Raw genomic sequence first — 71,454 nt, forward strand, 5'->3', positions numbered from 1 at the left:
CGTGCGAGCCTTCATAAACAATCATTATAGTGTTTCCTAAAAAACAACTCATTAAATACAAGAAGCGTTGTCACATGCAAGTATCAAGTCAAGCCATTTTATGTATTCACTCGACCGAGTGGAAAATGTTATGCCTTTCAACCTCCTCCGTAGACAACCCCCAACGATCGAAGCCCCCGAAATAAGTGGTCTTCAGAGGATCACCTTCGTCGATCATATCATCCAAGGCAAATTTCCCGGTATTTAACATCATCCCTATGATTATCCTCTCTTGACATTACCTTTGATAGACCTACGTGATCTGTCAGAGCTAAATCTACTGTCAAGCAGCCATATCTATTTCATTTGTTAGCTTATGAGTAACAACCATGACTTTAGGACTAACACTAATTGTAAGGATCACTATAATCCCCTTAATCAAGACTGAGAGAGGAAGACAACTACTTGATTTTATTCTTCATTGTCTTTTTTAATCTTAAATTTTTCAAATCATACGACAATGATCGTTTATAAATACATCACTAATCATCAACTCGACTCTCCATTTAAATTGAAATAGATTATTCACTTAAAATTACCTTAAAAAAATCGAATCTAAATTATAAAATGTGAACTTGTCTCATTTGTTTCCATTTGAGCCACCTTATTTTTTCTCTTTAATACTTTATTATTTTGTATAGAAAGAAAACATAGGATATATTCTTGTGGCTGCCTTTAGTTTCCAAAGGACATCGCAAGAATAATATTAACAAAGTCAAACTCATACTAAATCGACTTTAGATCACTTAATATACCTCTATATATTTAAAATAATTATTATAATAACTTTATTTATTTATTTTCAATTATTTTTAAAATTTATCAAATGAAAACAAATAAAATAAGATTAAGTAAAAATTTTATCTTTAAAATTTAGAACGATTTTGAGATTAACAAAAATATTGGGTAAAGTACGTAAATGGTCCCCCGACTAAAGGATGATACTTTGTTGAGTCCCTCGACTATTAAAAGTTACAAAATGGTCCTTTGACTATAGGGTATTGTTTTGTTAAGTCCTCCGACTATTGAAAGTTCCAAAATGGTCATATGACTATTTACTATGTTCCAAACTTGTTATTTTTCGTTAAAATTTTGACTACAGTCTGAGTTGGATATTAACTTGATGACTGAGATATGATAAAATCTGATCCTAGAATCTAAAAAACTATCATATCTCAGTCAATAGGTTAACATTCAGCTCAAACTGGAAAATGACAACTTTGGAACATATTAAATAGTCAAGTAACCATTTTGAAACTTTTAATAGTTAGGGGACTCAACAAAGGAACACCCTATAATTAAAAGATCATTTTGTAACTTTTAATAATCGAGAGACTCGACAGAGCATCACCCTATAGTCGAGAGACCATTTGTGTATTTATCCAAAAATATTTTTAAATAAGTAAAAAAAATATTCCCCGCGCACCATGATCGCCAGTCGTGCATGTTTAAACAACACCAAGAAGAAAATCACGTATTTAAGAAGAAGAAAAATTATTCTCTTTCACTTTCCCCAGAAGATGAAAGCGTGAAAGTGGTGGAAAGACCCTTTCTTTTTCCTTTATTCTTTGATTCTTTCTCTTTTGCCTGCCTTTATCTTCTTGGCTTTCTCTTCTTGTTGTTATTTGGTCCACAAGGGGTTGCTTGAACTATGGAAGCTCGAGTTCTTGATGGCATAATCAATAGGTTGCTTGAAGTTAGAGGGAAACCTGGGAAATTAGTCCAGCTTTCTGAGTCTGGAATAAGGCAGCTTTGTCTTGTTTCTAAAGATATCTTCTCCAGGCAGCCGATTCTTTTAGAGCTTGAAGCACCTATTAAGATTTGTGGTATCTTCTTTCCTTCAATCTAAATTCATCTCTCTGTTCATAACTATGCATGAATTTGATTATTTTGAAATGGATTTCTACCAGTTTTTGTGTTACTCGTTGTGTGATGCTATGATTTGTTCATAAAATGCTTTATTTCTATGTTGGGTATGGCTGAATTTAAACTACTTAAAATGGGATAGGGATTTTGGGCATTTTGACTGAAATTAGATATTCTGCATGTGTGAACTTTGATCCCTTGATAAGAGATTAGAGTTGTCTTGTAATTCTCTCGGTGCTTTATGTTGATTTGTTTCTGGTTTTGCCTTATGAGATCATATCACAGTACTAAATTTCGGTTGCGGTGCCACGGTGACCTTGAGAACCGTTATAATATGGCGGTTACACTACGTTTTGGCTGCAATTTAGTAGTATGGATCATATTATGTCTATAAATTTGTGTAACATTTGTGGAAGTTTATGTTTATAACTTTGGTGATATGTATTGTACTAGCCACTTCTGAATTTTTTTCTAACTGGTATTCGATATTTACACTCGAGTTTGAGTAACATGGGATTTTGATTCATATCCATCATTTTTTGTGACCCAGGAGACATTCATGGCCAGTATTCTGATCTCCTGAGGCTATTTGAGAATGGCGGTTTCCCTCCTCGTTCCAATTACTTATTCTTGGGGGATTACGTTGATCGTGGAAAACAAAGCCTCGAAACGATATGCCTTCTTCTCGCGTACAAGATTAAATATCCTAAGAATATTTTCCTTCTGAGGGGAAACCACGAATGTGCTTCAGTGAACCGTGTCTACGGATTTTATGATGAGTGTAAACGAAGATTCAATGTGCGGCTCTGGAAAGTATTCACAGATTGTTTCAACTGCCTGCCAGTGGCAGCTCTGGTTGAAGAAAGGATATTCTGCATGCATGGCGGTCTTTCACCGGATCTCCGCTGTATGGATCAGATTAGAAACATAAAGAGGCCTACCGATGTTCCAGAATCTGGCCTGCTTTGTGATCTCCTATGGTCTGATCCTAGTAAAGACATCCTGGGATGGGGTCCTAACGATCGGGGAGTTTCCTACATGTTCGGTGCTGATAGGGTGACTGATTGTCTCAAGAGGCTTGATATCGACATAATATGTCGAGCACACCAGGTTTAAATGCCTTTCACATGAAACATTTGTTGGATTTCTCTGTCTTTGGGTTCCTCTGTCTCAATATATGATATCCATGCTTGTAGGTCGTTGAAGATGGATATGAATTCTTTGCTAATAGGCAACTTGTAACCATATTTTCGGCGCCGAATTACTGCGGGGAGTTTGACAATGCTGCTGCCATGATGAGCGTGGACGGGAATTTAACATGTTCTTTCCAGATATTAAAGGCGGCGGATAAGAAACCAAAGTCATCCGGATTTGGAACCTTAACTCCAACTAAGTCATCTATTACTCCCAGTATAATCAAGGTATATTCAAATACTTACCATATACGAATATATATCGAAAATAGGTACTTCAACGAAAACGAAGTCAGGGCAACATGATACTTAGAAGCAAAGCATATTAGTTTGTCTTGTTTCATGTCTGCAGGAGCCGGAACAGGAGCCTGTGCAGGAAGAGGGGTGCCGTTTGATGTAAGATTTTAACTCTTTAGAACCGGAATTTGTTGCTTCTTTTGGATCCAAGACATTAGGTGAAAACAACACAACCAGGGTGATAACTAGAAAAGCCAAGAAAGAAGAGAAAATAAGACCAGAAAGAAATGGTACTTCTGTGATGGGTCGATGACAATAACACCCGCAACAATCCGAAGGAGTGTGTTAAAGTATACTCGGTTTTACCGGGGTTTTCCTTGATGTTGTTAGGGATCTTTAGACCTGAAACTGTTTATCATTTTTGTTCTTTGGTTTGGCAAAATGTAGAAATGGTGGTGGGGGTATTAGTGGTTCAAATTTTGGGTAAATCACAAGTTTTTTTTCCTAGATAATGTATAATCAATAAAGCATGATTTGATGTTTAAGTTTTATGGTATATATGACTGAAGTTCATACAAATCAGTAGCTCTTGTACATAAAAACACACTAATTCGACTTATATATATATATATATATCATGAGCATAATTTGCGGCACCCCGGGTTCTTCGAGGGCTTAGTTTTGCAGGTTGGCATAATCCAATGTATTAGTCAGATAACTATGTAGCTTTACTTACCATTCTTGCTTGAAGTCTGTTCCAAGTTGATTGTTTCTTGCATCGATCGCTTCGTATCAGAAGATTCATACTCCTGCAAAGGCCTGCCATCGGACGAAGAACAAGCTTGGGGAACAGAAAATGATATTCTGCTAATACTTTGCCTCTTAGATGCTGAAGATTCGGCTGTTGAGCATAAGTCACCTCCTCCAGAGGTCCCTGCTTGTTTACTGTGATTATTCGGTTTATCAGCAGGCAACCTTTCTTCTTCCACAAGTTTTGCTCTCTTCCTATGCAATGAACCATTATTGCCATTCTGAAACGATGGAACCCTTTGATCATTAGATGAATATGTCGGACAAGAAGACTTTTCCTTTAGAATAACTTTGGGGATTGGAGACGTTTCAATGCCATTGGAATTGTCAAAAACTTCTTCGCTCATCCCGTCCGAAGTTGCAGCCTTTGCAGCTGCTTCCGTTTCCCACATTTTAAATATAGCTTCTCTCAGATGTTCTCTAGCTGTATCGATATCTATTACAGGTTTTGGATAGTTTAACCCCAACTCAACTCCGGCAACTTTAAGCACGGTAAGAGGTGCATCCCAAGGATGATGGATCCACTCGGTCGGCATCCTCGCTAGCTCCGGCAGCCATTGCCTTACATATTCACCTTCAGGATCAAACTTGGCCCCTTGAATCTGACTCGAAAAATCAACTTAAAATGAGGTTCAAAGATAGGAAAAATACTTGTTACTATGAAGATAGTACCCTAATTACACATGATAGAAGTTTTTTTTTAAGGAACTCGGATTTACCTGTGGACTGTCTAATCGTTCTAGCTCGTGACCATCGGGTAAGCTGCCGGAAATGTACTGCCAACCGAGAATATCACATTCTAAATCTGCATCCAAAAGCGTGTCCCAGAAATACTTCATTCCCCATCTCCATGGAAGGAGTAGAAACTTGACCGCGAAACTCGAAACGATAACTCTTATTCTATTGTGTATCCAACCAGTTGCCCAAAGCTCCCTCATTCCAGCATCCACCAACGGATATCCCGTCCGACCTTGTCTCCAAGCTTTAAAATGGTTCGCATCGGCATTCCAAGGAAAATACTTCAAGTTGCTCAATAGCGGTCTCTCGTGAGTGAATGGAAAGTTGAAGGTAAGGTACCGTGAGTACTCTCTAAGCCCGATGGCCTTTAGAAAAAGTGTTACACTCTCTTCCCCCTGAGCATTATGTTCTCTTCTCCATAGTAACTGTTTCATCCGTGCACTCTGGAAAACTTTCCTCACACTCAGCTCCCCGAAATGAAGATACGGAGACAAAAGAGATGTGGAGTTGCCCCCGACTTTAAGCCTGCTTCTCGAATAGTTGAATAGGTTTTGTTCAATAAACTCGATTCGAGCCTTATCGGCATTGCTCCAGCCTGGAGACCATGCTCTTCCTAACAATGCATTGCTAGCTTTTTCTGTTTCGTTTTCGAGGCCCAAATCTTCAATCGAGCACCTTTCTATTGTTCCTGTCACTAATAAGGAAAAAGAATAGCAAACTGGTTACACATTCTCTGCAATATTCATGCGAGTGTATCATGCTTAGTACACAATTCATCTTCCAGTTAGCTTCGATTTCGTACTATGAAGAACGAACCGAACCAGATTACATGTTATTTTGTTCAAAGTTACCTGCAACTGGCAGCAATCTCCATGGGGGAAGAAGTGAAACAGGTTCCATTTGCACGTTCAAACACTTGTCCCAGTATGCATCGAAGGTCGTAAAAGCTTGCCCCTTCTCATCATATATCTCCCATGGCTCGTATAATAAATCTCCATTGTAGCTTTGCACAGAAATGCCGGCCTCTGCCAGCTTCTCTTTGATGTTATAATCTCGAACTAACGAAAGTGGATCTGCAAATGAACAGCACATGCAACACATAAGCTTCTGCTAGTAATCAAAATTACATCATCAGATGAATCAGAACATACCATAAAGATGGTTAAATATGACTTTAGTCGCGCCGGTAGCGTTGATGCAGTCCAAAAGAGCTGAAAGAGTATTATGTGTCTTGATCAGCACAAGTTCAGAACCAAGAGACTTCAAAGACTGCTCCAAATGAGCAAGAGATTGCTTCAGCCACCATCGCGATACTCGACCGGGATAGAACTGCTCTTCCTCTTTGGGGCACCATATATAGACCGGAAAAACGCCGTTGTCCTTCGCGGCAGCGGTCAAAGCAGGATTGTCATCAATCCTAAGATCCCTCCTAAACCAGACTATTGTCTTACAGCTGCTGCTGCTACTACTACTATTCATGTTGAAACTAACAAGATCTTTCCGATGAGACGATGACCGATGTGTTCGAATTCATAAACATTAAATGCTACAAAAGCAACTCAAAACTTGAATCAAAACCCAGATTTTCCAAGAAATCAAAATTTCCTGTTGTTTATGTATCCAAGATATCCAACCAAATCAAACTTCAATTAAACTTTGCCCTACCTGTCTCAGTGATCCCCCAATTCTGCCACTCAAAATCATCAGAAGCTTACAAAATATCTCCAAAGCAAAGATCTTTGATGAAGACATCCATTAAAGAAACTAGTAGAATAGACAGGTAAAAACTCCTCAAAGCAAACAACCTCTGCAAATCCTTAAAAGCACTACCATGGAACTTTCCAATATTCAATATATATACAGTGGAATATGAAATTTTCTAGGAGTAAAATATACAGATCTGAGAACCCAAAAAGAGAAAAATAAGTGATTCCCTTACTAATTCTTATTAAAGAATGTTATCCACAGACAAAGACAACTAAAACAGACAAGGTTTTGTGTTTGTTTATCTTTTAAGACAACCAAACCAAGAAATAAAACTTGACAAGACCCAATTTTTAACCCCCCATGAAAGGAGAAAGCTTGAAACAAAGCAGAAACAGACAAAATGTTTTCAAGGGAATTACCAATGTCTTTACGCCAAGGAAGCTGCTTTGTATATGTCAAGATCACGTGGGGACTTTTAATGGTGAAGGCATATCTTGTCTGCTTTGTGGATTCACTGTAAACTTACCCTCAAGATAAGGTTTTTCTTTTTTTCCCGTCTCTGTCTCATTCATTTCACACTTTGTTCTTGTAATAATTTTCTTTTTCTTTTTCTTTTTTTTACTGTTTAACTGAAGAATAAATGCATTGAGATCATGTTGGAAGAAGAAACTAGCTAGCTGCCTAAATCCCAAGCTTTGTAACTGATATTTTTAGTGATTGAATCAAAACATTTCTCACTAGCTGCCATTTTTGATGATCATACAAGAAACTAGAACAGTTGAGAATCTTAAATTCAATCCAAGTAAGTCCTAACCCCTTTTGTCATGACCTGAATCAAAGTTTGCTTATTTTCATGCATGTCTCCCTCACAATTACAGTTGCAATTTATTGTCTACATGTGATAAACATTAGGTTAAATTTCCTCATTAGACCCTATACTATGCATAAGTTATAGATTTAGCCTTTACACTCTAAATTGCTCAACTTCAGTCCCTGCACTCTTTGAGTTTTGAAATTTCATTTTTGACTCAAAAAATACATGGATAATATGACTAAATTACAACAATTTAGAATCTACAACCAGTGAAAGACATTGGTAAAATAGTCTGAGGGGTCTAATTAAAATATAAGAACTAAATACATGATTTAGATTAAATACAAAGACTGATAACAAAATTTGGCCTAATTTAGTACTTTTGACAAGTCAAGGTTTGATCAAATTTATCCCTCAAGACTTAGCAAGAGGTTAAATTTCCACCTAGAACTCTGCGACTTTTAAGCCATCTTTGTGGACTTTCATGGCATCATCCATCATTTACAGGCCGGTAGCCAGCTCTGTTTCTCGGATTTGTGTGTTAGATAACAAATACGGTTATTTTCCCTCGAATTTATTCTCGTACATTCGAGTACTTGTACGTGTTGGACACAAATAAAAATGAAGATTCGAAACAACATAAATATCGAATACCCTCTCATTTGTTTTGGTGGAGGTTCTTTTCAACCACCAGAACTCTTCAAATGAAACAAAACCAGTACATATCAAATTGGTAAAGCATTGTTGATATGCTTGATTCAGTGAAAGTGACTGGAAAATTACTATTTATATTTCAACAGCTCAAATAAGAGTACAAAACCTCAATGGCAAAAGGCATAGATGAACATCATGACAAGTGATGGAAATAAAACTTAATTAAGAGTCAAAATATCCATTACAACACCTCATTTTCACCTGAGAAGCATAATGGCAATGAGGAGCCCAGAGTTCCGAACCCCGGGGTTCGAAATCAGCCCTCTTAGGTGTTATTATAACAACAATAACATACGGTAGATAGCTTCGCTTAGTTACTCACTAATTTAAGCAAGGCAGCTCCTTAAGCATGCGAAATCAATGACGGGATTCAGCACCTAACGTGCACGCTCCCTAATCACCTCGAGATCCATCTCAGTTGGGTCGGTTGCCTGGATTTCATAATGAATGCCCTGCAATTCTCTTCTGAACCGGTCCTTGGATGTTGCGTAGAGCATCTTGGAACGGATCCTTGAAACGGAAGGAGACCTACAAGAGAACATTGGGTCAGCCTTGTATATAGAAAACCAGAGACAACAAATAGGAAAACAGGCACCGGTTGGCATTCTCTCTCGGCTTTCTCTTACAATTCAACAAAAATATCTGTCCATGGCACAAAAGGAAAGCTCATTTCATGATTTTCCGGCCACTACTTTCCACGCTCAAACAACTTGACTTAATGAACCTTAAAGAGAACATTGAAGCATATATACTTGACTCGATATTCTATTAGATAAGCTAGTCATGCACCAGAAAACAAGACCTATGATAAAGCACCATGTAGTTACACACAACATGGTTATAATCAAATCAGACAGAGTTATAATACAAATGCAGCACATGATTTTTCGCAGAATCGGACTTTTCTTCAAAGAAAAAGGGACACTGACCAGGCAATAAAAAAGATCTTGCTCTTCTGGCAGTTCTCAGAAGTCACAAAATCAAAGTCATAAACTGCATAGCGGCAATCAGCCTCGGGCAATGAGGCAGTGAAATCATCATAGCTCTCGGATGGACCTCCAGTCTTTTCAACTACAACCTCCTTTTTCTTCTCATCAATCTTAAAGATCACATATCGAAATACCTTCTTCCTCTGCAGCTCCAGGTATGTGCTTTTGCTGTTTTCAGCCACTCCCATGCCAGATGATGCATTTGCCTAAAAACCAAAAACAAATGCTAAATGTTCAATGCTTACTCCACTTTTAATATAAAACGATCATTAATTTTCGGCAATCAAAACCAAACTCTGTTCGATGAATGCTATTAATATAAAAAGAACATTAAATTTCGGCAATCAAGACCAAACTCTGTTCGATGAATGCTATAGGAACAGGTCCAAGATGCCAAAGCGAGTGATTCGAGCGGAAAAGTCTCACAAATTTTAAGAATGTAAAATGTGCAAGGACCCAAAACGACATTTTCCAACACAATCCTTAATATCTAACTCCATCACTTTTCACAAGTGCTATAAATGCCATATAAGAGATGAGGATAATGCAATGCAAATACAACAATTTCAAGTTCATAAGTAAACAAAGCAGTCAAAAATACTTCAAAACCCTAATCCTGCTACCATTACAATTGGGATGAAGATGCAAAAAAAAATTAAGTACAAAATCGAATCTTTGTCCCACATTCGCATTGATTCTAATATCTGAAAAACAAATTATACCCATATAATAAAAACCTTGACTTTGTTTAAGTTTCAGCATGAATATAAGAAATCAACTAATTTTTAAGCTAAAACAAAGAGAATTAAAAGAACCCAAACAATATCAGATCTAAAAGATTCATAAGAAAAGGGGACTTACTCCTCTGAAAGACATGGCCGCTTGAAAATGAAAAAAAATGGGGACGAAGAGAGAGTTCTAATGGAGAAACAAATTTACAAGTAAAAATCAGTAGCCATGAGGAAGAAACTCTTTTGAAATTCAATAGGAATAAATTTCCTTTTATGGTTAGGGTAAACTACAGCAGAGGTTACTTATGTTTCATTCTCTTCTGATTTTGGCTACTCAACTTTCAATTATTAAGATTCAATTACTTACATTATTGATTAATAATAATTTAATTATCATGCATTATTCATTAACTCTCGTTTCTTGATAATTATATACATATAAATTAATTTAATGTTTTAATTACAACTTTAAAAATAAATTTAGAAAAAAATAACTTTTTTCTCTTTTTCCAAAGAACCCTAGGTGTGACTCATGTTATAAACAGAACATATTTATTCTTTTCGAACTTATCTTTGACAGTCTAAAATCAATATATTTGACTCATATTCATGCTCGTGAACTAAAATATCAAGTTCATGAAATTTCTTTGACAGTTCAAAATCAATATATTTAATCATGAATTTTCAAATATTACATTGGATATGAATTTTATCAAGTGTTTAAATATTATCTTTTAAACAAATATATATACACTTACGTATTTTGAAATGTACGTTTAACTTTATATATATTTGTTAAAAGAACAATCAACCAAAAATTAATTGTAATGAATATTAATTTAAGAAAGTTTAAATAATTTTTTTAATAATCTAAAATGATACAAAGTAGTATATCACCTTATAACATAGTTGTTCAAATTTAAAATCTTAAAAATAATAATATTTTTTAATCATAAAAACTAATAAATTTTGATTTTTTCGAGATCTTGCTGACAAATTTAAGGTCTCCTAATTATAGTTGGCATAACATGGAGGCATCAAAGCTTAGGCCAAATACAATGATCTGACATTTGACTTTTATACAAGAAGTAGTCACTATATTTTTGGTACTTCTGTTGTAGTTAGTCTTAATATATGGTAATTAATTATTTTTTAATATTTATAGTAAAACGCTATTTAAAATATTATTTATTATCGAAACTATTATTTTCGCTAACTAATTATTGGTAGAACCCAATATTAACATTTTCGATAGAAAAAAATAATCTTTTAGGTTGTGCTTTACCAGAAATATTAAATAGTTTAGGTAGCGCCCAATATCAATATTTTCGGTAGAAAAAATAGCGTTTTAGATAACATTTTACCGAAAATGTTAAAAAATAATAATATTTCCGGTATCACATTTCCTTAATCTTATATTAAGGTTGATATACCTGAGACATCCCTATATTCTTGAGGACCAGGTACTGCTAAATTATGACTAGTAAGAGAAAAGAAAAACAAAATTTATATAATTGTGGCTCTGGTTTTTTTTTTCTTTTAAGGTTTCATCTTAATTTATCTGGATAAATCTATGTCGTACACTAGGGGTGTGCAAATCCGGGTACCCAAAACATTTAGGTCGGTGATTTCTCGACCTGTGTTCCGATCTGGATGTTGCGGGTACCTAGTACATATTTTTTTCATTTTCAAATTATTAATTTAAAAAATATACACAAATTTAAATGTTTGAAACTTCGAATTACATACTCCAACATCCGAACATAAAATTTAAAAGTTCGAAATACAAAATCTAATAATTCATAATATAAATAATTCATTATATTATATTATATTATATATATTATAAAAATAATAAAAACTAACCGGGTACCCGGGTAATCGGGTACCCGGAAAAACACAATTTTGTGACCTAGGCCCGACCAGAGAAATGGCTGGCCTGGTACCCGACCCGGTCGGGTAATTTTTTTAGAAAATTACCCAAATTTTTAATGTTCAGGCCGGCGGGTCGGGTCAATCGGGTCGGGTATTTTTGCGCACCCCTATCGTATAGCTAATTTTAGTAGGTGAGTCTCCTAATAAAAAATTTTATACATATACAAAAATTCAAATTTGAAATCTTGATTAAGCAATATCGAATTGTTTATTACTTAAATATCAATTCCTATATTACTGTGGATCTAATTTACAATTATGATTTAAATAAGGCAAAGCCCCATATAAAGATAAGGCCCAAACATTAGACCGATGGCCTAAACAAGAGTCCAAATCTACAACCCAAAAGGATAGAACAAGACAGTCTAACCCTAAACAAGGGATGTTGGGGTGAATTATAAATTCCACCACCCACCTTTCTTTTAAATCTTATTTTAATCATTAAAATTTAAAACTATTTAATTTACTCACTATACTTTCGATTTACTTCTATTATTAGACATTTTTTATTTTAAAATTTATAAAATGTCTATTTTTTATTTTTGTGAAAAAAATCTCTAATTTCAAATTATTTTTATTTCTCGATGACGAAGTATCTCCTTCCAAATCCTAATGACAGGGAGGCGAAGAAGGAGAAAGTGAATTGCATATTTTGATTTCTCATATATAGGATAGTGGATATAATAGATCATAATAGTTTAGGATTTTATAAGGTTTGTGTTTGAGGTTGAATTTCACGAGTTTTAAAATGGTTTAAGTAAAAACTAAATTGATAGAGTGGTAGGAGACAACGAGACGAGTTCATCAATATCTTGAATGGTCGGAAAGACGTTGAAGAATGATAATTACGACATCGACATGAGATATGAAGGAAATTATAAAATCTATAGAAGAAGATGATAAAATAAAGAGAAAATCTTTTCGAACCCAAATTAAAAAAAATTGATTATGTAAAATCAAATTGAAACTCATTGTAAAATACTTTACCTAGATGGAAGACATATCTTGACGGCCATATAAGGAGTTATGGGTCTATGTATATTTTCTTCGGTTACCTTTAGTGGGTAAGTCTCCCAACAGAAATTTTTTACATACACAAGGATTCGGACTCGAAACTTTGCTTAAATAATATCAAGTTGCTTATCATTTGAACCAAATTAGGTTCTATGTCCTATTGATGGTGTGTCTTATTCTCTTTCTTGCTCTTGGAATTGTAAGAAATAAAGGATGAGTTTCCATTAATCTATCAGCAAACAACACAATCAAACATTCATTGTATAAACCAGACATCCCATGTATATGTAAGAAACACAAAAAGGAACAAAACAACACAATCTTAATCCAATCTATACAAATATCAGAACCCCATTTTTACTATCATAAGAGAATCAGATGATCATTAACCAAAAAAACCTGCAAAACCCTCGCCATGTCTTGCATTATAAAACATTAATAACAACAACAACAAGAAGAAGAAGATCATGCACTTCGAGCCAACATCTCCTGGAAATCGAGATCACTTCGTTCCTTCTCCAGCTTCCTCTCTTCTCGAAACTTGTATATGAACTCATCGGCTCGTTCATCCACTCCCCTTAAATGTGGTGATTTCGCAACCACAGCTTTCCATGCATCTTCAATACTATACACACCTCTACTCTCTTCCACTACTTCTCCGCTTCGTCTGCTCGTCTCCGCCTCCTGCGGTGGTTCCTTGTGCTTTCCTTGCAATTGCATTGACATAGGCTCACCGTAGAGCTGGTCTATGTATATAACTTTCCGATTCCTGGGCTGGTTTTGGTAAGTGTAGAGGTAGTCGTAGTTGAACCGTCGAAGTCGGCTTGAAAGGAACCGTTTCTTGAATGGAGCAAAGAGATGGAACGAGCAGAACTCGAGGAGACGAGTCGTCGTCGATTTGATAGAATTCAAGACGTCGAAGGTTTCGAGTTTCGACTTCACTTTGATGGTGAAGCTCCTCCAGGCCTTTCTGGCTGGTTTTAGCTTCTTTGCCAAGTTCAAAGGAGGCATTTGGATTGTTCTAAGAATTTGAAACAGCAATGATGATGGGTTTTGTTTTGAAAAGAAGAAGATGATTTAACAGTGTTTTAATGGAAGAAAAATAAGGGTTGGTTCATCTTGAAATGGGCCCTTTTTGCTTTTTATTTTTCTGGAACACCACCTTTGGAAGCGTGGGAGACAACTAGAATGAGTTGGGGGAGATGGTTCTTTTACTGTTTTAGTATCGAGAAATTTTCGGATCTGATCAAAACGAAATTTAAATAATAAATACTAATATTTTAGAACAAATTGTAGCAAGAAATGGATGTTTCTTTGAACTTTCGGTGATATTTGGAGGCCAAACTTGTTTGGGGGGAGCAAGCTTGGGTCCTAAGCTTTGAGTGGAATGTTTATTGAAAGCAATGTGTTTTAAAATCCCACTAATTCTTTACTTGGTTTAGTTGAACCCCACATTGAAATTTTGGTAATGGTTTATCGTATTGGCTTGAATTAGACTATTGACTATGAGGCTATTGGAATGTCCTATGTTTGTTTCAAAATAATAGAAATTTTCTAATGATAGGGTTAGTCGGATGGTAAATAAGATAGATGTTAGGAGAATTTTTTTGTTTAATGATAAATTAATCTATCTCTAGTATTATAAAGTTCAATGGAGACGATTTTTTTAATCCAGTTTATTCTATTCATAATGTCATAATTTGAATTATTGATCTTGTTTAGGAGATTTAGTATCACATTCTACTAAATTAACTGGTAGTTAGTGACATTTGAATTTTTTTAATATTATCTAATATTTTTTATAGAAGCCGCTAATTTTATTAAAAATTAAAAATATCTAAATTACAATAAAAGTTTACAACCAAAGACTAAGGAAAACTAACAAAATAAACTCAAACAAAGGGTCCAAGGACCAAGGTTCTACAATAAAGATATTTTCTAAACACAAGAAACTAACCACTTAAGATCACACAAGGATCAAGGAAAAAGGTTAAAAATCTAATTAAACAAACTCGAATAAAAGGTAGATACAAACATATCTGACCTCATCAACAAACAAATCATAAAAGGAGATGAAACTATTGAAAGACCACCAACAAACTGCAAATTAAAATCGAGCGATGTGAAAATACTATGTACGAACACAAATCGCGTATCCAAATTCAATCCAAGGATCCAAAACATGGAAGATCAACATGATAAAGACAAAGAACAAAGGCATATTTATTAAAATAAAAAATAAGAAAAAAATATACACTATAAAAGCAAAGGAAAAACAATAAATACCGACGACCAACACAAAATTAATATGGTTGCCGATCACAAAATAATAGACAAAACCTTTAATATTATCTAATATTTAAACTCTGTTATAAATAGATATTATATATGATTTTTAATTTACTTTTCTATTTACATTTGTAATTATATAGTCCGTACAACACTAACCATATAAATAACCAAACCCTAGGAACCTTTCTTTTTCTTTTAAAATATAGTGATGGGAAAGTTGAAATGCAAATAAAGTGATTTAATATGTATGGTTGAAGCAACTTGTTTTGATTTCTTAATCATGGACCTATCATTTTCCTAATCCAAGGTAAAAAGCAAAGATTTGATCTCAAAGGGTTTAAAAAAGTTATTACCTTCAGCCAGCCTTCATTTTGTTGGTCAATTTCTTTTATTAGTCCTTGTCCTATATATAATTTTTGGATTTAGTCAATATACTCTAATTGATCATTTTTAGTCTATGTATTTTTCAAATTTTAAAATTTCAGTTCTAATCCAAATAGTACTCATAAAATTTGTTCAAATCGAATTATTCTATTAGTCCTTATATTATGCCTAAGTTGCATACCTAATTATTGTATCTGAATCGATCAATTTAAACACATGAACTTTAATCATATTGTACTTATACTATTTGAGTTAGGACTGAAATTTCAAAACTCGAAAAGTAAATATATTATTATAGGTCAAATTAGAGTGTAAAGGCTAAATTCATAACGTATACATAGTACACGAACTAAAGACATGCCCATCTAAGAAGATATAAAGATCTTGTGTTACTTTTTAAAATAAGACCCCTAAAATACTTTATAATAAAATAAAATTGTAAAATATCAAAATTTATCATATTACGATTGATTCTTACAAAATAAAAAAAAAATCTAAACATATGAAATTAAGCTTTCTTCACATGTGAGTGCAGTAGAAAAATAATTTTTCTGTATTAACAAATTTTTTAAAGTATAGGACTTCAAATTTTGAGACAAAAGTTACACTTACTAGAAGACGGCCGACTAAAGATTGAATTTGACCATAAGAATATACAAAATATGTCCAAAATCTATTGCTGCCGTAAGCAATCCCCAGCCGCCCATTTTGTTTAATTACAGCACTTAAGGTCCCTAATTAACAATTAGATAAGGAAAAGGATAACATAATCCGGTTTTTACGTGTAGTTTTCTAAGACAATTTTAGGTGGATTAGATAAACTCTATCTTTTTCAAAAACTTTTGTATATATATATATACAAAGGAGATCAAAATTGACCATAAACTTGATATTTGACCACTAGAAAGTTTTTAATCACATTAATATCTTATTTATAGATTAATTAATTTAAATCGGGCATCATAATAGTTAATTGCAGCACATGTTTCTAAACTATGACTCTTATTTCAAATTAGTCTTTAAACTTTTAAACATTTCAATTTCATCCCCAAACTATGACTATCATTCTAAATTAGTCCTTAAACTTTTAAACATTGCAATTTCATCCCCAAACTATGAATCTCATTCTAAATTGGTCCCTAAACTTTTGAATCTTCTAGTTTCATTCCTAAACTATGACTTTCATTCTAAATTGGTCCATAAACTTTGGATCTTCTAATTTCATCCCCAAATTCATTTAGATATGTAGTCAATTTCAACAATATTTTAACCTAATTTTTTTTTTCAAACAACTAATAATATAACTTGGTCTAAGAATTTCATTAACAATGGATGTGATTAGTATATACATATAATTTGGGATGAAATTGAAATGTTCAAAAAGTTTAGGGGCCAATATAAAATGAAGATACTAGTTTAGGGATGAAACTGAAATGTTCAAAAAGTTTGGGGATCGATTTAGAATGAAGGAGGTGTGATGCGATTAACTTGCATCATAAAGATTCATTATTAGGATAATTTTTCTAATTCAATTTGCTATATTCGTAATATCAAGATTCGAATCTTTGATATTACTTAAAGAATCTAGTGTATTATTCCGTTAAACCAATTAATTGTTAATTTACCACTACAAACTTTGGTTAGTAAGTTTATTCACTTTTAGTTATATAGAATAATCCACAAATGGTAGTTGTCAGGTTCTAATCAAGAATAACATTTTTTTTCTTGATGAAGAACAATGAAGGTGTCCATAAGTTGATCTAGAAAGATGAGATATTATATTTTTTAACCAAAATCGAAAGTTTGAATCTTGACGATATGCATAGAGAAAAGATCTTTGTAAAATTCTATCTGGATTAATCTACTAGTGAATTAGATACCGATAGTTTTGTCATTATAGGATTAAAATCAAAGGAACTTTATAGTTTTGTCATGAATCCCAAACTTAAAAATTGTATGGTGAAAAGCAAGTGTTTATGAGAATGGAGCACTTGTTAGTTGAGGATGGACCCATCAAAGTGGTAATGAAAAAGACCCTTTGATGCCAAGTCCAACCCATGTGTGATGTCCTAAATTTATTTGTTTTTTTTGGGACCTCATTGTCCTTAACTTTGTCATGTAGCTTATGTCTGGTTGGGAATTTGGATATGCTTTTCCAGCTTGTAAAGATTGCGAATAACTTGTAGCTCTGGGGAAATAACACCCTTTCTCTTTTCAACCTTTGCTTTACACCACATGCAAAAGTCGATATATAAAAATTGAAATTTGACTTTTAGACATTAACGCTGAAATCGAATCAAATTTTATTTAATTTTAGTAGTATTTTATTTGATTATCATTTGTTTTAGCTCATATGATAATTATTTTAAATAGTATTAAATAATTATAAAATAATATATCAGAGTCTTTTTTAATCATCGACACTCCACATATCCTAAAAAGATAGAGATTAAACACTTTTGTTTTATCTATTGGCGAAATAAATAAAGATTTAGAACATTAATTTCGAGAGATTAATAGAGTAGAACACATCAATATCTATAATTACTTTTAGCTACGGTAACTTGCAATTATTTTTCTAGATTTGAAAATTTTATTATAGTTGAAAGAGTATTTTTTTCTTTTGTGCCGTCGTTAGTATGTCATTTTTATTTTTGTAACCGATGGTGATATCAATTGTAGTCTTAGTCCATGAATGTTGGTATTATTATTATTATTATTATTATTATTATTATTATTATTATTATTATTATTATTATTATTATTATTATTATTATTATTTATATTGTATTTTTGTATTTTTTTTTAATTTTTAATAACTTTGTCTGTATGACACTCAACGACTAAGACTGCAATTGATTTGAATTAAACCATCGAACTGGATTTGGATACGCGATTTGCGTTTGTGGATAGTTTTCTCATGTTGATTGTGTCGGAATGATCCTTAAGCTTTTTGGGCTATGACGGGGAGCGATCCAACTTAATTTTAGAAAATATTGGGTTTTAAAATAAATGCACAAATAAATAAATTTGGAGTCGCCATCGACCTTGAAATTAGGTAGGTCAAATATCTAAAAATATTCTTCAAATAATTTTAAGAAAAATAATTTTAAAAAATAAAAAGTGATATGCGTTTAACCATAAACTCATTTTAAAAGGGTTCGGAGTCGATTACGCGTGGGGAAGAATGAGCACCCCCACAACGCCCAAAATCGGTACCTAAACGATTATACATCATCTAAATATTGAAATTTGCATATTCGAATATACATTTAAATTATGATCCTATTTAGAAAAAATTAAAAGGGGTATCATCTTGTATGTACAATTCTCGAAAATACTTTCCTTGTCCGTTAAGGGGCATTTCCATAGATTCTCCATACAAAATAATATTGTCCTATTTTTTAATGAATTACATATATTAAATATATTTTAAAAAAATTCATTCGAATAAAAAAGTATTATTTTGTTCGAATAATCAACGGAAGCACACTAAGTTTAGACGCGTTTCCACCGATAATCCTTACAAAAATAAGATTATTTTAATAAATATAGTTTATGCATTCGAGATTGATCTTTAATATAATATATAAAAATAATGGAGGTCATGAAATTAGGAGTACATACAAGCACATTCATAAAACTAAGCATTTCTATTTTATACGTACATACATACACTAATTCATTGGATTAATGATTCTAAAATACCTACAGACTTTGATTCAAATACCCACATTCACTAATTCAGATATATATATACTATGTACATACGTGTAATGGCACATATAATGCTTATTTATGGAATACTGCGTAAAAAACTCACGTATATACATGCATACAACTAATGCAAGGCCAAGATATCAATGCAACTATATGTATATAATTATAACAGGTTCAAAACTATTTTTTTTACCAGAATGGCATAAATACGAGCTATAACAACTAAGCGGACATAACCACGAATATGGCGAAAAAATAATTAAAATGTAAATAGCATAAAATAAGAAAGAAGATCAGAAACTTTTAAAGTCCCAAAATAGGAACTAAATCGCATATATATAAAAAGCCAAAGGATTCCATACATGATATACCCAAAAAAAAAGGTGACTAAAAATGTAAAGAGGGGGAGGCCTAAGGAGATGATAATGTCAAAGGGTTGTTAATATATATATATATAATATGTAATAAAGTAAGTAAAAAACAATAAAAAATATATACATGTAAAATATTAAGTATAACAAAACAAACAAAATAATAATAATAATAATAATAATAAATAATAATGCAATATATATATATATATAATAATAATAAGATATAGTATTTAATAAAAAAGAATAAAATAAATAAATAAATAAAGAACAATAATAATAATAAAAGATAATAAAATACATATATAATATTAGGTAAAATAATAATAATAATAAAAAGTAAAAAAAAGTAAATATATATATATATATATATATATATATATATATATATATATATAAATGTATAAAAAATTAGAAAAAAAGTAAAAGAAAGAAAAGTAAATAATAAATAATAATAATAATAAAAACCACAAATTAAAGAAAATAGTAAAAAAGGAATAAAAAATAATAAAAAGAAACAAATAAAAATATATGTATATTAATAATAATAGTGGATTAAGTTGAAAAGGAAATGAATTAGGGGTCGAATTTAGGAATAAATTACCGTGAAAATCGAATATAGGGACTTTTAAATGATCTTTTAAAACAAGGGGGACTAGAAGTATAATTTGCCCATCAATTCGGTAAAACACGCGGGTCTAACGTGGGCATGGGTCGGGTCATGGAGGTCCGATGGGTTCAGTATGAAGCCAACATTTTTTTTAAATCTCATTTCTTCTCTTCTCACGCCAAAAACTCCCCCCATTCAGTTTTCCTCTCATTTGTTATTCACAAATGAAGAACATGGGTCGTGGTTTTCAGAAATTGGCCATCGGCCGCCTCGCGGTGTTCATCGGTGGTAAAATTTGATTTTTTTTTTGTTTTTCGAAAGCCTTACCCTACACCAACTCAAAAAAAAATAGAAAAGAAAGTAAAAGAAAGAAAAGTAAATAATAAATAATAATAATAATAAAAACCACAAATTAAAGAAAATAGTAAAAAAGGAATAAAAAATAATAAAAAGAAACAAATAAAAATATATGTATATTAATAATAATAGTGGATTAAATTGAAAAGGAAATGAATTAGGGGTCGAATTTAGGAATAAATTAGCGTGAAAATCGAATATAGGGACTTTTAAATGATCTTTTAAAATAAGGAGGACTAGAAGTATAATTTGCCCATCAATTCGGTAACACACGCGGGTCTAACGTGGGCATGGTTTGGGTCATGGAAGTCCGATGGGTTCAGTATGAAGCCAACATTTTTTTAAATCTCATTTCTTCTCTTCTCACGCCAAAAGCTCCCCCATTCAGTTTTCCTCTCCTTTGTTATTCACAAATGAAGAACATGGGTCGTGGTTTTCAAAAATTGGCCATCGACCGCCTCGCGGTGTTCATCGGTGGTAAAATTTGATTTTTTTTTGTTTTTCGAAAGCTTTTCCCTACACCAACTCAAAAACAACCTTGGATTTTTTAAAAAAGCGCCTCGGGGAAGGCTAGATCTGGAAAAGATCACTCGACCCTTCCCCTTTCGATTATCGGTGAGTTTACCCTTTTTGGGGTTTTTTCTAAGTTGAAATCGAAGAAATATAGCATGCAAGCAACCGAACTTAATCGAAACCAAAGGTAAAATATACCTCTTCTTATTTCTCTTTTAAAAGCTTTACAAGTGCTCAGATCTTGTATTTTCGTATCTTTGTGTGCCTAAGTCGAATGTATTTCGAGTATAATCTCTTGTGTATTTTCGTGAGTCTTGTGTTGATTACAAGCATCTTATTTATAGTCTAAAAGAGACTATTTTTAGTCCCAATTTATTCGGGTTTTTGACTCCTAATGGGACTGAAATTTGTTGGTTGTTGGTGTTGATGAGTCCATGATGTTGTGCTGAGCGAAACGACCGGAGGAAGATGTGTGAGTGGCGAGGGGTCCTCGGGGGGATAAGCGGCGCCAAAGGGAAAAGCTTCTAGAACCCTAGCATCAGTTCGGGTTGAGGACTTGGACCTGGTTCGAGGCTCCAAGTTGGCTTAGGGTCGCGTGTTGGCTTGGTCTGTTGGGCCTCAGACGTTGCTGTTGGGCTTTGTAATATTAGACCTAAAGAAATAAAAATAAAATGTAAATTTATATGTATTATAGAGTTTATAATATTATATAATAATATTAATTTAAGTGGAGGAAATCGAGTGTCTTCAGCTGCCCCTCTTTGCTCGTTATCGTATAACAAAAATAGAGCAAAGATTAAAAGACACAAATTTCGTCCATATCGAATGTCCTCTGTCGTAGAGTTGAAATCTGATATTAAGACTGGTTTGACATTTTGAATTGAATCCGAAATGACTTCCTCGACGTGAGGTCGAATTGAACTGGAAAATTCTGAGCACAATATCCTTCGTCGTAAAGTTGAAATCGAACTCAATGCTTTTAGAAAGTGGCCTCTGAATCGTCTTCTGGCTTAAGATAATTCATCGTGAAGGTGAAACTTGACCTGAAGACTTTGGTGTTGCTGTGTTAAAGATGATTCATTCGTCGTGAAGTTGGGTTAATCTTTTGGGTACGAAATCCTTCGCCGTGAAGTTGAAATTGTAGATGGCTCATTTGTTGTGAAGTTGAGCTTTGAATTGGATATCCTTCTTCGTGAATTTGAAATCCAATCTTGTGCGTGGTTTCGAGTCCAATATCATTCACCGTGAAGTTGAAATTTGACTCTGAATGAGTTTGTTGACAGACACTCCTTTTTTGAGTTAGATATCCTTCGTCGTGAAGTTGAAATCCAATCTAGAGATAGATGCTTCTTGTGGACACGATATCCTTCGTCGTGAAGTTGAAATCGTGGATGACCCCTTCATTGTGAAGTTGAGCCTTCAATTGGATATCCTTCGTTGTGAAATTGAAATCCAAGTATTGTATGTTGCTGGTGGACACGATATCCTTCGTCGTGAAGTTGAAATCATGGATGACCCCTTTGTTGTGAAGTTGAGCCTCGAATTGGATATCCTTCGTCTTGAAGTTGAAATCCAATCTTGAGTAAGTTGGTTTTGAGTTGGATATCCTTCGTTGTGAAGTTGAAATCCAATCTCGAGTAAATGGTGTCGCTTCGAGTCCAATATCCTTCGTTGTGAAGTTGAAATTGACTCTAGCTAGAACCTGAAAAGTCATGCATATATGTGACGCTATGGATGCAATGCTCTTAGGTGTGCCTAAAATGCATATACGAAATATGTTGCTTTTGGGCTCTGGAGAGAAATCTCGATCTCTGGTTGCCTGTCTGGAATCTTGAAGTTATGATTCCTGATCTTGAACTCTTCAATGGTTTCAAATTTGAAGTGCACATTTTATTTTTTTCCCTTAATTTGGGAAATGCTTCTCGACCATCTCAAGTATGTGCATGAGCCTTAATCGGCTTCCGGGTACTTGTACTTTTCAATGAATCATTGTACAATAATATGCAATTATCTTTTGCAGAAGTAAATAAATCATTAGGTTTAAGTTAAATCCAAGATGTTCAAAAGGAGTTGATTTAGAGAAAAATTGTCTTTATTCATAAGGGAAAAAGAACAAATAATACATGACAAACATTATGTAAAATGAATACATGATGAAGTGTGAATGAATGTCTTAGATCTCGATAATGTGGGCACTTCTGAGCTGAAGAGCCGTTAGGTGACCTTGAACGCAGTCTTTGTCAAGGAATCTTAAAAAATGCGACAACCTTCTGAAGAGTACAACCTTTCTCCGACTCATTGAGTCTGTAGAAGATTCAGATGCCGGGATGTTTCCACTGTCTGGATTTCTTGAATGAATATCCAAATTGCCCTTTTGGGTTTTCAACTTGGACCCATTATTGGTTGCAAGATGCCCTTTGTGGGTTTTCATCTTGAACCCACCTTATTTTCTTTTTATTTTCTTTTATTCTTTTTTTTTCAATTTAGGGCGTCATTTCGGGTTTTCATCCTGAACATTTTTCTCTTTTTTGTTCTTTTCTTTTTTCTTTTTCTTCTTCGACTTAGGATGCCCTCTCGGGTTTTCATCCTAAACGAAGTATTTCTTGTTTGCAGTTGAATTTACGGGATGTGGCAGTTCTGGTCCGTCCATTTCAGCCAGGATAAGGGCTCCTCCGGAAAAGGTATTTTTCACGACATAAGGTCCTTCCTAATTTGCCATCTAATTTCCTCGGAAATCTTTTTGGATTGGCCAAATTCTCTTTAGCACAGGATCTCCTTCATGGAATATTCTCGGGTGCACCTTCTTGTCATGTGCTCGAATCATTCTTTTCTGATAAATTTGACCATGATGAATAGCTTTCAATCTCTTTTTATCTATCAAGTTCAACTGATTATATCGAGATTACACCCATTCTGCATAATCCAGTTTGACTTCTGTCAAGACCTGGAGTGACGTAATCTTTACTTCAATGGATAACACTACTTCCATTCCATAAGCTAGTGAAAATGGAGTTGCCCCGGTCGAGGTTCGGTAAACGAACAAAGCAAGGACAATTTCTCATGCAAGTCTTTGTAAGTATCAGTTCGTTTTCCACTATCTTCTTGATGTTTTTATTTGCTACTTCTACTACTCCTTTCATCTTTGGTCTGTAAGCAGTAGAGTTGTGATGCTTTATGTTAAATTGCTCACAAACAACATTCATCATCTTGTTATTCAAGTTTGTAGCATTATCGGTAATGATCCTTTCAGGTAAATCATACCGACATATGATCTCTTTCTTCAGAAGCTTGCAAATAGTGGATTGAGTGACACTGACATATGACACAACCTCTGCCCATTTCGTGAAATAATCAATTTCCATGAGAATGAAACGGTTACTATTCGAAGTCTTTGGATGGATTTGCCCGATGACATTCATGCCCCACATAGAGAAAGGCCATGGTGAAGTCATGACTTGAAGCAGATGAGGTGGAACATTTATTTTATCTCTGTAAATCTGACATTTATAACATCTTCTAGCATAGTTGATGCAATCACTTTCCAGTGTGGACTAAAAATATCCAGATCTCATTATCTGCCTCGACATCATATATTCATTTGCATGTGTTCCACAAACTCTGTCATGTACTTCTTCCACTATCATCTATGCCTCTTCTGTATCGACACACCTTAACATGACTTGATCATGGCCTTTCTTGTACAAGAATTCCCTATCAAGGATGTACTTAGCTACCATCCTTCTAATGGTTCTTTTATCAGTTTCGGTGGCTTCCTCTGGATAACTTCGATTCTTGATGTATTACAAAATATCGTAGTAGTAAGGCTTAGTGTCTTTCACTTCTTCAATTTGGTAATAATGAGTCGGGAACTCGTATGACTGCATGTCAATTGGCATCATTTCAGATTCCCCGCCAACCTTGAATGTGGCTACCAAGGTAGCTAAAGCATCAACCATTTGATTTTCTTCTCTAGGCACATAGTGGAAGGTGACTTCATCAAACTCTTCGAGCAGATCCAGTATTAGTTTCTGGTATTCTACCAACTTTACATCATTGGTTTCCCATTCTCCACGGAGCTGATAGATTTCTAAGGCTGAATCTCCATATACCTGCAAGGACTTTATATTTTGCCCCAATGCAGCTCGAATTACCAAGACACATGCTTCATACTATGCCATGTTATTGGTGCAATCGAAGTTCAGTCTGCTAGTGAATGGGTAATGATTCCCTTATGGGGAGATCAGTACAACCCCTATGTCGTGTCCTAATGCATTTGATGCACCATCGAAATGCATTCTCTAGGAATCGTCTGTAGAAGTACTCGCTTCTTCTAATGATATGGCCATCAAGTCTTCGTCTGGGAAATCAAAGTCCAATGGCTCGTAATTCTTATTGGTTCTGCTTGCCAAAAATCTGATATGACACTTCCTTTTATGGTTTTTTTGGCTCACGTACTCGATATCAAATTCAGACAATAGCATTTTCCATCAGGCTAACCTTTTAAATAGAGTAGGCACACCCATCATGTACTTTAACGGATCTAACTTGGAAATCAGCCAAGTGGTGTGATACAACATGTATTATCTGAGTTCTTTTGTAGCCCAGACTAGAGCAAAACAAACATTTTCTTCCTTCCGGATTCATCATTGTTAACCCAGAACACAACCCATCAAATTCTCGAACATGGATAGATACAATAATAGAGGCTTGCCCGGGATAAGGGACATCAAGATAGGAGTGTAAGACAAATACTCTTTTACTTTTTCAAATACAATTTGATAGTTCTCATCCATGCTCCAGGGTTATTCTTTCGGAGGAGGAGAAATATTGTATCACACTTGTCTGTTAATTGGATATAAACTGTGCTATGTAGTCCAATCTGCCCAGAAAACCTCAGACCTCTTTTTGTGTTCGTGGGGGAGGCAGATTCTGTATAGCCTTAACTTTATCAGGATCGACCTCGATGCCTTTTCTGCTGACCATTAAGCCTAACAGTTTCCTGGATGTTACTTCGAATGTGCACTTGCTAGGGTTCAGTCTCAGCTAGAACTTTCTCAATCTCTGGAAGAGCTTTCTTAGATTCTCGACATGTTCATTCTCGGTTTGTACCTTGACAATCATGTTGTCGATATAAACCTCGATTTTCTTATGCACTATGTCATAGAACAGGGTCACCATAGCTCTCTGATATGTTGCCCCAACATTCTTCATTCCGAAGGGCATCACTTTGTAGCAGAAAGTTCCCCACATTATGATAAACGTAGTCTTTTCCATGTCTTCGGAATACATCTTGATCTGATTATACCCTGAAAATCCATCCATGAGTGAAAAGAAAAAGTTCCCGACTGTATTGTCCACTAGTGTGTCAATGTGAGGCAGAAGAAAGTTATCTTTAGGACTTGTCTTGTTAAGGTCCCGATAATCGACACACATGCGCATTTTTCCGTCTTTCTTTAGAACCGGTACAATGTTAGCCACCCACTCTAGATACTTAGCCACTTGAAGAAAACCAGCATCCGATTGCTTCTAGACCTCTTCTTTGATTTTAAAGAGCATCTCAGGTCGCATTCTCCTCAGCTTTTGCTGCACGGGTCTGTATTCTGGTTTGATAGGCAGTTTATGGACCACCATGTCTGTGTCTAGCCCCGACATGTCTTGATATGACCAAGAAAACACATATATATTCTTAAAGTAAGACTATCAAGTTTTGTCTTGCTTCAGCCAAAAGAGTTGTGCCGATTTTAACCTCCTTTCTGTCCTCTTCAGTTCCCAAATTCAAGATTTCGATCGTCTCCTCACGTGATAGTATTTGCTTATCTTCTCTTTCTACTATTCTCAATAACTCGATAGGTAAGTTGAACTCCTCTTCATTGTCGCATTCATTAAATTCCCCAAGACAAATGGTCGATTCAAAATCCACCTCCGGACCAGGATCATCAATGCCTACATTATCGTTATCTGGGGACCTGAAGAAAAAGGAAACGTGGATGCGTGAGAGGAAAGTATCTTACATGAAACAGTCAAAAATTAAATTTGAAGGAGAATAGAATGGGATACTAAAATAAAAATGGAAAATGAATGCAAAAGAAATGAAATAAGAGAACTTGTTAGCCATGTGAGGAAAAATTGCATCATTTATTGAATTTAAACAATAATGTTCATTCAACCTTACAAAATATCACCTATTACCACGGGTATAGGAAAATAGGGATAGTTCGAATATTACTCTGAAATACTCTTGTAAACCACAGATAGTTCTTCCACCGACCAGTTGCTAGGCAAAAACCCAGGTGGCAGAGGGCAGATTCTGGATCTACCCACGTCGTCAGCATCTCCAGTGGTTACGACATTGATACTCAAATCTTCCAGAGCCACTTCTAATTTTGTCGAGGTGGTCTCGAACACATAACCACCTGACTTGAACGTGTTGTAAAGAGGTGAGAATACCATGGGTTCCCATTAAAATTCATTTCCAGTCAAATTTGCTATTCTTCTTTCACGGTTCTTCTGAATTTATTTCCTCTTCTCATGGTAACTGGGCTGAAAATCAAGCCCAAACTGATCTAATTTTGAAATAGAAAGGACTGGATTAATCCTTTCTTGCAGCTGTTTTCCAAATCCTCTTCCCGTCTTGGTGCCTCTTCCCAATGTCTGTTTTATTTCTATCTTGGTGCACATGAAAAGTCAGGGTTAGGAAATTTTCCCTCCTTATGCCACGAATGTGGCATTCACAAACTCTAGGGAGCGGAATGAACATTCTACCGCTTCCTCATCTGCCTCGATGTACGGAGCATCCGTGGTTACACTTGTCACGATATCTTCTTCAGTGTTTATAATCACTAAGGCTCCGTCAATAACAAACTTGACCTTTTGATGCAGCGTGGATGGTACTGCACCCGCTTGATGAATCCAAGGACTTCCTAAAAGGCATTTATAAGAAGGCATGATATCCATAACTAGAAACTCGATATTATAGGTGGCAGGTCCGATGGTAATGACACCTCGTTCTTGCCAATTACCTCTCTTTTGGTCCCATCAAATGCTAGAACCACGTTCTGGCAAGTTCTCATATGAGAGGTATCCATTGGCAGCCTCTTCAGTGTAACTAAAGGCATTACGTTCAGGGCTGAACCGTTGTCAATTAAAACACTAAGTAAAGCGTACCCCTTACAGTAGGTAGTGATGTGTAATGCATTTGTTATGTCTTTCATTCTGGATGGAATCTCATCATCTGAGAATGAGATGGGATTATCAGCTTGAATATTATTTACCAGCTGGTACATCTTGCTAACTGGTATGTTTTACGGTACTAACGTCTGATTAAGGACTTTCAACAGTGCTTCTCGGTGTGCCTCTGAGTTCAAAAATAGTGCTAACATTGAAGTGCGAGTCGGTAAGTTATGGGTTTGTTGAAAGCTAATACATCGTCCTTGAAAGGTTAAAGTGGTCTTTGCTCCACTTTGCTAACATCTTCTTTTGAAGTACTCACTTGACATTCATACTTCCATGGCACTTGTCGATTATCCTTGTATTGAAAAGGTCGAGGTGCTGTGATCACCACCTTGGCTTGTGTCGTTGCTGTCATTTTTGCCTTAGGGGTAATTATCAAAGGACTACCCCTGTCGTATTTCTTTTTTGATAACTCTCCGGTAGCGCAAACGTATACTTCCATAGAATCCTGAACTTCTTCATAAAACTCCAGCTCCTTCTTGTCCATCATGAGTTGGACTAATGTTTTGAGTTCTGGGAAATCTTGCACCTTATGCCATTTTTCGTTGTGGTAACAACAATGGTTACCATCTTCATTCCTTGCTATATCTGGATATAGTGCGATAAGCCCTGCCTTTACTATTTGGCTCCATACCCAAGCCAAATGAGATTTTACTTTCAAAACATTTGATTTGACTCTTTTGTCTTTCTCAATAGTGACTGCGTTAATCACAATCTCCTGATGATTAGGCAAGGGATTTTGTGTGATGTTTGGTGTTCTGGAGTTGAAATGAATCCAATTCTTATTTTCTATTCATTGTACAAGCCTCTTGAATATGAGACAATTTTCAATCGAGTGCCCCTGTACACCGATGTGGTACTCGCAGTGAGCGTTCTCATTATACCACCTGGGATAAGGGGGATTAATTGGCTCCATAGGGTAAGGCGATACCACATGAGTGTCGAAAAGTTATTGGTACAAATCTTTGTATGTCATGGGAATGGGATCGAATTGCTCCCTTTCTCTTTCCTTCTTTAGTTCTCTCTGAGTTTGTTTAGAAATACCGAATGGTATAGCTGTAGTGGTTTTTTACCGGAGATTGTAACACCTTTGTTGGCGTTGTAGGTGTTAACATTATTGATCTATCTGTCTTTGTTCTTCATGGGAGGTTTCTTATTGGCCTCCCTCAGTCTTGTCTTGTTTTATGGCCAATTCGATCATTTCATCGGCCATAACCAAGTTTGAGAAACTTTCCTATGTGATTTCCACCAGGTACCCGAAGTAAGGTACTTTTAGGGTCTGTACAAAAAGCTATCTGGTTTCCTTTTCATCCAAATGTGGATGAACCTGCACAACCAAATCCCTTCATCTCTATGTATATTGTCGGAAACTCTCGTTATGCTTCTTCTCCAGGCTTTGTAGCATAACTCGGTCTGGTCTCATGTCATTAATATGCTTGTATTGCTCCAAGAAAGACTTGGCTAAGTCTTTCCACGTCTTGATATGAGATCGGCTCTGCTGATTGTACCACCAGATAGTTGAATCGAACAGGCTCTCCTGGAAATAGTGGATCAGGAGTTGGTCATTTCCCATATATCCTATCATTTTCCAATAGAACATAGTGATATGGGCTAAAGGGTAAATATTCCTGTCAAATTTCTTGAACTCAGGGACTTTGAACATTGGTGGAAGTACCAAATCAGGGGCCAAGCTTAGCTTCATTGTATCCACTCCGTAGTAGTCGTGGTCCTCTTTGACCATCTTCATCTGGTCTTCCAACAGCTTAAATTTTTCTTCCATTTTCTTCACTTTATCATCCTCATCAAAGTCTGGGATATGGTAATCATCCGGATGATTGTCAAGGTTGGTTACAGAAGTTTGTATCTTTGCAACAGATGAGGTCTCCCCTTTTGCTGCAGATAAGTCCACGGATGTGGCCTTCCCTTTTGCTACAGATAAGTCCCCTTGCAGTCCGGGTTATATTCCAGGTGAGATAAAAACCTGTAGGGTCGGTGGTATGGTTACCCCTTCAGATGAATCTGCCCCTAGTGCACTCGCCTGTTGTAACCCAGACAACTTGGCCACGATTTGATTGACCAAGGACTCCTGGCTTTTTGTGATGGAATCCAGGGTACTCTGACTGTTCTGGGCTATCTTATTCTCCAGCTCTTTCTGTAATTTCGCCATATTCTCCTCGATTTTTTCGATTATGGCCTCTATTTGTCTCTTCTTTGTTCGAGTGTTGTGTGGATGATGCATGTCTAATGCTTACAGAGGTAAACTCGGTGTTTTCTCTTTCTTCTACTTTTGAGACATGTTCTGTTAGTTAATATGAATGTAAAAATATGGAAAATATAAAAATAAACATGAAATATAAAATACAAAGAATATAATGCATGATGTATGTAATTTAGAGGTATTGATCTAGAAAAGTGTATGTTATTATAAATAATCCTTATTTAAACAAAAGTGTTTTATCTTTTAAGAGAAATAAAAACAATCAAAGGTAGATCTGAACTAAATCCTCTAGACCCCGAACATCCTCTAATAGGTTGACAAGTCTTCTTCCTTTATCTGTCACTGGTTGGATGCCTTGTCGAACCACTCCAGCTTCCCTTGCAAAGCCATGCAAATGAAGGGATGCCTTCTGTACTTGGTCCAGGAAATCACAGATAACTGCATCTCTGGCCCTCACACTTTGTTGAGCTTCTTCCCAACGGAAACACCACTGTAAACCTCCATCAAAGGGCACTATCTGGAGCTCACTTGCTTGCTTCATGAATCCATCCGCAATAGCTTCTAACTCAGCTATGGTTTTGCCATCTTGCTCCTGTTGTTTCTGAAGAGATTTCTCCATATTAGCTACCTGGATTCTCAAGTGTTTGTTCTGATGGTGGCTATCTATCAAGCGCCTCTGAGCAGTCTTCAACTATTCTTTCAGGGTCTCTCTTTCATCAGGCCCCTCAAACTTCCTTTTCAGGCTGTGAGCTTCGTCTTTCTAGTACTCGAAAGTCCTTTTCAGATAGGAGTTACTCTGGACTTGCTCTTGGTACCCTTTTCTCAAGTCCTTAAGCTTAAAGCAGATCTTCTTATGTTCTTTCTCCAGCTTGTTTTCCCGATCTTTCTGAGTATCGACATCTATCTTCCACTAGTAGCGTTCAACCTCAAGTTCCCTTACCTTTTGCTTCAGCTCATTCTTCACAGCTTCAAACTCATCCTTCGCTATCTCAAATTTGGAAGGGACAGGCCTGAGATGTTCCTCCATGGTCCTGGTGTCTTCATAATCTGGCACTGGGATATTGTCGTTTTTTCTCAATCTTCACCACTCTAAATAGTCAGGAGTGAGTATGTATTTGGCAGCCACGAAATCCATTCGAAACACTTTCTTCCATGACTTGGCTATTTCCTTAAGTCTTTCTTATAGTTGTCGCCATGGTATGCAAATTCTGATCCAGCTAGTCCATACGTCACTTGGACAAATTGACATGCCCTAAAATGTCAAAGTGCTAGAAGCAGAGAATATCCAAATCCTCCTCAAAGTCCAAGCAGTGTCATAATGTCTGAATCCCCACAATATAAGAGAATGTCATTGTGGGTCAACCAATGGGCTCTCCAGGCAATATCCCAGTCTTGAAGATGTGTGAAGACCTTCATCCATTTTTCCTTCGAGGCACCTTCATGCCATTTCAAAGTGATGAATTCACCTAAAGGTGAATAAGTTGTACTGAATCGGTGATAGGCAACCCTTTTAGTTTTCCAGAAATAGTTGTGAATCCAGACTTGAAGAAGCTGAGCACACCCAATAAACCTTCCTCCTCCAGTCCTTCTGCAGTGGTTGAGAGAGCGGAAGGTCTCAGCTAAAATAGTCGGTGCTGAATTTACTCACCTCAAGAGTTGTTCAAATAGTTCCACCACAATTGCATTAATGCACCCCAGAGTCTTTGGGAAGACGGCCAAACCGTAAAGACCCAATGCAAAAAGGTCTACAGCCTTCCATTCATCAGGGTGATTCTTCATCAGTAGCTTGATGTCAGACCAAGGAATTCATTCTCCGATGCCTCTGCGCTGAGTCCGGTCAGTTACCCATTTCTCATCTACTCCTGTAACTTTAGCCAACCCATTTTTGAAGGGCTGACTTTTGATATGTTTGATATAGACTCATTCCAATCTAATACTTTCGCAGTGTAGCAGCGTAGTATACTCCTCGATAGTGGGCACCATGTCCTCCCGGTTAAAGGTGAAACAGTTGTACCTCGGGTTCCAGAATTGAATCAAGGCTCTAATTAAAGGCTCATCTACCTTTACATGGAGTAGGAGTGCGATATCACCATACCGCTGACTGAACTTCTGTTTTCGGTCACCCTTCTAGCTATCCCAAATGCTCTATAGCTCTTGAACATCGTTCTGTTTTAGGCTGACAGAGGCGTTGCTACCCAATTCTGACACATAGCTTCCCTGAAGACTATTTCCCTTCTCTTTCTGAGTCTTCACGGACCATAGTCCTACCTCTACCTTTATTAGCTCTTGCATTACAACCCCTTTATCCATTAATTCAGATTATTTGTGTGTAACAAACACTATTTTAGGGATCAATAACCTCTTTTTATGATACAAGTGCTAAAAAAGACAAAACACGAAAGCAAAAAGTTAGTAAAATAAGAATAATAATAACGAAAAAAGGTAAAAAAAGTAAACTGCATGATTAGGGTAAAAACATCATAGGGTTTGAAATGGGGTTTTGCGGTAGGATCAATTCTCCATAGTCTCCCGGTTTAGCTTCTAAAAAATGGTACCCGAGTTCTCCTTGCTGGTGCCCCCTTAGGCTTACCAGACCCTTAGTTCTAATCCCATTACAAGCTTGTGTAGACTAAGTTAAACTCGAGAGGAAACATTCTCTTATGCCCATACGGAGAATAAATTCCCACGAAAGCATAAGGTATATGAATCCCGAAGGTTACTTACTAGGCCCATATGAAGAATAAATTCTCACGAGAGCGTCGCTTTCACCCCCACTTAAAACAGGTTCGGAGCTCAGGTTTAGAGCCTTAAGTGGAAAAAACTTTAAGGGTTGAAATCATTGAGAAAACCGTCAGTACAACTATTTATTTGAAAAAAAATAATCACAAGTAAAATTGATCGAAAAGTTACCTTAAAATTTAAACTTACCCTTTTCATTAAAAAAATAACTGGAAATTACCTTAGTCTGACTCACTTACCTGTCCCTAGTGGAGTCGCCAAGCTGTCGTAACCATATTTCGGGTGGGCCCGGAATTAGGCTTCGACTTAGGAAAATGGTTTGGAGTTGCCACCGATAATTTATTTTAAAACAAATGGGTTGATCGAATACCTTATTTCTTACTTGATCTGCGTCTTTCTAAATATGTGTCGGATTCGGGAGTTAGTTACAATCAAGGAAGGATTAGCACCCTTGAACTACCCTTTCGATACTACGTAATTTCCAGTTGTCTTTAATTAAGAAAGTTGAAAGTTTAAATTAAAAGGTAAAATAACGATCCAAAACTTACCTCTGATTGGTTAAAATACCCTTAAACGATAAAAATGTTAGAAGGAAAAAAGTGGAAATGAATAAAATAAAATAAAACAAAAGAAATATAAAATATAAAATCAAGAAAATCAAGAAAATAAAAAAATACATAAGATAAAGAAAATAAAGACAATATATAAATAAATGTAAGATAAAAAAATAAATAAATAATAAAAATAAAAAAAAGTAAGTGAATAAATAAAATGTATATACATATAAATAAAATGTTAAGGGGAAAAAGTATATAGAATATATAATAATAAAAATAAAATATATATAATAACTATTATTAATACACCGAAAGGAGGCTTGATATAGCAAGGGTTTCTCAAACCCTAAACTTCTGAACTACTATTGATTCGGGCCTGTTTCAGTTGGGCCATTTGTAACTACTTTGGGCCTATAAAATAAACATTTAATTAGTATTGTATTTAATATTTGTTGTTTATATATATATATATATATACCATTACTTATTTATTTATATACTCGATATAACATGCATATAATATACAAACACACGCTCGCTTAGTTAAAAGCCGTAATTAATAACTAACCTTTTTAACTGGTACGTTTGACACATGAATATAACTAATAACAACATATAATCAAAACCAATAATTAACTTATTTAATTATAAGCACCATAACCTATGAGTATAACTAATATTAATATTGTAACTAATAATTCCTACTTAATGGATAACAATAATATAACACTAAATATATAACTAATTATAATAATATATAAACCCAATCAAAGCTCGAATGGAATCCCTAGACAAAATGAGTATCTACAGATCGACTCTGATTTGTCGTTTCTCTGTGGTCTTTCAATAACTTGATCATTTTTTTTAATGCGACCAGACTTGTTCGTATCTATCTTTTGTTTGAGTTTGTTTGGTTAATTTTTTTTAACTTTTTCCTTCTATGGTCTTTGTGTGATCTTAAGTGTCTAGATTTGTGTTAATGATTATGGAAAAATATCTATGTGTTTAGTTTATAATTATAATTATAAATTTTCATTATAATTTAAATATTTTTTATTTTTTAATAAAACTGGTGAAATTTTCCAAGAAGATGTTGAAGCTCTAATACCAACTGACGCCAGACAGAATAGTGATTATCCTGCAAGCGCTCCAACAGATGATTCACAAGAGAAAATTCGCCCAAAAAAATTCAGAGAAAAAAAGTCTCTAGGGTTTAATAAAATATTTTCAAATTAAACAATGCCAAAATCAGTCCACAAGCCGGACTGTTATAATAAAAAATCGTCTTTATTCGAATTTTGCCAAAAATAGTAAAATCCCGAAAATCACTCTAAATTAAAATTCGAAATAAAATAAGCAATCTCCAAAAAATCCGGCCTAAATCGGATTTAAATTAACTTCCTAATTGCCAATCGAAATATTACCATAAATAGTAAAAATATCTAATTCTAGTGATTCGGAGTGGAAAACGGCAGAATTTGAGGTTTAAAAAAAGGCCACATGGAGCATAGATGTGGAGAGCGTGCGCGTCGAAAAGAGCTTTCCGGATTGGGGTCTTATGCGCGATTCTGACACCTGTAGCCAAAGTTATGGCCAAAAGACTGAAACATACTCAAAACAACTCCAATGAGGAACATGTCACAATCAATTTCCGCCTTTGCGCTGATCTGCCAATTCATGGTATCTCAGCGCCATCAATGTGCAATCTGACAGCTCAGCATCATCTGTCTCGGATCCCCCTGCATCAAGATGTGACCCTCCAAGTTCAGAGTAACTTAGATTATTAAGCTATTTATTCATATTCAGCACCATTTACCAGATTGATGATGCATTTGCTTACATCCATAGATCTGCAAGGATAAAGTTGAGGCAGAAGTGTGGTTATCGGGACTCAAGGAATTGATCGGAAAGAGCCGTGATAGACGAACCGGTAGTGATCTAAGCAATGTGAGTGCACCTTTCTGCATACACATCGCTCAAGGATATTTCACTTGCTAACTTCAGCATCTTTATGACAGCTCCAAGTAGGATATTTCATTCGGAATGGCTACCCAGCTCTAGATTTCACCAGTAGTATTTCTTCCAGCAAGGTGTCTATCAATTTCAGAGGATCAGATGTGGGGTCAGAAAGGGCAAACATGCAGCTGAGATCTAATGGTGGAGACGGTGTCCGACTTAGTGTTTCAAGCGCACCTAGCTGTGCGAGCAGTGGATCTGCAGGTCCAGATGATATAGAATCATTAGGTGATCTTTATGTATGGGGAGCAGTTTGGTCTGACGGATTTATGCCGGATGGGTCCGCAAGCTCAGTCCCGGTAAAAATCGATGTCCTAACTCCGAAGCCCTTAAAATCAAATGTAGTACTTGATGTTCTTCAGATAGCTTGCGGGTCAAGGCATGTGGCTCTTTTAACAAAGCAAGGTGAAGTTTTCACTTTGGGTGAGGAACATGGTGGGAGGCTCGGTCATGGAACTGAAAAAGACTTGAGCCGTCCCCAGTTAGTCGAGTTCCTGGCGCTAACTAATGTGGAATTTGTTGCATCTGGAGAGTGTCATACATGTGCTGTATCCGCTTGTGGTGATTTATTCACCTGGGGTGATGGTACTCATAATGCTGGAATCCTCGGTCATGGAACGGACGTGAGCCACTGGATTCCGAAAAGAGTTTTGGGTACATTAGAAGGTCTAAAAGTCTTATCGATTGCATGTGGCACATGGCATTCAGCTCTGGCAACTTCGGACGGGAAGCTATTTACATTTGGTGATGGAAAATTCGGTGTTTTGGGCCATGGAGATCGAGAAAGTGTTACATATCTGAAGCAAGTTGAAATGTTGAGTGGACTAAAGACTGTTAAAGTCGCCTGTGGTGTATGGCATACGGCAGCCATTGTGGAGGTCATGGGTCAGACCAGTGCTAACATATCATCAAGAAAGTTGTTCACTTGGGTTGATGGCGACAAACACCGGCTAGGTCATGGAAGTAAGGAAACTTATCTACTTCCGACCTTCGTCTCATCACTAATCGATTACAATTTCCAACAGCTAGCTTGCGGACATACCATTACTGTCGCACTTACTACATCAGGGCATGTCTTTACCATGGGTGGTACTGCATATGGTCAACTAGGCAACCCAAGCTCCGATGGAAAGCTACCATGTCTGGTGCAAGAAAAACTGGTAGGTGAATTTGTCGAAGAAATTTCTTGTGGGGCATATCATGTCGCCGTCTTGACATCGAGAAGCGAAGTATTCACTTGGGGAAGAGGTGCCAATGGAAGATTGGGACATGGTGACATAGAAGATAGAAAAACTCCAACATTGGTTGAAGCATTGAGGGATAAGCATGTCAAGAATATATCATGTGGCTCGAATTTCACTTCCAGTATATGCATCCATAAATGGATCTCTGGTATTGACCAGTCAGTTTGCTCCGGCTGCTGGCAAGCGTTTGGCTTTACTAAAAAGAGACACAATTGTTATAACTGTGGGATGGTGCATTGCCATGCTTGTAGTTCCAAGAAAGCACTGAAAGCGGCATTGGCTCCGACACCGGGAAAACCGCACCGTGTTTGCGATTCTTGCTATGCAAAACTTAAAGCTGCAGAAGCTGGTAATACTTCAAATGTGAGTCGAAAACTGGTCGGCCCCCGCTCCTCCATAGATGGTAGGGAAAGATCATGTAGGATCGACGTAAGGCCTTCTAGGATCTTGCTATATCCCAGAATGGAACCGGTCAAGTACTGCGAGATCAGGTCAGGAAAACCCGGGGCCAAATTCCACTCTACGTCTCTAGTCCGAGCTTCACAAGTTCCATCACTTTTACAGGTTAAAGATATTGCATTTCCAAGTTCACTCACTGCTATTCAAAGTGTTTTCAAACCTTCTCCTCCACCATCACCACCACATCTTTCCCCCATCAATTCGAGATCTTCTTCTCCGTACTCGAGTAGATCAACCCCTCCATGCTCTTCCACGACTCCATTTTCGAAGAATGTTATCGAAAGCCTAAGGAAATCAAATGAACTTCTGAACCAAGAAGTGTCTAAATTGCAAAATCAAGTACTTTGATATACCCTTTTGCTATTCCATCATGTTCATTTTCAGCCGATCATAAAAAATAATTCTTTTTTCGACATTTTCGATCGATTTCAGATCAAAAGTATGCAGCAGAAATCTGATTCACAAGACGGGGAGATTCTGAAACTACAAAAGTTTTTTCAACAATCCACTTCATATGCTGTAAAAGAATCATCCAAGTCTAAAGAAGCCAAGGCACTTGTGAAATTCATCACAGATCAGGTACAATTTAGTTCACTTAACATTTCATTTTTTCCATTAGATATAAATCACTGATTATACAATTCAAAATGGTTCAACAGTTGATGGAAATAAAAGAGAAGTTGCCTCCTGAAGTTTCTGAAAGCGAAAACTTTAAAGCTGTGCAAACTCGAGCCGAGGCCCTGGTAAACCGACTCGAAACATCTGAAGCTTCTTCTCTGCCTTCAAGCTCAGAGTCTTCACCTATGGAAGGTAACATCGATGCATCGAGATCATCAGAGGCTTCAGCGGTTAGTGGTGGTGGAAAAGAAATTACCGAGCAATTCGAACCCGGAGTCTATATCACTTACACTTATCACAGCAATGGTGTAAAGATCTTCAAACGAGTTAGATTCAGGTATTTTTCTGATCATAACATATCCGTTAGACTAAATCTGTTGTGTCATGTGAAAAAAAAACTATGTTACTCGAACTCGAGTCCGTGTTCGATATGCATGAAAAGCAGCTAATAATCTCAATGCCTTATATTGACCCCCAACATTTCTTGCAGCAAAAGGAAGTTCATTGAACAACAGGCAGGAGAATGGTGGAAGAAAAATAAAGATAGTGTGTTTATGAGGTACATGCCGACTGCAACAAAACCGGCTTCGGCTGTTTCATCCCCTACTCCGCCGCCTGTTGCCGATGAAACCGGTGAAACTGCACCTTCTCAAACTTAGTCATTCGGCAATGTAGACCAATGGTACCTGGACAAAGGTATGATCTCAAACATATGAAAACAAGGTTTTATAAGTAAAATCGAATATATTAGCGTCGATTACATATATAACATCGCGGCATCGGGCACTTATCCGAGTGAAGATCAAGGGAGCTATGTTGCAGCAATAAGATACGAGGTTATGGCTGAACAATTAGTGAAATTTTGTTGCAGTACAGTAGACAAATGTTTTTGCTTTTTTCATTATGATCACCGGTGAAGCTATTTTATATTCTTTTGGGACATTGATATTGTGGATAGTGTTTTATAAAGGTTAAATTATAATTTTGGTATATCTATTATCATAAAATTTAGGATGTAGTCTCTACAATTTTGCATGATTTGCGTTAAAGGGTTAATATGAAGCCCTTTTTTAAAATATATTATTTGTTTGCATTATGTGTCAAATACACATTTGCACGTGCATAAGTACAAACAGGAGCTGACCGGACGACAATGATAATGCATTTAAATAAATATTATCTTCAATCACTTAATTGATGTATGTTTTAAAATTATATTTAAATATTTTTTAAAATTCATGTAAAAAAATAGAAAAGTTCATAATCTCAAGGGAAAATTAAATAAATAATTGAGTGATTTATGATGAATTTTATCTTAGAGCATTATTCATTACTATTAATTTTTTTAAAAAAATTTAAAATACTATATAAATCTTCGATACATTCAAATACTTAATTAAGAACTGAAAGAACGATCTCAGTAGTAATATTTTTTAAGTGCTCCAAATTTAAAAATTGAATCTGTTTATTTAAATTTGATATAAGATATATTTTATTATTTTTTTATAAAATCATAATTTATTGAATATACATCTACTTACGTAACACATTCAATTAATAAAAATTCTTATTTTAATAATTAATAAAATTAAATGTCAAATTGAAAATAATATTTTAAGATATCATTTTAAATAAGAAAAGTAAGTTACACAATTCTTCAGTGTATTTTTTTTTCTCTCTTATTTCATTCGTTATACTTTTAATTTTTTTAATTTTTGAATTGCTCATATTTTAGTCTCTCTGAATTATTTTATTATTATTTTGATATGACATAATATTTTTATTATTAATTAATATAAAAATTATTTAAAATATAAAATAAAAATAGATGGTAGTCGTCCATTGTTTGTCGGCCTTGGACGCTACCTTCGACGGTCGTAGATGGTGGTTGTTCAATCCCAGATTTCATCAATCGCTTCGTCTCGACCCCTGAATCCGAATATGACTTTTATTTTGTCGGAACAAACTCCGAATCCAATCAAAAGTGAGAAAACTAAAACGTCAACCGCCATTGACCGCCTTAGATGGTGGTTGTTCGGTCCCACATTTCATGAGTCGCTTCTCCTCGACCCCTTGAGTCTGAATTCGACCTCCATTTTGTCAGAACATGCTTCGAAGTCAACGAATAAGAGATCAAAATTGAGTAAACCGAAATATTTTAGTCAAGATTTACGGGTTTCGAGACATTTTTCTGTGAAACAATCACTAGATTTGAATTCAACGTGTTAAAGCGAGTCTCCCGATTCAATTTAGGATCAAATGATTACCGATTCCGAAAGCTGACAGTGATTATTGGTGACGAGAAGAGATAGTGGTGATGTTACAAATGGTGGAAAAATAAATATTATTTTATTATTTATTTTAAATTTTTTATATTTAAATAATAATAAAATGACACATCATATAATAATAATAATAATATATGTAGTAACCAAAATAGGAGTAATTCGAAGAGAAATGGTGTAGTTTCCGAAGGCTAACAGTTATCGTTGGTGATGAGAAGAGATAGTGGTGATGTTACGGATGATGGAGAAATAAATATTATTTATTTTAAATTTTTTATATTTTAATAATAATAAAATGACACGTCATATAATAATAATAATAATAATAATAATAATAATATATGTAGTAACCAAAATAGGAGTAATTCGAAGAGAAATGGTGCAGTTTACCCTTTTAATTTTTTTATTTAAAAATTATACTACTGGTAGGACGAACAAAAAAAAAAAGTGGAATCTTGAAATGAGAAGGACCTTAGCAATAGCATCCTTGAACAGCGCCATCAGTCTATCTACTTGCTCGGTAACCTTAGCAGCCTCTCCTCGATTTTCTCCTTCATCTTTCTCTTCTCAACGTCGTCTCTCAGTCTTAAACATGTGAGCTCTCGCTCCCTCTACCCTTTTCACATTGCCCCCCCCCCCCCCCCCCGTAAAGAGATGGATTTGTTCTTGTTTTGATGGTAAACTGCTTGATGGCTATCTTTTGTTCAGTCTCTTTTATACCTGTTTGATATCGGTTGGAGTGAAATATCAAGTTTAAATTTTAGTTTTGAGTATTCATCTGGTACTGACTCTGTTTGATACAAAAGAGGATGGATTTTTTATTTCTTAATTGATGGGATGATTATAATAAATAGCGTCTTTGGAATGGATAATAAGTGAAAATATCTTGAAATGATTGATTTTGGGTATTCGGATTTGCTTAAGAAATCTTTTGTTTCTAGCCTGGAAGACTTGTGTTATTGAGAGGTAGTATAGTTCAAATCTAATGCAAGGATGATTGCAAAAGGTGGAAATTGAAATCATTTCGGTTTTGCTACCATATGCCTGTTTCTGGGACTTGTTTGTGATTTTAATCTGTAGTCAAGTAATATAAAAAAATATGCATTTGTGGTAGTCTATAGTTAATGTAAAGTAATTTGACACTCTAAACTGGAATCGAAATCATATCTGTTGTTCAAATGTTTCACATTCAATCTCCTATGCGTCTTTTGATCACGATTCTTCATCGGAACTATTCTTGAGACCTAGATATCTTGGATATTATGTTGTATTCTGTGCTTTTTGAAAACCTGATTGATGAAATTCAAATTTAGTACCATATCATATTTCTTTTTGGATAAGATGGTGGAGTGGAATAAGATGGGTGTTTCTTAATGTTATAACAGTGCCAGTTTTTATTGAGTTACAGGTAATGGGTGTTTTTTGTATAAAGGATTATATCAATTGACAAAAAAATTTCCTACTTTAATATGTAAAACACATTCCTGTTGTCAACATTTCTGCTTAGTTTTCTGTAGGATCTTTCCTTGTGATTTTCCTATCCATCCTACTTGTAGAAAACATCTGCCAGCTGTTTTGGCCATGGATTCTTCCAAAGCTGGTCCATTGAAGGAATTTCCAATTGGGCAAGATGAAGCCACTGAAGAAGACTATGCTTCCCAGTCTAAATTACTTCAAGAGTTTACTAGTATCTCCAGCATTGACAAGGCATGGGTTTTTAAGTCTGAAAGTGGTACGAAAGCTAACGTTTCTTTCTCTTTATCTTATGTATTCTCTTTATATTTGAAACAAAAAGGCTATCTTTGATCCCTCTGCTTATGAGATTATTGCAGGAATAGGGTCTCAGGCAATGTTTTCAATTAGCCAACCTAATCTTTTGGCAAACAAGAAACGGAAGTATATGCTTTCCTCTAGTATTTCGATAGATAGTAATAATAATGTCAACTTCCAGTGGGCCCCATTTCCTGTTGAGATGACAGGAGTGTCTATAACTGTTCCCTCACCATCAGGTTCAAAGCTTCTTGTGATTAGAAATTCTGAAAATGAATCTCCCACGCAATTTGAAATATGGAGTTCATCTCAGTTGGAGGAGGAGTTCCAGATCCCCCAGTCAACTCATGGCTCGGTGTATGCTGATGAATGGTAAATGATTTAATTAATCTTTCTGTTTTCTTTTCTCCAACCATAAAGTTTGGGAAGTACTATTTTAACAGTCATTGATCCAGAAGTAACTTAAGCTGAACTTTTTCCTTCATGAATGTGAATCTAGAACTGGTTGTAAGAGCATCATTGCTTGGCTGTAGTAGCATTTGCAGCTGCAGCAGCATTGTTATATTTAACTTTACTGTTAGCTATTATCCCTGCAAACTTAGCAAGGTTGAAACCTTTCTTAATGATATAGGTTTGAGAGAATCTCTTGGAACTCTGATGAATCTCTTATCGCTTATGTTGCTGAGGAGCCATCTCCCTGCAAGCCTTCGTTTGATTATCAGGGTTACAAGAAAGATGCTACGAAAGATAAGGACTGCACAAGCTGGAAAGGTCAAGGAGATTGGGAGGAAGAATGGGGGGAATGCTATGCAGGAAAAAGGCAGCCTGCTCTTTTTGTGATCAATCTTAACAGGTTCCATTTTCATATATAGTTTTCTATTTTAATCAATGCCATGGCACAATAAAGAGTTTTTGTGCAGTTGAAGAACCCTCACTAAATTTCCCTGCATATAACAGTGGCAAGGTGCATGCTGTTAAAGGAATTGAGAAGTCTTTGAGTGTAGGACAGGTGGTTTGGGCTCCGCCAGTGGAAGGCATCGATCAGCATTTAGTTTTTGCGGGGTGGTCAGCTGAACCGAGAAAGCTTGGCATAAAATACTGCTATAACAGGCCCTGCGCATTGTATGCGGTTAAGGTGCCACTTTATAAATCAGAATCTGCTGAGTCTGATCTCAAGTGGGTTACTCGCTTCATTAAATTGCATTTGCTTTCTCAAAGTTTTATTCAGTCATATTTTCATGTTGGAACTTTTCCGAGCTACCTTTAACCACGATACGCAATTTTTATGGGGACAGATCATTGGAGGAATTAAATGTAGTCAACTTAACGCAAAGCATAAATAGTGCATATTTTCCACGATTCAGGTATGCAGTTTAACGCTTGTGCCTAAGGTGTGCGGTCTTTCTTAATCCTATTTGCCCCCTTTTTTAAATTTTTCATATGATAGCATGAGCCAACTACAAAGTGTCTTTGAAGTTGCTTTTAGCAAACAATTTATATATATTCTTAGCTGACACTGTGAAGTGGGAGAAAGACTTTACTGTTGTTGTATATATTTAGTATACACAGAAAACTTTATTTCCTTAAGCTGTTTCCGTTCATCCAACTATGTCATATATTTATTGTGTTTATTTAGTTCAAATAAATTTCTTGATGTAAAACATTATTTTGGTAAATAGATTTCTGCCCTTGATTTCATTTCATTTTCTTCTAATAGCTTAGGTTAAGTTCAGATCAGTTTCTTTATGCGCAAGTTTGGAAAGTAGTTCATGGACATTAAACTTTCTATCTCTCTTCTTCTAATTGCTTGGGTAGTTTATGTAATGGCTGTCTAGAATTGCAGTTTTTTCCTAAAAATTCTTCCATATACTAGGCCAATATTAGTGTTCCATTACATCCGTTTAATACTGCTTAATTAACTAGAACCTTTATCTAGAAGCTGCCTAAATGGTTAAAAAGGGGCTCTATTTACATACATGCTACATCTTTGGAGTTTGCTGATTATATGTGAATTATGTTTCTTTTCCCTCAGCCCAGATGGAAAATTCCTCGTGTTTCTGTCTGCAAAAGCCTCAGTGGATTCTGGAGTGCACTCTGCAACTGATTCTCTTCACCGAATTGATTGGCCTACTGATGGCAAGCTGAGCTCATCTTCAAAGATCATTGATGTGGTAAGCCCTCTACTCGTCTATGCTTAAGTTGAATGCGATGAGTTCGGTTTAGGGCATGCAGTTTATGAGATTTATTTGGATTCTTTTTTTTTTTTTGGGGGGGGGATCCCATCCAAAACCCCCAATTCCCATTCCCTCAAGTTGGTGCTTTCTTTCCTCTACTTTTTCTCGTTTCCCTCAACTTCGATTTTACCATATTCTGCTGGTCTCTTTTTTAGAATATAACAAATCAAATTAGTTCATTGTGATGATTATTTTTCGGGAATACATACAAACACACTGCTAGCATATCTTATTTTTAGTCTCTGCTTAGGTCCACATATGACTGGTTAATCTGTTCATTCTATCAAATCTTTGCAGATTCCTGTTGTGAACTGTGCTGAGAATGGTCAGTTTCCAGGGCTTTACTGTTCAAGTTTCCTTAGGAAGCCGTGGCTTTCTGATGGATACACTATGATTTTATCATCCTATTGGCATAGCTGTCAAGTGATACTTTCTGTTAATGTGTTAAGGTGACTATTGGTTAAGTCTGTTTGTCTTGTGCATAGACTACTATATTCTTGCTTCATTACTTGATGACATTATTGTGGTATTACAGTGGTGAAGTATTACGTATCAGCCCTGTTGACTCAGTTTTTTCATGGAATATTCTTACACTAGACGGAGACAATATCATTGCTGGTAAAATTATTTTTCTTTCTTAAACAAATAATCTCTCCCACTTTTCAAACAAAGAGAAATGAAATTTGTACTTGTTTCCTCATATCAAAGTCTGTAGCAGTCCGGTAGATGTTCCTCAAATCAAATATGGCTGCCTTGTGGACAAAGTGAATAATACAGCCGGATGGCATTGGTTAAATGTTTCAAGCCCCATTTTCAAATGTTCGGAGAAGGTTTATTTTTCTTGATTTTGTTTCGTCTGATATGTGTTTCTTTTTATACGAGTTTTTTGTTTAATGTTTACATCTGATGCTACAGGTTATGTCTCTGCTTTCACATCTTCAGTTTGGTATTCTGCAAATTCTGGTGAAAGATGTTTCTGATTGCTCGACAAAAGGTACACAAATCAGTTTGGCTCTGTGCTGTTGATTTTTGATGTTCGGTTGGCCTCTAATTACAATTGGAGGTACTGAAATTATGAAAAAGAAATAAGGTTTTGATGATGGAATTTGTCCAATTCATTCAGGAGCTGTTAAACCTTTTGAGGCAATATTTGTTTCTTCCAAAGTAAAGGATGCACCTGATCCTCTAATAGTGGTCCTTCATGGGGGGCCTCATTCCATCTCCCTGTCAAGCTTCTCAAAGTCATTGGCATTTCTTTCTTCAATCGGTTTCAGCCTTTTAATTGTAAATTATAGGTAATATCTTTACTTCTTCAGAAAGTTTAACTTGAGATAGGAATCGTATATGTGCTTTCTAAGTACTTTATCAAGATGAGAGTACTGTTCAGAATTTTTTTTATCAAGCATGCCCCGAATCCTATTGCTAACAGTTAAATAGCTTTGTGGATCCTTTGTGATCTTTGCTTTCACATGCTTAATGATTTTCCGTCTATATTAGCTTTAATGATATATCAGCATCAAATGCATGGCATAACCTTTATCTTCATCCAACATTGCTAAATTATTTCAGAGGATCACTGGGATTTGGCGAGGAAGCATTGCAATCTCTTCCTGGGAAAATTGGGACCCAGGTGCTTATTCTTGATATACATGTGTCCGAGTCATTAACTTATTATCTCAGGTGTAACTATTTTAATCATTATATTGTAACATGGACAGGATGTCAATGATGTACTTACAGCTATAGATCATGTCATAGAGAAAGGACTTGTCAACCCGTCTAAAATAACTGTTCTTGGTGGTTCTCATGGTGGCTTTCTAACCACACACTTGATCGGTCAGGTTTGGGAAAATCTACAGGTTTTTGATATTACGGTTATCTGTCTGTGATCAAGCAGTTGTGAAACATATTCCTTAAATTTTTACAGGCACCGGATAAGTTTGTTGCAGCTGCAGCAAGGAATCCAGTTTGTAATCTTTCATCCATGGTTGGCGCAACAGATATCCCTGATTGGTGTTACGTGGAATCTTACGGAACCAATGGAAAAACTATCTTTACCGAAGCACCTTCAGCTGAACACTTGACTCGCTTTTACAACATGTCTCCTCTATCGCATATCTCGAAGGTACATAAATTGAAATACCGATTTTCTGGTATGATGCCAGTAACCGTGATGCCAATTGAACTGTTAGCTATGTGCACCGTGCTTCGTCTCTGAGGCAAAATCGATACATATAATCGTGGGAAAATGAAAGCGAGTGTATTTAAGTGAGCTGATAGTATAACATGAATGGTATTCTAGAGCTTGCATTCCTTTCCCTTCGAAAGGGCTGTCATTTGAACAAACAGATGGGGTAAAGTCATTTATTTTCTCTTTGCAGGTTAAAACTCCAACCATCTTTCTTTTAGGTGCTCAGGATCTTCGAGTCCCGGTTTCCAATGGATTGCAAGTACGATAAGTTTCCTTCCTATAGCATGAACTATGATGAATATGTGATGCTTTTTTTTTTTATAGAAGTTGGAGGTCTCATTAAAAACTCCGTTCGTATTCTTTCACATACTTAGAAGTATGTTGAAGAACATAGGAAGGAAGAAAAGAGTTCCTCATATTTTATTAAATAGTAGACCAAGTACATGTGGTAATACCGATCCCTCATACGGGAATATACACCATTACAAATCAAATCACCTAGAAATGTTACATCTTCAAACAAAAAGCCCCCAAGACAATAACCCTATTTCTAAAATACACCACAAGATGTAAGATAACATAGCAAAATAAAAACCAACGATTACAACCCCAAACTAAAAAACACCTCCTGAAACATCTACCGAACAATCACAATCCAATAGGAGGAGCAAGTTCTAATGAAATATCACAATCTTCAGGGACCCAAGAAAAACAGGAGCCGAAGACGGATTATGCATTTTTAATTACATTAAGTTTCCAATGGATTGTAGAGAGTGACTGTAAGTCTGCAGTTGACATGATCTGAGTTCTGATCACATACGATAATTGCTGTTTGAAACTCGTAGTATGCAAGGGCATTAAAGGGGAGAGGAGTCGAGACCAAGGTTATCCTGTTTCCTAATGACATCCATGGAATCGAGAGGTAAGCACCTGCTCCGATGAAGAAACTTCTGATTTTGCTTAATTTAGAGACGATGTCATACCCTTGATATCTGATATATATATACACGCATATATATACTCGTTTATTGCAGGCCGCAATCCGACTTCGAAAGCTTTCTGAACATCGGTGTTTGGTTCAAGAAGTATTGCAAATGAAATGAACAGGTAAAGTTCATGTTGTCTGGCGTGAAATATGTTCTGGATTGTGTGAAACTGAAATCCCGGATTGTTGCCCTCTAGTAATCAACAATTTATTGTCCCTTGCAATACATTCAATAATGTAATGATTTGTTGTTGAAACATGAATTTGTAATATTTGATTTGGAGCAATATTTTTCTGATTGAATCCATGTCATTTGACTCACGGACGAAAGATTTTGAATTATAAATTATAATTTAGATTATATATTTAGTTTAAAATGTATTTGTAATTATTATTTTGAAAAGTTACATACGTTTATTTTAAAACTAATTACTCAAAATTGACTTTACTTAAAAAATTCAATTTGATTTGACTCGACACATAATTTTGTAAACTTAAAAAATAAGACTTGAATAATTCAAAAAACTTGAAATTTTTAATAATTAATAGATTTATTTTTAAGTTTGAGTCGAGTACTTTAACTCTGCATGATATATGTATATTGTATATAGTTATAAAAAATTTGTTTAAGTTAAAACCAATTAGTATAAAATTAAAAATATTTATAATTAAATTTAAATATAAATTCGAATCTAAAAAAATCAGTTAAGTTTTAAGTTATAAAATAAGATTAATCAACTTGACTAATTCAAAATTTCTTGATTACCTTTTCTTGATTGATCAGATCTTGAAATGATTGATTGATCAGATCTTGAAATGATTGATTTTGGGTATTCCAATTTGCTTAAGAAATCTGTTGTTTGCAAACTAATGATTTTTGTTTGTGGATATTATGTTGTATGCTTAGCTTTCTTAAAATATGATCAATGAAGTTCACGTATTATTATTTTGTGGATAAGATGGTGGAGTGAAATAAAATGGGTGTTTGTTTTCTGTATAATGGATTGTATCAAATAACATTTTTTTCTCAATTGTTGAAATATATTTTGATTTAATAATTTATGGCAAAATGTTTTGGATTTGAATTGAATTTATTCAAAGTTCTCAAAAATAATTCAAAGTTCATTTAACTTGAAATTGAGCACAAAATATTTTTCTGGACAAGCAATATCGATATTGTTCTTACAATATCGATACCTCATAAACAATATTGATATTGTTTATATGATACCGATACCAAAGGCAAGGGAAGTATCGATACTCACTAGGTAGTATCGATACTATCAACATTGCTCAAATTCCAAAATGCAAAAATGGTATTGATTCCCAAAGGGGTACCGATACTACTTTACATAGTAGTATCGATACCATAGGAGTAATATCGATACCATAGGAGTAATATCGATACCATCAGGCCCTAACGGCTAGTAACTGCTAAACAAAGGTAATACCGATACTCCCTTTAGGAGTAACGGTATCCTCTGTACTGGGCATTTTTATTTTGTAGAGAAAACATCCCCAAACTGCTCCAAATCACTCCCAACGACTATAAAACGACCACAACTTCATTCCAACATATAAATACAAGTTCAAGACACTTGAAGAAGGGTTAGAACACCTATCAAAGCAATCAAACACAAGAGAAGAGCTTTTCACTCTTTAATCTTATTCTCTTGTAAATATTTTGTTCTTGTGAGCTTTAATTCTTTGTAAACACCTATCTTAGAGAGGTTTTATTTGTTTACTTCTTTTTACCTTTGTAAAAGGGATTGATTCTAGCTTAGCCAAATGAAAAACTAGGGAGTTGTAAATGTTATTCTTGATCCTTGAAAAAGAAAAAAACAAATTAGTGAATTTGTTAGAAAATCCTTAGTGAAAAGCTAAGGTAGTGGAGTTAGACTTAGTTGAGAAGTTGAACCACTATAAATCGTTGTACAAAAGCTTCTATCTTTTGTTTCTCCTTACTCCCTAAACCGTTTTTGCTAATTCACCCCTCTTGCAACTTATTCAGTTGTTCTAATTGAGCCTCTTCGATCCTAACAATTGGTATCAGAGCTTGACTCGTTAGAAGACTTCACATTCTTGAGACAATCCTCGAAGAAGCTTTATCGATTCCCGATGCAACCGACAAATAGATGACTTCAACCTCTGGTGCCTATTACATTAAAGATTCACAACCGGTCAACAAATCACCATACTTCAATGGAGCAAATTATGTCTATTGGAAGAATAGGATGATATTCTTCATTCAAGCTAATGATCTAAGAGCTTGGAACTCTATCATGAAAGACATCATTCCAACCGACGAGATGGACAATTGGAGTGATGGAGAGAAAAAGAAGTTCCAACTCAATGATAAGACTATGCACATTCTCTTTTGTGCATTAGGCCCAGATGAATATGGAAAAGTATCGTCTTGTTTTCCCTCACTTCATCGGTTTCTTTATGAGTGACTTGGAGCTTATCTCATATCTCCTTGGCATTGGATTTTCCGTGATTGTCAACAGTCTCAAGGGATTTGTAGAAGTAATCCCTAATGAGAAGCTTGTGAGGAAGATGATCCATTCTCTTTCAAAGTCTTGGCAATCGAAGAAGACTTCAATCGAAGCTAAAAACATAAAGTCTCTCACTCTCGACGAGCTTATTTGTTCTCTTCTCACTCATGAGTTGATGGTGAAAGAAGAGGAAGATGATGAAGAAAAGAAGGAAAAGAAAAATGAGGTATGCATTGCCTTCAAATCCACTAATGAAAGCTATCAAGATTCAAATGAAGAGGTGGATGAAGACGACGATGAAGAAGAAGAGATGGCCAAGATCTTCAAAAGGTTCAAAAGATTCAAGACTTCCAAGGAAGTGAAGCATGAATCAAGCAAGAAGAAGAGTCCCCCGGTGTTTTTTGAATGTCAAAGAACGGGGCACATCAAGTATGAATGTCTCCTCCTAAAGAAGAAATGATCAAGAAAGAAAAAATCATTTGTGGCAGCTTGGAGTGATGAAGATGACTCCAATGATGAAGATGAAGTAGCCAACCTATGGATCATGGCCATTGAAGAAGATTTCATGGTAACTTCTAACTCAAATGAATTTGATTCTTATTCTTTTGATCAGTTAGAAGTTGATTATAATGAGTTGTATTTGGAATGAGACCATGAATTCCAAATATAAGAAATTAATTTCAAAACTTAAAGTTGAAAATGATTTGGTTTTGAAAGCAAAAGTTGATTTTGAAAAACAAAATGAATCTTTGAAAAATGATTTAGAGCTTTCAAAAGTCAAAATCAATGATTTAGAAAAAGAAAATTTTGATTTGAAAGTTAAGATCGAGAGCTTAACAACAGAAAAAGAATTAAATTCTAAAAACATCTCATTATGTTTAAAAATGAAAAAATATTCACATTGTCATTTTCATGGTCATTTGGAACATGCTTGTCATATAAAGAAAAGAAAATCTTTTAAAATTAGACAAGTATGGGTTCCTAAGGGAACAAGGGGCATTGAAACTAACGTCCAAGGATCCAAAGCAATTTGGATACCAAAATCTACTTAAATGTCTCTTGTAGGTGCATGGGAGCAATGGTGATGAAAGTGAATATTTTCAAATACTCTAGCCACACTTGAAAAGGAATGGGTAACATCTAAGCTTAATATTTTTGTTTTTGATTATTTAGTTGCTCATTTTGATTTAAGCATGCATGAGTTTTGAATTTAAATGATTTTATGCTTTCTATCACATGTATGTTAAAAAGGTGTTATGATGAACACTTTAAAGCTTTAACGATTTTTCATAATTTTAGTTCATCATAATGAATTTTGGTCAAAATTGGTTTTAAATGCAAATGATATCTCTTTAAAAATTATCAATTTTCAAAATGTTTTGATTTTATTTTTTTTAAGTTTTTAACCTAAATTTAAACGTTTATGCATGTAATTTAAAAATGCAAAGGATATCTCTATAACAATTGATATCAATTTTTTTTTTCAAATACATAACATTTTTGGAAATATTTATGCATATGCACTTAATTTCAACATTTGATATTGCATAAAGTATTTTAGACTTGGATATATTAAAATTCATGTGCTACTAACATGTTTGTTATTCTTTGTTGAAATTTAATTTTGTTTAAGTGTCAAACTTTTAAAGTCAATTTTTTGTTTGGAATACATTTTTTAAGGGGGAGCTTTTGATTTTTCAAATTACTTTTATGTTAATTTACCACTTATCTTCCAATTTTATTTTTGAACTTTAAAGTTGAATTATTTTTTATATAACAAAAAGGGGGAGAAGTATGAGTTTGAAAAATTCAATTTCTTAATGAAAAAGGGGAGCTGAACATTTTCATACATTTTTCAACATTTGGTATCTTTTTCATTAAATATTTTATTAAGGGGGAGTTTTACCAAAAACAATTTTTCAAATATTTTGTTATATTAAAAAGGGGGAGATTATTGAACTATATTTTGATATAACAATTTATGGAAAAATGTTTTTGGACTTGAATTGAATTTATTCAAAGTTTTCAAAAATAATTCAAAGTTCATTTAACTTGGAATTGAGCACAAAATGTTTTTCTGGACAAACAATACTGATATTGTTCTTATTGTATCGATACCTCATGAACAATATCGGTATTGTTTATATGGTACCGATACCAAAGGTAAGGGAAGTATCGATATTCACTAGGTAGTATCGATACTACCAGTATTGCTCAAATTCCAGAATGCAAAAATGGTACCGGTACCCAAAGGGGTACCGATACTACTTTACATAGTAGTATCGATACCATAGAAATTATCGATACCATCAGGCCCCAACGACTAGTAACAACTAGTTTATTTAAAAATAAAAAAGTTGTATCGATACTCCCTTTAGGAGTACTGATACCCTCTGTACTAGGCAATTTTATTTTGTAGAGAAAACATCCCCAAACGGCTCCAAATCACTCCCAACGGCTATAAACAACCACAACTTCATTCCAACATATAAATACAAGTTCAAGACACTTGAAGAAGGGTTAGAACACATATCCAAACAATCAAACACAAGAGAAGAGCTTTTCACTCTTTAATCCTATTTTCTTGTAAATATTTTGTTCCACCTACCTTAGAGAGGTTTTATTTGTTTACTTATTTTTACCTTTGTAAAGGGGATTGGTTCTAGTTTAGCCAAGAGAAAAACTATGGAGTTGTAAAGATTACTCTTGATCCTTGAAAAAGAAAAAACAAATTAGTAATTTGTTAGAAAATCCTTAGTGAGGAGCAAAGGTAGTGGAGGTAAACTTAGTTGAGAAGTCGAATCACTATAAATCGTTGTGCAAAAGTTTCTATCTTTTCCAATGTAGTTATACTCGACTTTTTTCGAGAACACATCGTTTTTCTTAATCGAAAGTTGACACGATCGAATTCGATCCCATATGATCATTGATGTTTGAATATCATAGTATGCTCGGGCATTAAAGGAGCGAGGAGTTGAGACCTGTAATCACCATTTTTAGCTCTCCAATAGCTGCCGACAGCTTCAACAATAGCTGGTTCCCCACTCTAATTATCACTCGCCAGCAGTTTTACATTCCAATAGATTCCAGAGGAACACCAACTGTCCCTCCACGTTTCAGCTCCACTAACTGTCCCTCCAGGTTTCAGCTCCACTAGCTATCCCTCCACGTCCTGAATCAACTCATCATCACAAAACAAATGATACATTTTTATTTCTTTTTACATGTAAATTAGGGTTATAAAAACCCCAGACTAGTATGTAAATTTTTTAGGGAAGAAAACTAGCATCAATACAAAGAAAAAATCAGAAAGAAAACAACAAAGGTTATTTTATATTTGGTTTTATTTTTTCAGTTTTATATTTTATATATTTTCAAAATAAAAAAAAAAGTAAGTTAAATAAGAAAAAAAAACAGTAAAGAAGAGTGGGTTATACCGACACTAACGGCTCTTCGTCGGAGTTTAGTTCGCCGGAGAAGTGTTGGTTGAAGCTTCGAAAGAAAAAAAGGCTTGAGTTTTTCAAGTCTCGGGTTGGTAGTTTAGTCCCAAATCGGGACTTAGAGTTTATCGAGGAAGGATTTTAGGTTCGGGTTTTGTTGGGGTAGTCGAAAAAATGAATGGCCACCGATTTACGGTGACCACGACGTTGGTGAGGAGCTTTGAAGCTGTCGGCCATATGTTGAGTTGAAGAGGGAAGGAGATTAAAAAGAAATGAAAGTTGATAAGAAGGGGAAAAACTTTTGGTCTTCACGCTACTGGAAAGTAAAAAGTGGGGGTGGTTTTCATTTTATTATTTTGGGTAAATTACATGTAAGATCCTTAGTTTCTGGAAGCTTCCTACTTGTTCATTTATTTTAAGGGTTAATCGTCAAATAATCCCTATAATTTAGAAGCATATTTACACTTAAGTTCCTGATTTATCTTTTTTTTATTGTTTCAAAATTAGCTGATATATTTTCATTTTCTTTTACTTTGATCTTTATGCTTTACTTTATTATATTTTAGTCATTTTAATTCTATATTTTAATCTTCTGAACAATTTTATTTTGGGCCTTATATTCTGATATCTTTTATTTTAGTTCTTTACTTTATATTTTAATTTCAGCTTTACATCTTTTCATTTATTTAATTTCAATCCTTTAATTTCACTACTTTAATATTCTAACTTTTTATTTTTTTCTTTTTATTTTTTAATATTTTAAATTCAGTACTTTAATTATTACTTTTTATTATATTTTATTTCATTTTTGTCATTAATTAATTATGTTATTATTTTATTTATGAATATGATATTATAGTTTTTATTTTTTATTTTGGTCACTTTTTAATTTTATTTAATTTTATTTTTATTATTGCCTTTTATGTTTCAACATTTTTAATTTAGTAATTTAATTATTATTCTTTATTTAATTATTATTTTTAATTATATATATATATGTGAAAGGATAATATTTATTTATTTTTTAATATTAAGAAAGGGATGGTCTTAAAGTAACTAGATGTTTGTTCTGATATTTTTAAATAAATAAATACCTTACTTAATATATATATATATATATATATATATATATATATATATATATATATATATATATATATATATATATATTGTAGACTCCCGTTTTTGACCGGGCTTAAAAATATTAATTATTATTATTATTATAATAATATTAATATTATTATTAATATAATTGTTTTTTACAGGTTACAACACCCGACCTAGTAAAACAAGCTACCAGCGCCACACGCCATTCTCGCCACCAAATCTACACCCAACAGCAAAACATAATCAATCATCCACTAAAATTGAGCAAGAGTCAAAAAACAAATCCTATCATTATTTTACCAAATAAAGCAATGAAGAAAGAAAATGAAAGAAAGACAAAGGAATTAGGTGAAGAAAAATTGTAACATGGGAGGTTTCTGCTACCTAGAAAAGGGGGTGTTTCTTGTAGCTGAAAAAGGGAAGCAATTCAAAGAGGGGGAATCAACAACAGGGGGCTCAGTTTTTCAACAGAACAAAAGGGGGAGGCAGCCATTCGAAAGGAAAAACCAGAAACCAACTGGAGAGCAAATGAGGGAAGCACGAGATTTTTAGGGATTTTTCGAAAATAGCTTGTTAAGAGGGGAAAACGATTTGTAAGGGGGGTCATGAGCACAAAGAGTCTTTTGGTATTTTGATTCGAAATCAATATAATATCAAATTTCCTCCTTTCATTTTTCGCACAAGCAGTGTATCATTCTCTATTTTTTATCAACAACCCGACATAGCAAAGCCAAGCTTTTTCAAGGTAACAAATTGCATTCATTTCTAGCAAAATTTGGAAACTAAAAAGGGAAAGGAGCTATTAGTTTACCTTAGGTGTCAGAGCGCCTCGTTGGAGATTTCTTTCGTAGCTTGGGTCAGTTTGGCTCCGTTGAGGTCAAATTTTTGTTCGGTTTAGTTTCGAGAGTAGCTGTAGAGGTGAGTTTAGGGATCGATGGTGGTTGTAAAAGGGTTAGGAGTTAGTTTTGAGTGAAACTTACCTTGCGGATGCAGTAGGAAGTCGGAGCGAAAGGGAACCACTGAGGGTGTTGTCGGAGCTGTAGAGCAGTGTCGTGCGGTGGCCAAGGTTTGGAGTGGCCTCTCTTCATATTCCATTGAAGAAGAAGAAGAGGGAGGCTTAGGAGAGAGCAAAATGGTTGTGTGTGAGTTTAGGTGTAAATATAGCCTAGGTTTAGTTTAAAATTAAGTTTTATATTAGAAATTTAAAGTAAATTAATGTTCAGTCACCGTGATCTCTCCTCAAGTTCATTTTAGTGCCTAGGTCGAGTTTTCAAGTTTATAATTTTGTTCCTTCCTTTCATGCACATTTAATTTCAGTCCTAAAACGTATTGTGTTTAATTTTTAATTTTAGACATTGGACCTTTAAGTTTTTGCATGTTGCATTTTGGTTATGAGTATGTTTGAGTTTATTATAGTTTTAGCCCATTATATTAATCATAGTTTCATTTCAGTTTCATTATGTAATATTTTAGTCATATTTATGTATGATTTTTTTTATATACACTTATATAGAGTTTATTAATCTTAGTTAAAATATATTTATTTATTTCTTTTTATTTTTAAATATTACTTTATTTTTTAATATTGATTAATATGTAAATGTTTACTTTTTAATTAAGTTTTGCATGATAGCCACATGTGCTTCACCAGACCTAGTTACATAATTTGATTAAGGGTAATACCCTTTTAATTTAAAATTGTCGGAATGGTTTTTCTTAACTCACTAGAAAGCTATTTTCGTTGATTTTAAATTACGAGTGTATCTCATCAGTGGCACCAAAAGAATTTTTTCATCACCTTAAAATTTGTGAATGAAAGAAAAAGAAATATTCGGTTATTTAAATTCTTTGAGAAAAGATCGTTAGAACTCACCTAAAGGTCTAGTCTCAATATTTGTAAACAATCGAATATTCTTTATCTTTCTAATGGTTTTGTAACTTGAATTAAATCTATTTTATTGCTATTGAATGTTATAAAATTTACATTTTTGTTGTTTTAAGGGATCATAAATCAAATTAAATTCAAACTTGTGAAATTCGTTGCAAAGACATTAATTAATCGACTAGGTACCGATTTAGGGCGTTGTGGGGTGCTAATCCTTCCCCACGTGTAACCGACTCCTGAACCTAGATTTTAGTAATGTAGACCGCAAATTTGTTGTTTCCATTAAAATTATTTTTTTTATAAAATGACAATGTTTTTGGGTGCCCAATCACACCCTAATCAAAGATTGGTGGTGACTCCTCGAACCATATGTTTTTATCGTAAAGGAATTTCCAAAATTTTGAAACGAGAGGTTTTATAAAATCGCATTGTTTTTTAATTGAAGAATCAATCGTAAAGAGAATAATTAAAAATGATGTGGTTTTTGAAATCTCGCTCATCCGAAAAAAATTGTTTCGACAGCTTGGCGACTCCGCTGGGGACCGTTTTTAGAGAGTCAGGCCGATAGTCGATTAATTAATTGTCTTTGCAAATGAAAGTTATAAGTTTGTTTTAACTTGGTTTTTGATCCCTTGTTTGTTTTGAATTTTCTTTTTGCATTTTAATTTGTGATTTGATTAACTAGTAAATAGTTGTACTAACGTGGGATTTGCATGTTTCAGTTTTCTGACCTTCAATTTGTTGTTTTTCTTAGATCGAGGCAAAGGATTATGAGTTTCCTCCATTGCTACTATAACCCTTCGATACTTAGAGCCTTCTAATTGTGCTCTGTCCCGTTAGGTAGGGGTGAACGCTACGCTTACGTGAGAAAAATTGCCTTACTCCGCATGGGCTTTAGCAAGTAACCTCTGAGGTACATGCCTTACGTTTACGAGTGAAACATTGAGTTTCCTCGCATGTACATAGGATCCGTTTTAAGCCTATAATGGGTGAGGATTGAGGGTCTGGCAAGCCCAAGGGGGCACCAGCAAAGGACAATTCGAGGGCCCTTTTAGTGATACCAAAACTCTGCCCATCTTATGCTGAATCTCTGTCCGCAGACACAAAGGGGAAACTCATTCTAACCTTTTCCTAGAATTTATTTTTGCAATAAGTATGAGAACTAGAAAAACATGCGGTTAGGTTTTATATTTTTGTACAAAGCATGTGAATTAGATACCATGCGGTTAGGATTTTTTGTGAACAACAAAGTATAAGGGTAGATATCATGTTGGGTAGGATCTACTAAAGCATAATTGGGTAGCTAGCATGTAAAGGTAGGTTTTATTTGATGTTTATATTACTTAATTATCTTGTTGTTTATCTTATGAGCACTATCCTATTTTTGTCCTATGTCTATATTGTGATTTTATTGCATTTGCATCCTCATGTCATCGAGGGGTGTTAATTCACAAGTGATAGACTAATAAGAAGGCTGAGCATATTAAAGCAAGAAATTCTCATCCATGTAGTCAAAATCGGGAGATCAAAAGATGTTTAGGCGATCCATGAATAAGGGCACCCGATAAGTAAAGAAACCTGAAGCTGATTGGAGAATTCCTTTAAAGGTGCAAAGGCCAAGATTCTGACTCAGAAGATAGATATAGCCATACCAAGGATGAAAAGACCCTTCATAAAGACTTGATGACCACTTTGCATCGGATGTAAGAATGAATATTTCAAGATTCAATTTATGAACATCCGACGTCATCAAAGGTGATCAAATACACCGATAATTTTAGAGGTGCAATACTAGATTCCATGAAGAGTACGACTCAAGGAAATGAAGAGATGAAGAATCACAACTGTATTTTGACTACATGGTGTACTTACTGAATTCTTGTTGTCTAAATGAAAGGTTGTTCTAAATGAAGAGATGAAGAATCACAACTGTATTAACAGCTCGTGCATTTGTATTATTATTTTTGCATTAGCTTATTAATTATTTTATTTTGTTATTTTTGCTTTTTGTCATTTTGTTATCTTATTTGTACTAACTCATTTTTATGTGGTTTTTTCTCCTTGTCTGCATTGCATGATAATGACATAATCAAAAGGTGTTAATTTGTGAGTTGTCATCAGAGTATAAGGTTTTCATGATGGATAAGGGGTTTCGTGATCAACCAGGCTATAATATAACTGAGAAATGACATCCTGAGAAAGCTTCGAGAATAGTGGCAAGATCTGCACCTGAAGATCACATGGCTGACGATGAGAAAAATGAGATAAGAGAATTGAAAGATAAGATGTTGAATATGATGGATAAAATAGATGCTTTGGGAAGCCTGCTGATTCTAGCCAGTATGGGAAGCCACGCACAATCATTGTTCGTATCAACAAGCTGTTTGGAGAGGTGGCTCTCATTTTGATTTTATCCCAATATCAGATAAGGAGTTGTATGATGAACTGTTAGAAGCCCGAGAAGTAGCCCCACATTATTTGAAACCTTTACAGCCTCCATATCCACATTGGTATGACATCAACGTTCGTTGTGATTATCATGCTGGAGTTCAAGGACATTCTATCGAGAATTGCTCTACCTTCAAGCGTCGAGTTCAACATCTTCTAGATCATGGAGTATTGGAGTTCGAATTAAAAGATCAACCTAGTTTGGTAACGGATTATCATGTTAAGTTTGAACCAAAAGAGATCAAAGGTAAGGGTATCAGTGAGGATGTCCAGGAGGAAAATTGTTTACCAAAGTACGAAGCTCAGATTCGTCATCTAGGAAGTGAAAATGATAAATTGAGTAGAGAGATGGAAACCATACAGGATGTTTTCCAAAGGATCGGTCAAGCTTTTAAATTTTCTGATATAGGAAATATCCCAGAGGAGTGGATAACAGGGGTCGCTAAACTGAAGAATGATGCTGAACAATGGAAAAAGAATTGCAAGATGCACGAAGATCAAGCCGAGAAGTTTTATCATGATCTACAGATTGCAGAAAAAATGCGCGATACAATTATCAATGATTTGGGTAGATATCAAGTTGAAAATCATACGTTGAATAGGTCTATTTCCAATATGGAAATTTCATATCAACGCCATAAGTGGGAGACTGACGCTGAGCTAGAAGTCACTAGAGCCAAGAACAAGAAGTTGCAGTGTTTGCAACTTCGAGAACTGGCGCTCAAGATAGAGAAAAGGGACAAAGTCATGAAAGAAGTTATGACCTAAGCAAGCGATGTGGCTCACAAATGGGTTGATTTAGCTGGCTTTACAAGAGAATTGAAGAAGATTGACAACTCAACCCCTGAACATGAGTGGAAGTTACTTTGGATTTTGAATGAGATAGAAAAGTTAGGAGTGAAAGCCATTCCTTATATATAAAGTTTGTTTGATGTACTAAGACCTTTGTGCTCAATAAAAGTTGTTTTAAAGATGGTCACTCTGGAATGATACCTTTTGTAATTGCATTTAGCATTTGTATTTGCATTTGCATTACATATATTTATTTAAGCATTTTATATGCATTAATTATGAAAACATGGAAATAACTTATGGAAGATTATATGACAGTAATAACAAGATCATTCATTCATACTACTTCATCATCATCATGGACAAACAAATGGAAGCAATGGAGCAATTTAATAAAGAATCGCAAGATCAGTTGCAAGAGCAGTTGGTCGGGTTACAACAAGGTACGAGGAATCAAGTATCGGGTTCTCTGCAAGGCGCATCGAATCAAATGATCCAGGTGTTGGCACCACGAGCTGTTGGTAAAGAAAAATTGGATATTAAAGGAAATCAATGTCAACATACTAATGCATCAAGAGTGATAATTTTCCCCGGAGCATCTAACTCAAACCAAGGGAAGAGTCTCATCAATTTTGAGCAATTTGAAGACGAATTTAAGTGGTTGAATGAAGCCATTAAAGATATGAAGATTGTTAATGCCTCCCACAAGGAGTTAGAAGCTAGAGAACTCAGTCTGGTCCCTGATTTAGTCATCCCACATGAATTTAGGGTGCCTAGCTTTGAAAAATATGATGGCACTAGTTGTCCCCTAATACATTTGAGGATGTTTTTTTAGAAAGATGGAAGTGTACTTAAATAATGATAACTTGCTGATTCATTTCTTCCATGATGGTCTTGTTGGTCCATCTATAGTATGGTATAACTGGTTGAACAGAGAACATATCAAGACATGGGTCAACCTAGCTGATGCTTTTCTGGGGCAATATCAATATGTTAAAAGCTTATCCCCAAAATATCATGACCTTTAAAGGATAAAGATGAAAGCTACTAAGAGCTTTAAAGAATATGCCATAAGATGGAGAGGGGTGGCAGCACAAGTTCAGCCTCCTTTGCTAGAAGAAGAAATATCAAGTATGTTTCACGATTCTCTCCCAGCTCCTTTCTTTGAGTTAATGCTGGGAAACTCGACGAATGGCTTTAAGGATCTTATGCTGGCTGGAGAGTCAATTGAAGATGCAATCAACAAAGGAATCTTGAAGGTCACTTTCAAACATCTAACCAGCCAAGAGGGAAAAGTTGATAAGGTGAATGAATGTCACGTCCAGAGCTCCCACAGCCGTAAAAGAAAAGGGGCAGTAAGTTACTCGAGTCGTCCAAAGAAAGTCCCAAGATAAAAAAAATACTTTGAAAGTGTTCCAAACTTCTATCTCAGATTTGTATCCCAATTTGGTTAAAGGTCAATACCTCACACTGAGGCCAGTGAAAGTGAAACCAAACCCTTCTGCTCACAGCTATGATTAAGATAATGCATGTGATTTTCAATTAGGTATATTGGAGCATTCTACTGGAAATTATAGGCCGCTGTTAAAGGAGATAGAGATGCTTGTGGAAAATGAGACATTGACACAAGAATTGGTGAAACAATGGATGATGAGATCAAGTGGGGCATCAAAGCACAATGTGTAGCATCCGATCAAATCAAACACCACTGCATCAGAAGAATAATGGGGCATCTTGACTGCGCGAAAATCATTTCATTCATCAGAAGAATAATGGGGCATCAGATAGATATTTGAACATGTTTTTTGGACTTTCTTATCAGTTTTTATAATGATATTTAAATGAATTCATGTTACTTTAAGGATGGTGAGTATTGAATCAAATTTATGACTTGATCTTCTTTGAATATCAATTGAATTAAAAGCTCTCTAATGATTAGAATAATAAATCTTTGGCAAAATGATAGGGTTAAAACCTGATAAAACAAAGACATTGACCTTATCCCCAGAAGATATAATCGAACATTGTACCTTTTATTACAGGGACCGATATAGACTTCTCCTATCATAAAAGAATTAACCATAGGCTTGGTATTCAGGTATGCATAGGAGCGGACAACATGGAGCATCTTTGTGTATGACATCACAAAACTGTCTAGACCATACTTTTGTTGACGACGTTCAATGATGATTATGATCTTTACGGATGGAATAGTCGAGTAGGTTAATCTAATTTAGGTCTGTTGCTTGGAAATTGAACTCTAACGATGAGATTTTTTGACTTTCAACAACACCTAGACTATGACAGATTCTTCTTGACAAGCTTAAGAAATTGGATCCGTATGCCCATGTTATAATATTATATGTATATAATAAATCTTGATAAAGGTGGTTATATTATATGTATACAACAAAGTTGGGTTATTCCACTAAGGCAATTGGTTATAGAGGAAACTCGAAAGCCCTGACTTTATGAATAAATTATATTCAAACCGTGACCTTGATCGGGTACTTGGAAATTCGGTGTATGCTCCAATGTGATTGTGAAGTCAAAGACTTTATGATGAGATGAATCCTTCAGCTAGCCCAATAAAGGCAAATTACAATAATGCTGATTTCAACTAGCCAGAAAATGGAAAATTAAATCAAGTTTATAAATAAAGAGTATCAGTAAAGATGGACTAAGGGAGTTAAGGAACACCTGTTATAGTCAATTTCACACGAGCACTCAAAAATTTCATTTTTAGATCGATATTTCTGCACTACATTGGTTAGAGGAGCTTATGAAGCTTGAACAAATGAAAGATTTCAGAGAACTGAAATGGAAGTGTTCTAGAAAGTCTAGTAATTGATTATGCTAGTTGCGTTATTTTGTCTGCATCCGATTAAAATACCAAGCCAAGAAAGAAAGGCATGTTGCGATATTCACAATGATCAAGAAAGAAATGACATTCTGGTGGTTGAAACCTTAGAAAATAGGAAGCCAACCTGAAGCCAACCCCTCAATTTTGACACTTGTCAAAGAGCTATAACCCTAAAAACATTAAAGAGCTATTGATTCTTTTTATATTCTTTGAAGTCATGTCTATGATTTGATTTGATTGCGAGCCTGAATTAAGGGGCAATGTTTTATAAAAAAAATTCATTCTTTGATCTTTGAAATGAGAGAAAGAAGAAAAACATTTTCAAACATGACAGTTCAAATGTAAAAGGTCCTTGAAGCTGGTGAGGCTCATTGTACCTCCATTGGAGAAGAAGAATACACAATTCTAGGATATGAAGCATTCCGCAATCTTGAAGCAGATGGTATGAGAGATTAGAATGGATGAAGGATAGAACTGGCAATATTTCCTTGTGACGTTGTTAGTAACCCATCAAGAAGGAGATGACCTCATTGTTCAAAAGGGGCATATATAACAACTTGTATAAAATGCAAGATATTTGGTTAGGAAAATTGATAACTTCTTAAGTGTTTGTGGAAACATGAAGAGAAGCCCTGAAACTATTTGACAACACTACTGTGTAGTGACACCAGAATGAGAACATTCAAGTTAAGATATGTTGAGGCACTACTGAACCCATATTATGTTGAGATGACAAGATTCATACCAAGGAGGCATGAAGAATGAGCCTTACAATTTGAGGTGATGGGGCATTTTGAAGGCTTGTAGCAGTATAAGATAAGGTTGGGGCACGACTGAACCCACATCATGATGAGAAAATAAGATTCAGACCAAGAAGTCATTGAGAATGAGTCTCGCAACTTGAAGTGTCAGGGGCATACTTTGAATTTGAGCAAAGCTTATCTTGTAAAGCAAATTAACTGAGCATTGATCAATGACAGAGTCCTGGAAGAACAACTCTGAAAGCAAATTTGAGCCAAGGACGAAAATAGGGCAACACAGTCATATTCATGACCATAGCAAGAAGTTGAGAGAGAAAATGCTTTATCCAAAATAAAGATAGAAAACGAAGACGACAAGAAGATATAAGAAGATCAGAGAGCTCTTTCAAAATGCAAATTGAAAAATTATAAGTTGCTACACGGGTATATGAAGTAGACCCTAGAAAGAGTGATCAAGTAGAAGAAGACTAAGTTTGCCACTTTGAAGGCAAATGAAGATTAAATCGACATTTATGCACTCATGAGAACATCATTTGCATAAAAGATATTGCATTACACTGATACATCTAATTGCATTCGTGTTTCATGCATAAACACATGATTTTGACAGGTCTTCCATGGTAAAGAGAAGATGTAGGATGTTAAAATCCCAAGTTGAAATAAAGATTTCAAGACTCAAATACAAGGAGTTACGTTTAAAGAGGCATACCCTGAAGAACAGAGAGGTCTAATCCACAGAAGAAGCATTGCTTTCAAGTGAAGACCATCAAATGTAGAAGAAAAACAAAGATTTTCGTGTATGAAGAGAGACTTGCACACATGAGATTGAAGCAAAGTCAATCTTAAGCCTTCACCGAAAATGAGTGAAGCAAATCAATCTTAAGCCTTTACCAAAGAGGAGTGAAGCAAACCATCTTAAGCCTTCACCAAAAAGGAGGGAATCAAATCAATTTGTAAGCCTTCACCGAAGAGTAGTGAACCACCACCTTGAGCCTTCACAGAAGAATAGTGAAGCAAACCAATCAGTAAGTCTTTCGAGCATGATGCTTAAATTCTTCGGGTCATCTGTAAGCCTTTAGAGCAAGATGATAAGTCATTCGGGCCATCCATAAGACATTTGGGTAGGATGTTTTCACATGAATTTGGAAATAAAAAATGATGTTTTAAGAAGATGGAATTTTTGAAAACGAAGAATGCGATTTTCAAAATTTCACAATTTATAAGTCCTTCGGGCCATCAGTAAGTCTTTCGAGCATGATGCTTAAAACCTTCGGGTCATCTGTAAGCCTTTAGAGCAAGATGATAAGTCCTTCGGGCCATCCATTAGACCTTCGGGTATGATGTTTTCACATGAATTTGGAAATAAAAAATGATGTTTTAAGAAGATGGAATTTTTGAAAACGAAGAATCCGATTTTAAAAATTTCACAATTTATAAGTCCTTCGGGCCATTAGTAAGTCTTTCGAGCATGATGCTTAAAACATTCAGGTCATCTGTAAGCCTTTAGAGCAAGATGATAAGTCCTTCGGGACATCCATAAGACCTTCAGGTAGGATGTTTTCACATGAATTTGAAAATGAAAAATGATGTTTTAAGAAGATGAAATTTTTGAAAACTAAGAATGCGATTTTCAAAATTTCATAATTTATAAGTCTTTCGGGCCATCAATAAGTCTTTCGATCATGATGCTTAAATCCTTCGGGTCATCTGTAAGCCTTTAGAGCAAGATGATAAGTCCTTCGGGCCATCCATAAAACCTTCGGGTAGGATGTTTTCACATGAATTTGGAAATAAAAAAATGATGTTTTAAGAAGATGGAATATTTGAAAACGAAGAATAAGATTTTCAAAATTTCACAATTTATAAGTCCTTCGGGCCATCAGTAAGTCTTTCGAGCATGATGCTTAAAACATTCGGGTCATCTGTAAGCCTTTAGAGCATGATGATATGTCCTTCGGGCCATCTATAAGTCTTCTGGGTAGGATGTTTTCACATGAATTTGAAAATGAAAATAAGAAAATGATGTTTGAAGATGATGAAATTTTTGGAAACTAGGAATACGATTTCCGAAATTTCACACTAGTAAGTCCTTCGGGCCATCAATAAGTCTTTCGAGCATGATGTTTAAATCCTTAGGGTCATTTGTGAGTCTCTCGAGCAAGATGATAAATCCTTCGGGTCATCCATAAGATCTTCGGGCAGGATGTTTTTCACCAAGATAATAAGTCCTCCGGGCCATCTTAAGCCTTCACCAAAACGTAGTGAAACAAATCAATCTTAAGACTTAATCAAAGAGTAGTGAAGCAAATCAATCTTAAGCCTTCACTGAAGAGTATTGAAGCAAATCAATCTTAAGCCTTCACCGAAGAGTAGTGAAGCAAATTGATCTCGAGTCCTATTTCCCCTGCAGAAATAGTGGAGCAGATCCCTCATCAAGTTTTAAAGCACAGAGTGGGAATTGGACAAAAACTGGTTGTCTTTTTCGTCTTTGCCCTATTCTTGTTAACACAAGAATGCGCAAAGAGGGGAAACTGTAGACACCCGTTTTTGACCGAGCTTAAAAATATTAATTATTATTATTATTATTATTATTATAATAATATTATTATTAACATAATTTTTTTACAGGTTACAAGACCCGACCTAGTAAAGCAAGCTACCAGCGCCACACGCCATTCTCAACCAAATCTGCACCCAACAGCAAAACATAATCAATCATCCACCAAAATTGAGAAAGAGTCAAAAAAAATAAATCCTATCATCATTTTACCAAATAAAGCAATGAAGAAAAAAAGGAAAGAAAGACAAAGGAATTAGGTGAAGAAAAATTGTAACATGGGAGGTTTCTGCTACCTAGAAAAGGGGGTGTTTCGTGTAGCTGAAAAAGGGAAACAATTCAAAGAGGGGGGATCAACAACAAGGGGCTCGGTTTTTGAACAGAACAAAAGGGGGAGGCAACCATTCGAAAGGAAAAACCAGAAATCAACTGGAGAGCAAATGAGGGAAGAACGAGATTTTTAGGGATTTTTTGAAAATAACTTGTTAAGAGGGGAAAATGATTTGTAAGGGGGGTCATGAGCACAAAGAGTCTCCTGGTATTTTGATTCGAAATTAATATAATATCAAATTTCTTCCTTTTATTTTTCGCACAAGCAGTATATCATTCTCTATTTTTTATCAACAACCCGACATAGCAAAGCCAAGCTTTTTCAAGGTAACAAATTGCATTCATTTCTAGCAAAATTTGGAAACTAAAAAGGGAAAGGAGCTATTAGTTTACCTTAGGTGTCAGAGCGCCTCGTTGGAGATTTCTTTCGTAGCTTGGGTCGATTTGGCTCCGTTGAGGTCAAATTTTTGTTCGATTTAGTTTCGAGAGTAGCCGTAGAGGTGAGTTTAGGGATCGATGGTGGTTGTAAAAGGGTTAGGAGTTAGTTTTGAGTGAAACTTACCTTGCGGATGCGGTAGGAAGTTGGAGCGAAAGGGAACCACCGAGGGTGTTGTCGGAGCTGTAGAGCAGTGTCGTGCGGTGGCCAAGGTTTGGAGTGGCCTCTCTTCATATGCCATTGAAGAAGAAGAAGAGGGAGGCTTAGGAGAGAGCAAAACGGTTGTGTGTGAGTTTAGGTGTAAATATAGCCTAGGTTTAGTTTAAAATTAAGTTTTATATTAGAAATTTAAAGTAAATTAATGTTCAGTCACCGTGATCTCTCCTTAAGTTCATTTTAGTGCTCGAGTTTCCAAGTTTATAATTTTGTTCCTTCCTTTCATGCACATTTAATTTCAGTCCTAAAACGTATTGTGTTTAATTTTTAATTTTAGACATTGGACCTTTAAGTTTTTGCATGTTGCATTTTGGTTATGAGTATGTTTGAGTTTATTATCGTTTTAGCCCATTATATTAATCATAGTTTCATTTCGGTTTCATTATGTAATATTTTAGTCATATTTATGTATGATTTTTTATATACACTTATATAGAGTTTATTAATCTTAGTTAAAATATATTTATTTATTTCTTTTTATTTTTAAATATTACTTTATTTTTTAATATTGATTAATATGTAAATGTTTACTTTTTAATTAAGTTTTGCATGATAGCCACATGTTCTTCACCGGACCTAGTTACATAATTTGATTAAGGGTAATACCCTTTTATTTTAAAATTATCGAAATGGTTTTTCTTAACTCACTAGAAAGCTTCGTTGATTTTAAATTACGAGTTTATCTCATCAGTGGCGCCAAAAGATTTTATTCATCACCTTAAAATTTGTGAATGAAAGAAAAAGAAATAATCGGTTATTTAAATTTATTGAGAAAAGATCGTTAGAACTCACCTAAAGGTCTAGTCTCAATATTTGTAAACAATCGAATATTCTTTATCTTTCTAATGGTTTGGTAACTTGAATTAAATCTATTTTATTGCTATTGAATGTTATAAAATTTACATTTTTGTTGTTTTAAGATCATAAATCAAATTAAATTCAAACTTGTGAAATTCGTTGCAAATACATTAATTAATCGACTAGGTACCGATTTAGGTCGCTGTGGGGGTGCTAATCCTTCCCCACGCGTAACCGACTCCCGAAACTGGATTTTGGTAATGTAGACCGCAAATTTTTTCGTTTTCATTAAAATTATATTTTTTATAAAATGACAATGTTTTTGGGTGCCCAATCACACCTTAATCAAAGATTGGTGGCGACTCCTCGAACCATATGTTTTTATCGTAAAGGAATTTCCAAATTTTTGAAACGAGAGGTTTTATAAAATCGCTTTTTTTTAATTGAAAAATCAATCGTAAAGAGAATAATTAAAAATGAAGTGGTTTTTGAAATCTCGCTCATCCAAAAAAAACTGTTTCGATATATATATATATATATATATATATATATATATATATATATATATATTTACTTTAATTATATTTTTCCTTAGAATTATTCGATTGAATTTAAAATATCAGGATCACAAATTAAATTCATATTCGAATTCTTAAATTTTTATTATTTAAGATAATTTATAATTGAAGGGTACCAATTTTGGGCGTTATAGGGGTGCTAATCATTCCCTAAACGTAACCGACCACGAATCCCTTTCTATTATTAAAAAGAATGAATTTTTGGTCAAACATATACCGGTTTATCTTTTAACTGATGTTTTCTTAAAAACTCTCTTAAAAGGTGATTTTAAGGTATTCGACCTACCTAACCCAAAAAGATCGATGGCGACTCTAAAATATTTCATTGAAAACCATTTCATTTATTCACATACTTTTTCTGCCAAGGAAATTCGTGCCCGGGCGAAAACCTGTAACGACAGCTTGGCGACTGGTCAAACCTAAATCAATTATAAATTGTCTCTATTAATTAGAAATTGAGAATTCAGATTTATTTAATTTATAATTATTTTATTTCAATTCATTATTTATTATTATTATATATCTTTATATACTAATATTTTTATTTTATTTTATTTTCAAATATTAGGTTTTATTTTTATTGGTTGTTTGTCAAAGGTTTGAAAATTTCTCCTCACACACGACACTTGCATTGCATAAACATAAGCTCTATACTTGAGCTATTTTTCCCTTTTAAGTGGGAGTGAAAGTGACATCTTCGTGAGAATTTATTCTCCTTGTCAAACCTAGCAAGTAGCTTTCGAGGTTCATATGCTCTATGTATTCATGAGAATTTATTCTCTGTGTCAGGCATAGAGAAATGCGTCCCCTCAAATTGAACTCGATCCGCTTAAGTTTGTAATGGACTATGATTGAGGGTTTGGCAGCCCAAGGGGGCACCAACAAGGATAGTTCGAGTACCTTTACTCCTATAACTGAAACCCTGCATATAATAAACCCTAGAAATTCACCTGATCTAATACAATGTTAAAACTCTGTCTGTTGGTGTACACTAAGGAGAAATGAGCTCTAGATTTTAATATTTGATTTTTTTTATGAATAAACGCATGCAAACTAGAAATCATGCGATTAGGTTAATTTTTCCTAACAAAGCATAAAACTAGAAAGCATGTGGTTAGGATTTATATACCATGATAGATATAATCTTTTCTTTCTATTAATTGGTACTAACCATTTTATTTTTTTCTTTATTATTTTTATTTATTTTTTATTGTTCATACATTTTATATTAATTTGTTTTGTTTGCATTACATTTGTGTTGCTCAATGCATTTCTAAATCATTCATTAAAACATTCATTCATTAAAATAAGGATTTCGACCGAATTAATCTTGGTTCTTACTTTTAGTAAGAACGCTTAGCACGACACAAGAAAAATGTCTAAAGAAACTTAGGATAGGCTAGCCAAATTTGAGATAGAGCAAAAAGAGATGAAAACAGAATTGAGGAGCAAGTTGGCACAAATTAAAGCTAATATCGCAAACTCTCAGATAGATCTACTGAACAAGATGAAATAAATGTTTCGGAAGCATTTGACCGCTGGAAAGAGTCTTGTTGAAACCCCCACACATCCTTTTGGTGTTACACCTGTTCACATTCCTGGGCACGCCTCTACGCATCAGGAAATCAACCAACAGTCCACTTCACTATTAAGAACCCACAATATCAGGCTGGAGCTTCATTTCCCATTGACTGTCTTATTACTTCTTGGTTGAAGCCAGATGAAATTTTTACTGATAATGAAGTCCCTTACCAAATGAATTAGTTGAGAAGAAAAAAATTCATCCAACAACTGAAAAATATAGAAAAGGTGATAAAATCTAGAGAGATGTCTGAGTCATTTTATGGGTTTGACGCCAAAGAGCTAAGTTTGGTCCTCGACCTAGTTCTCCCACCAAAGTTCAAGGTTCCATATTTCGAGAAGTATAATGGGACCACATGCCCTTCATCTCATATCACCATGTATTTTCGTCGCATGATTGGCTATGTGGAGAATGAAAAGTTGTTGATCCACTATTTTCAAGACAATTTATCTGAACTTGCTTCCAAATGGTATAATCAGCTAAAACGTACTCAAATCCATTCTTGGAAAGACTTAGCTCAAGTCTTTTTAGGTCAATACAAGCACATGACTGATATGACCCCTGATCGAACAATGTTGCAAAGCATGAATATGAAGTGCAATGAGAACTTTCGACAATAGTCACAATGATGAAGGGACGTTGCTTCTCAAATGCATCCGCCATTGACTGAAAGGAAGTTCACTACTTTGTTCATCAATACATTAAAATCTCCCTATATTAATCACATGATAGGGGCTGCGACTAATAATTTCTCTAATATCGTCATGTATGGAGAAATGATCAAAATAGCTATCAAGAGGCAAAATAAGAGGCTCTAACAGTACTGATGTCGAGAGAGAAGCCGAGATCAATACAGTGAGGTCTTATTCAACTAATCATGGGACCAAATCTTATAGAATGACCCGAGAGAAGGTTCATATTGATGAAATTCTAATGACATATGAAGAACTGCTCCCATTACTAGTTCAGTAGAATCTCGTGACTCCAATTCAGTCTAAACCAAAAGAACCCCCATTTCCTGAAGGGTATGAAGTTAATGCAATATGTAGCTACCACAAGGGAAGCATTGGGCATACTACTGAGAATTGTTGGGCATTGAAGCGTAAGGTTCAGAATTTAATTGAATCAAGAGCATGGACATTCAAGGAATGATAGGGCAAGCCTAATAAGCAAGTGGAAGTTAATATCTACCACTATAGTACTTTATATTTTCAGTATCTTGTTTGAACATGTTTTTTGTTCCTTTCTCTGCTTTTTATGCAATAAATAAATTTGTGTTACTTTTAAGGTTATGAGCATTGAATCAATTTTGCAATCTTGCAGTTCTTTTAATATCAACTAGATTAAAAACTCTGTATGATTAAAGTTATAATCTTTGACGAAATATCAAGATTGAAAACCAGAAAAACAAGGACCCTTGACCTTACCTCATAAGAAATATACCCAAATACTATCCTATTACAAATATGAGATAGCCTTCTCCTATTGAAAGGAATTATACAAAAGGCTTAGTATTTATATATATGAGAGTACAACATGGGGCATCGTTCGTGTATTACATTATAAAACCGACTAGACTACTTTTC

General features: G+C 34.8%; 6 protein-coding genes across 8 annotated transcripts; 3 read left to right on the plus strand and 3 right to left on the minus strand.

The window, feature by feature from the left end:
• The first annotated feature begins 1,602 nt into the window (after positions 1-1,602).
• On the plus strand, positions 1,603-3,926 carry LOC120125818 (serine/threonine-protein phosphatase alpha-2 isoform-like). 2 transcript variants are annotated; one of them, XM_039144155.1, is made up of 5 exons: positions 1,604-1,865; positions 2,456-3,015; positions 3,102-3,326; positions 3,451-3,500; positions 3,882-3,926. In XM_039144155.1, the coding sequence occupies exons 1-4, from the start codon at positions 1,691-1,693 to the stop codon at positions 3,496-3,498; spliced, it is 1,008 nt and encodes a 335-aa protein (XP_039000086.1). In that variant the 5' UTR covers positions 1,604-1,690; the 3' UTR covers positions 3,499-3,500; positions 3,882-3,926. The 2 variants fall into 2 exon arrangements, with proteins under 2 accessions (XP_039000085.1, XP_039000086.1); XM_039144154.1 differs by lacking the exon at positions 3,882-3,926 and having other exon boundaries at positions 1,603-1,865; positions 3,102-3,327; positions 3,446-3,834.
• Positions 3,927-3,942: 16 nt separating this feature from the next.
• LOC120125817 (cryptochrome-1-like) lies at positions 3,943-6,565 on the minus strand. Of its 2 annotated transcripts, none has more exons than XM_039144153.1 (4): positions 6,035-6,565; positions 5,735-5,956; positions 4,865-5,571; positions 3,943-4,747 (listed from the first exon to the last, which is right to left on the minus strand). In XM_039144153.1, the coding sequence occupies exons 1-4, from the start codon at positions 6,360-6,362 to the stop codon at positions 4,064-4,066; spliced, it is 1,941 nt and encodes a 646-aa protein (XP_039000084.1). In that variant the 5' UTR covers positions 6,363-6,565; the 3' UTR covers positions 3,943-4,063. The 2 variants fall into 2 exon arrangements, with proteins under 2 accessions (XP_039000084.1, XP_039000083.1); XM_039144152.1 differs by having other exon boundaries at positions 4,865-5,577.
• A 1,682-nt stretch (positions 6,566-8,247) lies between these two features.
• LOC120125820 (actin-depolymerizing factor) lies at positions 8,248-10,066 on the minus strand. Its single transcript, XM_039144156.1, has 3 exons — positions 9,969-10,066; positions 9,048-9,313; positions 8,248-8,646 (listed from the first exon to the last, which is right to left on the minus strand). The coding sequence occupies exons 1-3, from the start codon at positions 9,981-9,983 to the stop codon at positions 8,496-8,498; spliced, it is 432 nt and encodes a 143-aa protein (XP_039000087.1). The 5' UTR covers positions 9,984-10,066; the 3' UTR covers positions 8,248-8,495.
• Positions 10,067-13,252: 3,186 nt separating this feature from the next.
• LOC120125788 lies at positions 13,253-13,798 on the minus strand. Its single transcript, XM_039144128.1, has one exon. The coding sequence runs from the start codon at positions 13,796-13,798 to the stop codon at positions 13,253-13,255; it is 546 nt and encodes a 181-aa protein (XP_039000059.1).
• A 21,913-nt stretch (positions 13,799-35,711) lies between these two features.
• On the plus strand, positions 35,712-38,801 carry LOC120125796 (PH, RCC1 and FYVE domains-containing protein 1-like). Its single transcript, XM_039144136.1, has 4 exons — positions 35,712-37,836; positions 37,930-38,076; positions 38,157-38,452; positions 38,606-38,801. Exons 1-4 carry the CDS (start codon positions 35,917-35,919, stop codon positions 38,772-38,774), a joined length of 2,532 nt encoding a protein of 843 aa, XP_039000067.1. The 5' UTR covers positions 35,712-35,916; the 3' UTR covers positions 38,775-38,801.
• Positions 38,802-40,837: 2,036 nt separating this feature from the next.
• On the plus strand, positions 40,838-47,695 carry LOC120125821 (acylamino-acid-releasing enzyme-like). The gene is made up of 18 exons (XM_039144157.1): positions 40,838-40,994; positions 41,957-42,132; positions 42,233-42,542; positions 42,802-43,023; positions 43,128-43,346; positions 43,466-43,534; positions 44,203-44,341; positions 44,702-44,853; positions 44,940-45,022; positions 45,113-45,234; positions 45,320-45,398; positions 45,528-45,699; positions 45,974-46,034; positions 46,123-46,245; positions 46,332-46,529; positions 46,786-46,854; positions 47,441-47,517; positions 47,630-47,695. The coding sequence occupies exons 1-18, from the start codon at positions 40,861-40,863 to the stop codon at positions 47,691-47,693; spliced, it is 2,469 nt and encodes an 822-aa protein (XP_039000088.1). The 5' UTR covers positions 40,838-40,860; the 3' UTR covers positions 47,694-47,695.
• The last annotated feature ends 23,759 nt before the right edge of the window (positions 47,696-71,454 follow it).

The sequence above is a fragment of the Hibiscus syriacus genome, unplaced genomic scaffold (assembly GCF_006381635.1).
Source record: "Hibiscus syriacus cultivar Baekdansim isolate YM2019G1 unplaced genomic scaffold, ASM638163v2 tig00110443_pilon, whole genome shotgun sequence".
In the NCBI taxonomy this organism is placed as follows: Eukaryota; Viridiplantae; Streptophyta; class Magnoliopsida; order Malvales; family Malvaceae; genus Hibiscus; species Hibiscus syriacus.

Bases quoted from the DNA above. Each gene is read 5' to 3' on its own strand.
- LOC120125818 (XM_039144154.1), top strand. From the start codon at position 1,691: ATGGAAGCTCGAGTTCTTGATGGCATAATCAATAGGTTGCTTGAAGTT. The intron at 3,016-3,101 runs GTTTAAATGCCT...CCATGCTTGTAG, and splicing joins TAATATGTCGAGCACACCAG to GTCGTTGAAGATGGATATGA. The intron at 3,328-3,445 runs TATATTCAAATA...TTGTTTCATGTC, and splicing joins TACTCCCAGTATAATCAAGG to TGCAGGAGCCGGAACAGGAG.
- LOC120125817 (XM_039144152.1), bottom strand. From the start codon at position 6,362: ATGAATAGTAGTAGTAGCAGCAGCAGCTGTAAGACAATAGTCTGGTTT. The intron at 5,957-6,034 runs GTATGTTCTGAT...GTTCATTTGCAG, and splicing joins CATATTTAACCATCTTTATG to ATCCACTTTCGTTAGTTCGA. The intron at 4,748-4,864 runs GTAAATCCGAGT...TTTTCGAGTCAG, and splicing joins AACGATTAGACAGTCCACAG to ATTCAAGGGGCCAAGTTTGA.
- LOC120125820 (XM_039144156.1), bottom strand. The intron at 8,647-9,047 runs GTCAGTGTCCCT...GTTCTCTTGTAG, and splicing joins AAGATCTTTTTTATTGCCTG to GTCTCCTTCCGTTTCAAGGA.
- LOC120125788 (XM_039144128.1), bottom strand. From the start codon at position 13,798: ATGCCTCCTTTGAACTTGGCAAAGAAGCTAAAACCAGCCAGAAAGGCC.
- LOC120125796 (XM_039144136.1), top strand. From the start codon at position 35,917: ATGCAGCTGAGATCTAATGGTGGAGACGGTGTCCGACTTAGTGTTTCA. The intron at 37,837-37,929 runs GTACTTTGATAT...GATCGATTTCAG, and splicing joins TGTCTAAATTGCAAAATCAA to ATCAAAAGTATGCAGCAGAA. The intron at 38,453-38,605 runs GTATTTTTCTGA...CATTTCTTGCAG, and splicing joins TTCAAACGAGTTAGATTCAG to CAAAAGGAAGTTCATTGAAC.
- LOC120125821 (XM_039144157.1), top strand. From the start codon at position 40,861: ATGAGAAGGACCTTAGCAATAGCATCCTTGAACAGCGCCATCAGTCTA. The intron at 40,995-41,956 runs GTGAGCTCTCGC...TCCTACTTGTAG, and splicing joins CGTCTCTCAGTCTTAAACAT to AAAACATCTGCCAGCTGTTT. The intron at 45,700-45,973 runs GTAATATCTTTA...AAATTATTTCAG, and splicing joins CTTTTAATTGTAAATTATAG to AGGATCACTGGGATTTGGCG.